At 48.1% G+C, this 60,948-nt stretch overlaps 2 protein-coding genes across 3 annotated transcripts; one reads left to right on the top strand and one right to left on the bottom strand.

Annotated features, from left to right (window-relative positions):
* Nucleotides 1–728: 728 nt before the first annotated feature.
* On the top strand, nt 729–25,105 carry LOC143817426 (sialidase-3-like). 2 transcript variants are annotated; one of them, XM_077298819.1, is made up of 3 exons: nt 729–865; nt 8,051–8,264; nt 24,004–25,105. In XM_077298819.1, the coding sequence occupies exons 2-3, from the start codon at nt 8,067–8,069 to the stop codon at nt 24,961–24,963; spliced, it is 1,158 nt and encodes a 385-aa protein (XP_077154934.1). In that variant the 5' UTR covers nt 729–865; nt 8,051–8,066; the 3' UTR covers nt 24,964–25,105. The 2 variants fall into 2 exon arrangements, with proteins under 2 accessions (XP_077154934.1, XP_077154933.1); XM_077298818.1 differs by lacking the exon at nt 729–865 and adding an exon at nt 4,868–5,216.
* An 8,421-nt stretch (nt 25,106–33,526) lies between these two features.
* Nucleotides 33,527–43,626, bottom strand: WDR73 (WD repeat domain 73). The gene is made up of 8 exons (XM_077298820.1): nt 43,466–43,626; nt 42,154–42,221; nt 41,794–41,882; nt 39,504–39,592; nt 34,933–35,000; nt 34,604–34,765; nt 33,951–34,316; nt 33,527–33,865 (listed from the first exon to the last, which is right to left on the bottom strand). The coding sequence occupies exons 1-8, from the start codon at nt 43,558–43,560 to the stop codon at nt 33,624–33,626; spliced, it is 1,179 nt and encodes a 392-aa protein (XP_077154935.1). The 5' UTR covers nt 43,561–43,626; the 3' UTR covers nt 33,527–33,623.
* Nucleotides 43,627–60,948: the final 17,322 nt, after the last annotated feature.

The raw sequence follows: 60,948 nt of genomic DNA, 5'->3' as shown, positions 1-60,948 counted from the left end.
ATCACACAGGATAGGATTAGATACACAGCTCAGCAGTCAGTATCACACAGGAGAGGATTAGATACAGCTCAGCAGTCAGTATCACACAGGATAGGATTAGATACATGGCTCAGCAGACTATCACACAGGAGAGGATTAGATACACAGCTCAGACAGTATCACACAGGAGAGGATTAGATACACGGCTCAGCAGACAGTATCACACAGGATAGGATTAGATACACAGCTCAGCAGTCAGTATCACACAGGAGAGGATTAGATACACAGCTCAGCAGTCAGTATCACACAGGATAGGATTAGATACATGGCTCAGCAGTCAGTATCACACAGGAGAGGATTAGATACACGGCTCAGCAGACAGTATCACACAGGATAGGATTAGATACACAGCTCAGCAGTCAGTATCACACAGGATAGGATTATTGTGGGGGGAGCACAGTATAGTGGGGGGGTGCACAGTACAGTGGGGGGTGCACAGTATAGTGGGGGGGTGCACAGTACAGTGGGGGGTGCACAGTACAGTGGGGGGTGCACAGTACAGTGGGGGGTGCACAGTACAGTGGGGGGTGCACAGTATAGTGGGGGGGTGCACAGTACAGTGGGGGTGCACAGTACTAGGCAGTGGGAAGCTGCGCCCCTCCTCGCACGCTGCAGCCAGTAAGAGCAGGGGGCAGTTTGGGAGGGTCCCTGTAAGTTTAGTTTGGGAGGGTCCCTGTAAGTTTAGTTTGGGAGGGTCCCTGTAAGTTTAGTTTGGGAGGGTCCCCGTCCCGCTGCCCCTCAGCCTCATCTGCTGCCGTTACCTCAGGACCGGACGCCGCTGACAGTTGTTCCCCCGCTGCGGTCCCGTCCAGCCCCGCGGACCCCGGTAGGTTCATCGTTCTCTTCTCTCTGACGGGGTCTCTGCAGTCACAGACACGGGGGAACTAATCCTGGATTGTGTCTGTGGCAGGGACGCGTTTCCTGTGAGATGAGCCCATTACTGAGGGCCCGGGAGGGATTCCCCTTATAGCTGAGGGGCCCCAGCACCGCTGCCGCTAATCCCCGGAGATAAGCGGTGACCGCCCCGTACAATCCCGTGACATCTACGGGCGAGACCCCAAACACCACAATGGGGAGAGGCAGAAGGGAGAGGACAGGCAGCGAGGGAACCACAAGTCACAGCAGGCACATGGACCCAGGAGCTTGTAGTCCTCCTGTCACGTCAGCTCCAAAGAGGAAAAGTGTTGGTTTTATGCCTCGTCCATTTATACAAGATAAAGCATCCGACCTACCACACATACAAATGTCCATGGGACCACAAAGTCAATACAGACCCCAGACCAGACCCCCCAAAACAAATATAGATCTGCTAAATCAAAATAGACCCCAGACCCTAAACTAATAAGAACCCCAAACTAGACTTCAAAATCAATTCAGACCAGCCCCCTAAAGAACTAGAGATCCCAGACCAGCCCCCTAAACAACTGGAGATCCCAGATCAGCCCCCCTAAACAACTGGAGATCCCAGCCCAGCCCCTAAACAACTGGAGATCCCAGACCAGCCCACCTAAACAACTGGAGATCCCAGACCAGCCCCTAAACAACTGGAGATCCCAGACCAGCCCCTAAACCACTGGAGATCCCAGACCAGCCCCTAAACAACTGGAGATCCCAGACCAGCCCCCCTAAACAACTGGAGATCCCAGACCAGCCCCTAAACAACTGGAGATCCCAGACCAGCCCCTAAACAGCTAGAGATCCCAGACCAGCCCCTAAACTACTGGAGATCCCAGACCAGCCCCTAAACCACTGGAGATCCCAGACCAGCCCCTAAACAACTGGAGATCCCAGACCAGCCCCTAAACAACTGGAGATCCCAGACCAGCCCCTAAACTACTGGAGATCCCAGACCAGCCCCTAAACTACTGGAGATCCCAGACCAGCCCCCCTAAGCAAACACAAACTTTACCAGGACGTCCGTGTTACTGTTCAGGTTCGGCTGCCCGATCCCCGGGTGTTTGTCGCTCTGTCATGGCAGCACGGCAAACTCCGCTTCTGATCTGCGGTGAAATCATCCTGCCGGTCAGAGCCGCGGTTCCCACCTTGTCAGAAGAGCGCTCAGCTGTGATTGGAGGTATAAAGCTCACCTCCAGTCCTGGTGTCAGCGACTACTGCTCCCATCATCCGAGACCTGCTGCCGCTAATAATAGGAGAGGCGGATGGGAGCATTCATTAGCCGCTTCTGTGCTGTCAGTAAATAATAAAAAAAAACCTGCTTAGGTTCCCCTGTATTTTTGATAACCAGTCAGGCAAAACCCACAGCTGCGGACTGCAACCCTCAGCTGTCAGCTTCAGTAAGCCTGGCTATCAATAAATAATTAAAAAATAAACTGCGTGGGATCCCCCCTCATTTTTGACAACCTCTCAGACTGGTAAGGGGCCATCGCTTCCCCCCCCCCCAGCCTAAATATAGCCGCCCACAACTGACCAGAAAAGGCACATCTATTATATGCGCCAATTCTGGCCCTTTGCCCGGCTCTTCCCACTTGCCCTGCAGTGGTGGCAAGTGGGGTTCATATTTGTGGGGTTGATGTCACCTTTGTATTGTCATCAAGCCCCCGGTTTAGTAACAGAGGAGCGTCTATAAGACACCTCTCCATTACTAATCCTATAGTTACATCGTAAATAAACACACGGGAAGAATAAAGTCCTCTATTAGAAAGAATGGTGAATGAGCTGCTGCGAGCGCAGCGTCAGTGACCGGCGGTGACCTCATCGAGGTTATCTCCAGTCACTGAGGCTGCGTCCCTGCTGGGCTGAACTACGGTGACCTCAGTGAGATCCCCGCTAGCACCATGAGAAAACTCAGGCTGGAGGGGGGGGGGGCAATATCCATGGGCCCTTACCAGCCTGAGAATACCAGCCCCCAGCTGTCTGCTTTATCAAGGCTGGTTGTCAAAAATGGGGGGGACCCCACGCCATTTTTTTTTAATTACTGATAACCAGACATGTTGAAGCTGACAGCTGAGGGTTGTAGCCCCCCAGCTGTGAGTTTTGCCTGGCTGGTTATCAAAAATACAGGGGAACCCACACCGTTTTTTTTTTAAATTATTTATTTACAGCGCAGGAGCGGGTGATGAATACACCCATCAGCCGCTCCTGCTCTCACTGTTATTAGCGGCAGCAGGTGTCGGATGATGGGAGCAGTAGTCTCCTCAGCTGACACCAGTGACCGGAGGTGAACTTTATACCTCCGATCACAGCGTGGGAACCGCGGCTCTCTGACCGGCAGGGATGATTTCACCGCCAATCAGAAGTGGTGTTTGCCACACTGTCATGCACATGACTGCGCGGCAAATACTCGATGTTTGGGACCCCCATTCAAGTGAATAGGGTTCAGGTGCGAGTCCGGGTACTGTTCCTGAACCTTAACTTTTTGTAGCTGTTCGGCCGAACCCTCCTTACCCGAACATCTACTAGAGATCCCAGGACCAGCCCCCCTAAACAACTAGAGATCCCAGACCAGCCCCCCTAAACAACTAGAGATCCCAGATCAGCCCCCTAAATAATACAGATGCCGGACAAGTTCCCATAAACAAATACAGCTCCCTGACTCCATAAGCAAATATAGACCCCAGACAAGACCCCCTAATTTAATACAGCCCCCATATCAGACCTTTTAAACAAATACAGACCCTACATCAGTCTTCTAAGTCAATGGGGACCTCAGATCACAGACCTTAAGCTAACACTGATTCTACATCAGACCCTTTAAAATAATGCAGACCCCAATCCAAACCCCCTAAATAATACAGATGCCAGGCAAGACCCCTTAAACTAATTAAGCCCCCAGACCAGGCTCCTAAACAAATACAAACACCAGACCACAGCCACTAAACTACAGATTGCAAATAAGACCACCACAACTAATACAGATCCTCGTCCAGACCCCCCAACAGTATAGACGCCAGACTTGACCCATAAACAGATTCCAAACCTGACCCGTAAATACAGACCACCTGAGCAGCCAGCCCCTAAATGTGACCCCAGACAAGACCCCTGACCAGCGAAACTAATGACTGCTGAGACCAGACTCCCCGTAGATCTGGACCCCGGACCCCCGCGCCGTCATCTCCCCCTGTATCCTAGGAACGATATGCGACGATTTCCATCACTGAATATTTTCGGACCTTTCCTCTGATCTTCAGATTTGTGCCCCTTTTCCTTGTGTTCAGTTTCTAATTTAACCCTTTCAGGTTTTCGCTCCTGTGCGGACCCCCTCCCTACCCTGGTTTCCCCCGTTTCTAGTGACTATATTGATAATTTGGAGCCTGGGAGCCATAAATGGGCACATGGCGCTGGCAATATTCACCGCCGGCCCTAGACTCTATGATCCTGGCACGCAGCGCCCCGGCACAGAACCGACACATTTATCTTCCCGCTACATTAAACACAGGGAAGGAAATGTCTATCTACAACAGAACATGCAGTGATCACATTGTATCACTTCCTCCATGTGTAATGGGCCAGATACCGAGCCTTAGCGGGGTCTTCCCATCTCCAAGATCCTATCCCAATATATGGTGGGTGTAATAATGATAATATTAGCAAATGCCTCCAATCAGCAATGTAGTATAGTTCTTCTGATTCGCCGTGTCGCTTACCCCATGTGCAGGGCATTGCCGTAGCTTAGCATAGAATGAATAGTGTAGACTTTCAGATCCTCCTGGAGACATGGACCACAGCTGAAGCCGCCCATTATCAGGACCTGGGCGAAGTTCTCATCTTTGGAGACCTCAATGCAAGAAGTGGGAGAGAAAAAGACTTTCTGACCACGGATGGAAACGTCTACAGATTTGGAGCAGAGACTGACGGCCATGACTCAGTGCACACAGAGAGAAACGGCTACGACAGTACGGTCTATAAAAGAGCCAAATAGATCCTGAGCTTAAAAAGTTTAGGACTTCATATACTCAATGGCCGCACCAAGGAGACTCTCCTGGAAGATGGAATTTAATCTCCCATATGGAAGGAGACTACGCCATCACAGATATGGACCTGGCAAATACTGGCGCCTTCATAGTCACCCCACAAACTGGATACACCACTTACGTTACCGGAAGAATCTCGCCCATAAGGTGTAAAAAAGCCAAAGTCAGACAAAGCTATGTGCACACGTTGCGGACTTCCCTCTGGAATTTCTGCGCAGATTCTTCCTCTCTTGGCAGAAAACGCAGGTAAAAATCCGCGCGGATTTGATGCGTTTTTGATGCGGATTTGTATGCTTTTTTGTAAGCTAAATAAAGATCTATATTTAACAAAAAAAAGTTAGTTTCTCGCAAGTGTGAACCCGGCATTAAATGCAATATCTGTTTAATTTGAAAAAAAAAATGGGAATAAAAATTGCGTGGGCTCCCGTGCAATTTTCCAAACCAGAGAGAGAAAGCCAGCGACTGGGGGCCGATGTTTATAGCCTGGGAAAGGGGTAATACCCATGGATCTTTCCAGGCTATTAATATCAGCTCACAGCTGTATACTTAGCCTTTACTGGCTATTAAAATAAGGGGGCCCCCCCCCAAAAAAAATGGCGTGGGGTCCCCCTATAATTTATAGCCAGAAAACGCTATGCAGAGCGCTGCGGTCTGATATTAATAGCCTAGGAAGGGGCCATGGATATTGCTCCCCCAGCTACAAACACGAGCACACAGCCACCCCAGAAATGGCGCATCTCTATGATACGCCAATTCTGGCACTTAGCCGCTCTCTTCCCACTGCCCTGTAGCGGTGGCATATGGGGTAATAGTTGTGGGGTTGATGTCACCTTTGTATTGTAAGGTGACATCAAGCCCGGCTTAGTAATGGAGAGGCGTCTATAAGATACCTATCCATTACTAATCCTATAGTTGTTAAGGAGTTAAATAGACAGCCAGAATAAAGACTTTTAATTAAATAAAACACACAGTTTCCATCTTTATTGTACTCCTAATTCCTGCGACACCCTCGTTCTCCTGCAAAAAAAAAATAAAAATAAACCAACACAAATACTCCCTGTTCCGATGTAGTCCATTTAATAACAAGTGTCCCACGATCATCTCCCATATAGAGCAGTCACATCAGGCTCTACAGGGCCTCCAGTGTCACACTGACAGGAGACAATGGCTCCTGCAGTGTTATCACTGAGGGTTCACTGGAGTTCATGCTCTCACTTTACGGAGCGGTGCTGCGAGTGACAGGACAAACTCCAGTGATGTCTAGGTGGTGGAGGGATGAAGTGCGGGAGGATTATCTCCTGTCATTGTATCTCTGGGGCCCCTATGGAGTGGTCACATCTCTTGATGCGACAGCTCTACATGGAAGATTTTCATCGGACACTCTTTATTAAATGGATTACATTGGAACAAGGAGTATACTGTTGGTTTATTATTTTATTTTTTTGGCAGGCGATCGAGGGCGTTGGGGATTAGCTGTATGGTGAGTATGTACTGTATATATGTGTATGTGTTTTTTTTTTTACTATTCCACACAGTAGCCAGATGATGGGACTATACTGTCCCATCATCGGCTAGCTGTCACTGTAGCAGACGGAGGAGAGAACAGTTCATTATGTGAGTATGGGGGAGAGAACAGTGCAGTATGTGAGTGCTGGGGAGAGAGCGGCGCAGTATGTGAGTGCTGAGGAGAGAGCGGCGCAGTATGTGAGTGCTGAGGAGAGAGCAGAGCAGTATGTGAGTGGGGGAGAGAGCAGGGCAGTATGTGAGTGGGGGAGAGAGCAGAGCAGTATGTGAGTGCAGGGGAGAGAGCGGCGCAGTATGTGAGTGCTGAGGAGAGAGCAGAGCAGTATGTGAGTGCTGAGGAGAGAGCAGAGCAGTATGTGAGTGCTGGGGAGAGCGCAGAGCAGTATGTGAGTGCGGGGGAGAGAGCAGAGCAGTATGTGAGTGCTGGGGAGAGAACAGAGCAGTATGTGAGTGCAGGGGAGAGAGCAGAGCAATATTTGAGTTCTGGGGAGAGAACAGAGCAGTATGTGAGTGCTGGGGAGAGAGCAGAGCAGTATGTGAGTGCTGGGGAGAGCGCAGAGCAGTATGTGAGTGCGGGGGAGAGAGCAGAGCAGTATGTGAGTGCAGGGGAGAGAGCAGAGCAATATTTGAGTTCTGGGGAGAGAACAGAGCAGTATGTGAGTGCTGGGGAGAGAGCAGCGCAGTATGTGAGTGGGGGAGAGAGCAGGGCAGTATGTGAGTGGGGGAGAGAGCAGAGCAGTATGTGAGTGCAGGGGAGAGAACAGAGCAGTATGAGTGTGGGGGAGAGAACAGAGCAGTATGTGAGTGCTGGGGAGAGAGCAGCGCAGTATGTGAGTGGGGGAGAGAGCAGAGCAGTATGTGAGTGCAGGGGAGAGAACAGAGCAGTATGAGTGTGGGGGAGAGAGCAGCACAGTATGTGAGTGTGGGGGAGAGAGCAGCACAGTATGTGAGTGTGGGGGAGAACAGAGCAGCACAGTATGTGAGTGTGGGGGAGAGAGCAGCGCAGTATGTGAGTGCTGGGGAGAGAGCAGCGCAGTATGTGAGTGGGGGAGAGAGCAGGGCAGTATGTGAGTGGGGGAGAGAGCAGAGCAGTATGTGAGTGCAGGGGAGAGAACAGAGCAGTATGTGAGTGTGGGGGAGAGAGCAGCGCAGTATGTGAGTGCTGGGGAGAGAGCAGCGCAGTATGTGAGTGGGGGAGAGAGCAGGGCAGTATGTGAGTGGGGGAGAGAGCAGAGCAGTATGTGAGTGCAGGGGAGAGAACAGAGCAGTATGAGTGTGGGGGAGAACAGAGCAGCACAGTATGTGAGTGTGGGGGAGAGAGCAGCGCAGTATGTGAGTGTGGGGGAGAGAGCAGCACAGTATGTGAGTGTGGGGGAGAGAGCAGCGCAGTATGTGAGACAGATAACAGATAGATGATAGATAGATGATAGATATTAAATAGATAACAGATAGATAGATGTATGTACATAATGTACATACATACATAGATACATAGATTGATTGATGGGTTTATCTATGAGATAGTCTTATGACCGTGTCCCGGTTTTGTCTTCCAGAATCGTCATCGCCGCCATGAAGGCCTCACAACCGGAGAGGACGCCGCTGTTCAAGAAAGAGTCCAATGGCTGTGTGTACCGGATCCCCTCACTCCTCTACATCCCCGTGGAGAACCTGTTCCTGGCGTTCGCGGAGAAGCGTAAGAGTGAGAGTGACGCTGAGGCGGACAGCCTGGTCATGAGGAGGGGGATCTACAAGACCGGATACGTGTCTGTAAGTTTACTGCGGATGTCTCATAGGCAGCACCATAATTTGCAAAATAAATCTTGCCAAATCAGACAAGGTGATTTTCTGGATTTGTTTTCTCATTGTGACTCTTATAGTTGTGGTCGACCTATGATGTCAATTACAGGCCTCTCTCATGTCTGTAAGTGGGAGAACTTGCACAATTGGTGTCTGACTAAATACTTTTTTTCACCACTGTATACATCGAGCACACACACATCTATACACAGAGCACATGCACACATGTGTACACAGAGCACACACACGTACAGTGGTGTCATGAACGAGGGGTGTTTGGTTGCCCCAGTTCTTTCTTCGGGGATTTATTTATATCCCACTTCCCAGTTCTGGTTTGGAACTTGCAGCTCTCTGGCGCCCCCCCCCCCCCCCCCCCCTTACCCTCAGGTCAGTCAGGGAACTGCACCTAGGATAATTTGTCGCCAGAAAGGCTGTCTTGCTATGTACTGGCTATTGGGCACCCTGCAGTGAGGGTGATATACCTATTCCCCGCCGCAGCCGGGCAATACTCTTATAAACCCCTTTCCGTCACTGCATCTATACCCAACAAGCTCAGTACGCTCTGCTGCCACCAGCTCCTATTCCTATGATTAATAGCGGGTCAGGAGCCAACCCAATCAGTAGTGTAATTTACTTCAGAGGACGTTGGAGGTACGTTTTAGAGCAAGGAAAACGAAGCTAGTAAATATTATAACTTTTACTCCAAAAAAAAATAGGCTGTGTTTACAAAAGGTATAAAAAAAACGATATTACAAGATGAGACAATTATAGTATGCACAGAACGATTACAAAATAAAAGGGATTAAGGAGGAAAAGCACTTACAGGTCTCTCATATCATGGCAGGCCATGCGGCTGGGGGAAGGGCCACACATCCCAATGCATCAGAGCAGATTGCAGAGTTTCTGTTAGCTGACTTCCTGGGCAAAAGACTACTCTTCCTAACTCAGCTCCTAAATGTAAATGCTCTGCTTGATGACCTCACTGAGTGGGCTGCGCCCTGGAATGACTTTCCCTTCTAGAAGTTATGTCAAATCTTCTATTACTCATAGCTCTTGGGGGGGAAATTCGTGGAAGGATGACGAATGTATTGTATGACTTATCACAAAATTAGCTTACATTTAAGTCTAAACATGGCTTGGCTATGTGACTTGGGTAAGCAGTAATGCGTTTCTCAAATTCTGCCAGGCGCTGAGCTTAGAAAAAGTACTGTGTGATGGCCCGGCCGATGCAGAGGCCAAAAGTGTATTTGTCCTGCTTCCAGACCTAATCTGCGCGATTAGATGCCAGTTTAAGAGAACAAAGGGAATGCCCCCCAGCACACTGGTTTCACATTACAGCTGTATGCAGTGGGGAGGGAGGAGCTAGGCAGTGAAAAGAAGAGCTACTTCGTGCTCTTTACACAGACCTAATGGGGGGAAGGGAAGCATATATATGCTGGTAAAGCAATAAAAAATTCTAGGATGGTACGTTGGATATGAACATATTCGTGATATCATTACACCTCCCCCTTCTGGATTGCGCTACGTAGGCAGGACCTCTCGTTACTCCTCCATGCGCACCTCGGCAGGTTCGCCCTGGCAGGACAACCCATCTGCATTGCCATGCTCGCTACCCTTTTTGTGTTTCACGGTAAAGTCGTATTGTTAAAAGGCAAGGCTCCAGCGTAGCAACCTTCCTTTGGTACCAGACATGGTGTGCAGCCAGCTCAGCAGGTTGTGGTCGGTCACCATGGTGAAGGCGTTTCCTTACAGGTAGGTCTGCAAACGTTGCAGGGCGCAAACCATGGCCAGGCACTCCTTCTTGATGGTGAAATAGGCCACTTCCCTCGGCAGAAGCTTCAGTCTCAGGTACAACACGGGGTGCTCTTGGTTCCCTGAGTCCACCTGGCTGAGCGCAGCACCGAGGCCAAACACGCTGGCATCGGTCTGTACCAGGAACGGCCGACTGCTGTCGACGGCTTTTAGCACCGGAGAACTGCTCAGGACTGTTTTGAAAGCACGGAAATCCACCTCACAGCTGTCCGTCCAGTCGACTGGGGTACCTTCTTCCTGGTGAGGTCCGTCAAGGGTTTTGCAAGGCTGTTAAGAGTTCTGTACGAAGCGCCTATAGTACCCTGCAGTGCCCAGGAAGGACATCGCCTGCTTCTTGGTCCTGGGGGTGGGCCAGGACACGATAGCGTCCACTTTCCCAGGCTCTGGCCTCATGAAGCCCCCGCCTACCCATTGCCCTAAGTAGTGGACCTTGCTCTTGCCCATCTGGCACTTCCCCGGCTTGATGGTCAGGACTGCTTGGTGAATTCGTTTGAGCGCCTCCTGTAGATGCTGCAGGTGTTCATCCCAGGAGGAACTGAAGATAGCAATGTCATCCAAGTACGCCACCGCGTACTCCTCCAGTCCCTGAAGCAGGTGGTTGACCATCCGCTGGAAAGTGGCAGGGGCATTCTTCATGCCGAAAGGCATGACTGTGGACTCGTACAGTCTGAAGGGTGTGATAAAGGCGGACTTCTCCTGCGCCTCGGGGCTCAGGGGAATCTACCAGTATCCCCGACTCATATCCATTATGGTCAGGTATTTGGCGCCGGCTAACCTCTCAAGCAGCTCCTCGATGCGCGGCATTGGGTGCGTGTCAGAGGTTGTGATGGCGTTGAGTCCCCTGTAGTCCACGCAGAACTGAGTGGTCCAATCCTTCTTTAGGATACAACAAAAGTGCACCAGACGCACAACTAATGATATATTATAAATCGTTAAGCAACAACGGGGTGCAAAATCAGTGGAAACAAAATGTGCAAGCAGAGAAAAGAAAAAGACCACTGTATAATATGCACAAGGAAAAACTTTATTGACAAAATAGAGTTAAAACATAATTAAAAACACACATGTATCCCTTCCCCTACTGCTAGAAAAGGAGCCGTGCCGATAAATATTAGGTCTAAATAGACCAGCCCATGATATATCAAATGTGACAGTAATTCTACAATAATTTACATAGATTACAATAGACCATCAAACATGGTAACAATTAAGAATACAATTATACTGGCTAAAGTAGCCAAGGCACAAATATAAGAAGCAAAAATATATATACTTATCTCTTATGTGTAAACAGACCCCTGTGAACCAGGCAGCACACTCAAATGTAACAGACCTCTGTATTCAGGATAGTAGATGCTGAATAAGTAGAAAGGCTGGCTCAAATAGCATAACCTGCTGCACCTCGTCGGAAAACCGATAGGGTGTTAGCCGTAGTGGGGCATGACTCCCGGTGTCCACCTAGTGGACCGCTAAATCAGTCCTTCCGGGTCTATCGATGAATACGGCCCGGAAGGGTTCCAGCGTGTTCCGCAATTGCGACCGCTGGGGTTCGGATAGCAAGGCACTTACCTCCACGTCCTCAATGGACCCACCGGCCTTGGTTTGGGCCAGTATGTCCAGGAGGGGGTCTTCCTCTCCGTCTTCGGGCAGGCTGCAGATCGGTAGGACATAGGCTTCACGTTCGTGATGAGCCTTCATCATATTGATGTGAAAGGCCTTTCGTCTACCCCGAGTGTGGTCAAGTGTGACAACGTAGGTGACTGGGTTGAGCTGTTGTTGGACGACGTAGGGGCCTTCCCAGGCTGCCTGAAGCTTATCCTTTGGTACAGGGACCAGCATCCACACCTTCTGACCCACCTGGTAGGTCCACTCCCGGACGTTCTGGTCGTACCAGTGCTTCTGATCAGCCTGAGCCTGCGCCATGTTGTCATGCACCAACTGCATCAAGGTCTGTATTTTGTCACGGAAGCGCATGACATACTGCACGATGGACACTACTGAAGGGTTCGGCTCTTCTTCCCAGGATTACCTTACCAACCCAAGGGGTCTCCGGACTCGTCTGCCATACAGGAGCTCGAAGGGGGAAAAGCCCGGCAAGGCCTGCGGAACCTCTCGGTAAGCAAATAGCAGGTGGGGGAGGTACCGCTCCCAGTCGTGTCCTTTGGTCTCAACCAGCATGCGTAGCATCTGTTTGAGGGTGCCATTGAAGTGCTCACACAAACCATTGGTCTGGGGGTGATACGGGCTTTATACCAGATGCTTCACCTGCATTTTCTCACAGAGAGCCTCCATTAGGCGAGACATGAATTAGGTCCCTTGGACGGTAAGCATCTCCTTGGGAAATCCTATACGTGAAAAGATGGCCCAACAGTGCATCTGCCACCTTATCTGCCCTAGTTGAGGACACAGCCACTGCCTCTGGGTACCGGGTAGCGTATTCTACCACAGTGAGGACATATTGCTTTCCAGAGCTGCTGGGGACGGCCAGCGGTCCCACAATGTCCACCGCGATCCTCTGGAAAAGCTCCTCTATCACTGGCAAAGGGATCAGGGGAGCCTTAAGAGCAGGCCCCGCCTTCCCCACTCTTTGGCAGGTGATACAGGAGCAGCAGTAGTTTGTCACATCTGTCCCCATCTTGGGCCAATAGAAGCGTTGAAACAGCCAGGCATTAGTTTTGCTGATCCCCAAGTGTCCAGCGAGTGGGATCTCGTGGGCAATCCGCAACAACTCACCCCTGAATTGGTACGGGATGACCAGCGGTCTTTCCCTCGACCAGTCCTTTTGGGATTACCCGGGAACTGTCTCTCGGTAATACCTCCCTCTTTCCCAGAACACCCTCTCCTTATCAGTCAAGGAGGTGGGCGTCTCGGCGAGGTGTCTCAAGTTCTCCAGGCTCGCATCTGAGTACACAGCAGCCTGGAACTCCCGGCTGGAGGCAGCCAGAAGTGATGTCAGGGTCCCTTCCCCACGGGAACCCTCTGGGACCTGTTCTGGGTCCATCTCTGTGACTGAGGAGGGTCCGGAATGCAGAACGTTATCTGCGTTTCGGGCACTCTGACTACGGGTGACAGCAGATACGTAGGCTGTCTCCCCGGGATTTCCACAGACTCATCAGCCGACGCTGCTATGGGCTCTACCTCCCCATCCAATCCCATCACCACAGGAGCAGTGCTACCTATGGGGCTGTTACCTTCCTCTGTGGCACTGATCAGTTGCACGGCATCACCTTCCTCACCGTTCCCATTCATCTCCCCATTTCCCCTAGCACCATCGCTTGCTCCTGTTAGGGGTTCCTCAGCCATTTCACCCCGCAGAGTGACGTGGCTGAGCACTCCTGCACCTGTAGACACATCATCATTAGGAGATAAGTGGTTGGGAGGTAAAACATGCACATTTTCATCATGATCATCATCATCAGTTTGAGATAAATCACTCTCAGGTAAGGCAAGCAATTTCCCATCATCGTAATATACAAACATTCTCCCCAAATCAGTCCCCAATAAAATATCTGTGGCAAGTTATCGGACAACTCCACTTCCTTCACCCCGCTCCTGGCACCGCAATCTATATGCACCCGGGCCATTGGCAGGGGACAGCAGATGCCCCCAATCCCGGTGACAGTCAAGGTTTTCCCCAGAATAATCTCTTCAGGGGCCGCCAGTTCGGGTCGGATAAGGGTTCATTCAGCCCCGGTGTTTTTGAGCCCGTAGCGACACGGCTCCCCGCGGTGACGTGCTGCACATTATCACTGACCCTCCCAACCGCCCCACCCACAAAAAGAACTGCTGCATTAGGCCCTGAGGCCTTGGCTGGGGGTTCTTCTGCTTCTCCGGACAGGTGGTGCTGATATGACCAGTCCTATGGCAGAAAAAATACTTGCGAGGGTCTGATGTAGGCGATGTAGGCCTGGTATTGTTGGCCACGGGGCAGGGCCTCCGGTGAGTCGGCTGGCAGGGGCACTGGGGTTGGTTGCAGGCTTACCCCCTCTACTGTTGGTGTTGACTGGCTTCCGCACTTCCGATTTACGGTTGGCCTCATAGGCGTCGGCAATCTGCGCTGCTCTTCCATGTCTTTGGGCTCTCGGTCCATCACGAACTGTAGCACCTCAGCTGGGCGAAAGATGTAGAAACTGGCCTTTGGTCATCAGGTCTCGCAGCTGCTAACAGGTGGTCGCTGACAGTCCTTGAATCCACTGGTCAAAGTGGGTCCTGGGTCAATGCACCAGATCGCTATAACTGTCTTGTGGGCCACGTTGGAGGTTCCATAACTTTTTACGGTAAACCTCAGGGGGTCAGTTGGTACTTCTTTATCAGGGCTTGCTTGATGGCCTCATAATCTCCATCTTGGTCTGGCGAGAGAGAAGCAAATGCCTGCAGAGCTTTGCCTTTCAGCCTTGGGGGTTAGGTAGGTTGCAAGTAGGGCCGGCATTCCGTGGTTGGACCTCTGCTGCAGCACCATTTGCGCTTGGGCTGGCTTCTGCGTCCGCTGGGCTCTGAGCGATTTCCAGTTGCACCAGAGTCGCGACCAGTTGGCTTTTGTTTTTGCCCGTGGCGCCAATCTGTCTCAACCTACAAATGGCAACAAGAGTGTTCTTGTTATGCTGCTTATACCAGCCTTCTGCAAGCGTAGCCATCATTGCCAAATATAAGATAGGATAGAAAAACAAAGAGGAAAGGAGGGGGTAATCGGCAAGTACACGCGGTATCGTCTCAGGACTAGTAAACACTGAGCTCGTTCTCCAAAACTTTTTTTTGCGCCAAGTCCTTGCAAGAACAATGCAAGTTTTTAGTGAGAGGAATGATTGCTCAAACCAGATCACTAATGCTCTATTCTCCCACTACTCTGCCACCAATATGTCATGAACCGGAGTTGTTTTGTTTGCCCAGTTCTTTCTTCAGGGATTTATTTATATCCCACTTCCCAGTTCCGGTTTGGAACTTTCAGCACTCTGGCGCCCCCCTTACCGTCAGGTCCCTCAGGGAGCTGCACCTAGGATAATTAGTCGCCAGAAAGGCTGTCTTGCTATGTACTGGCTATTGGGCACGCTGCAGTGAGGGTGATATACCTATTCCCCACTGCAGCCGGGCAATACTCTTATAAACTCCTTTCCGTCACTGCCAGCTATATCCAACAAGCTCAGTATGCTCTGCTGCCACCAGCTCCTATTCCTATGATTAATATCGGGTCAGGAGCCAACCCAATCAGTAGCGAAATTTACTTCAGAGGACGTTGAAGGTACGTTTTAGAGCAAGGAAAATGAAGCTAGTAAATATAAATATAAATATAGACAGTGTTTACAAAAGGTATAAAAAACGATATTACAAGATGAGACAATTATAGTATGTACAGATCGATTACAAAATAAAAGGGTTTAAAGAGGAAAAGCACTTACAGGTCTGTCATGAACTGGGGTTGTTGGTTGTCCCCGATTAGTTTCTGAAGGGGATTTATTTACATCCCACTTCCCAGTTCCAATTTGGACTCACAGCTCTCTGGCACCCCCCTTACCCTCAGGTCAGGGAACTGCACCTAAGATAATTATTTGCCAGATAGGCTGCCTGCTGTGTACTGGCTGTGGGGCACACACTGCAGTGATGGTGATATAATTATTTCCAGCCGCAGCCAAGCAATACACTATAAAAACCCTGTTCCGTCACTGCCAGCGTTACCCACCAGCGCAGGACTCTTCCGCTGTCACCAGCTCCTGTTCCTTAATAATGGGTCAGGAGCCAACCCAATCAGTAGTGTAATTTACTTCAGAGGACGTGTAAGTACGTTATAGAGCAAGCAGGAACAAAGCTAGTAATTTTATATATTTTACTCCAAAAGGTAGGCAGTTTTTACAAAAGTATCAAAAGATATTATAAAAATGAGACAATTATGTATATACAGACGATTACAAAATAAAAAGGGATTAACGGAAGAAAATAAACTTACAGTTCTTTCATATCATGGCAGAACCTGTGGCTGGGGGGAGGGGAGCATATGTCCCAATGTATCAGGCAGATTTGCAGAGCCTCTCTCTCAGCTGACTCCCTGGACCAAAGCTAGTGAAAAATGAGCTTCCACTCACTTATACTTGTGCCCAAAACCAAGGCACTCCCCCTGTGGTGACCTCACTGGGTCGCTGAATACTCCCCTTTCTTAAGGATATGAATAACCATCTCTACACATATCTCGGCGTATAAACCTCATAGAAGAAAGACAAAATTATCATTATGCTCACCACTTACGGAGAAATCCATTCCTTGCATTTCGTTTGGTTTTGATCCTAGCGATTTCAGTGAGTTATAGATCTCTCGGTGGACATTCGGAATATGTAACTTTTATATCTCTATCCCTGATCGGTGCCATTATACACATGCATGTGCCTGCCATAGGGCTTTGTTTTTGTATCAGCAAATGCAGTGGAAAGTCCCGGAAGTGCAATTGGGACAACAAGACATTCTTCCTATTTCCTGACAGGGTCTCTCATATCATGGCAGGCCATGCGGCTGGGGGAAGGGCGACACATCCCAATGCATCAAAGCAGATTGCAGAGTTTCTGTTAGCTGACTTTCTGGGCAAAAGACTACTCCTCCTAACTCAGCTCCTAAATGTATATGCTCTGCTTGATGACCTCACTGAGTGGGCTGTGCCCTGGAATGCCCTCCCCTTCTGGAAGTTATGTCAAATCTTCTATTATCATATCTCTTGGGGAGAAGCTCATGGAAGGACAACGAACGTATTATATCACTTCTTACAAAATTAGCTTACATATAAGTCTAAATATGGCTTGGCTATGCGACTCGGGTAAGCAGTAATGCGTTTCTCAGATTCTGCCAGGTGCTGAGCTTAGAAAAAGCCCTCTGTGATGGTCCAGCCAATGCAGAGGCCAAAAATGTATTTGTCCTGCTTCCAGACCTAATCTGCGCGATTATATACCAGTTTAAGAGAAAAAAGGGAATGCCACCCGACCTTGCTTTTTGCACAAGGCTGAGTAGGCCTGCTCACAGCACACTGGTTTCACATTACAGCTATATGCAGGGGAGGGAGGAGTTGGCAGTGAAAAGAAGAGCTACTTTGTGCTCTTTACACAGACCTAATGTGGGGAAGGGAAGCATGTATATGCAATGGAAAATTCTAGGATGATACGTTGGATATGAACATATTCGTAATATCATTACAAGTGGCATGTAAAAGTTTGGGCACCCCTGGTCAAAATTACTATAATTGTGAACAGTTAAGCAAGTTAAAGATGATTTCTAAAAGGCCTAAAATTAGAGATGACACATTTCCTTTGTATTTTAGGCACACAAAAAAAATTAAATATATTTAATATATTTTTATCTTTTCCATTTTAAAAATTGCAAAAAGGAAAATGGGCTGTTGCAAAAATTTGAGCACCCGACACGGTTAGTACCTAGTAGCTCGCGCTTTTGTAAGTATCACAGCTTGTAAACGCATTTTGTAGCCACACAAGAATCTTTCAGTTCTTGTTTGAGGTATTTTGCTTCATTCGTCCTTGGAGAATTAATTCTTCCAGTTCTTTGAGATTCCTGGGTTATCTTGCTTCCTCTGCTATTTTGAGATCTCGCCGCAGATTTTCATTGATGTTCAGATCAGGGGACTGTGAGGGCCATTGTAAAACCTCTATCTGCGTCTTTTGAGGTCGTCTATTGTGGATTGTGATGTGTGTTTAAGGTCATTATCCATTTGTAGAAGCCATCCTCTTCCTCTTCTCACCTTCAGCTTTTTTACAGATGGTGTTATGTTTGCATCAAGAATTTGTTGTAATTTCATTGAATCCTTTCTTCACTCTACCGGTGAAATGTTCCCCATGCCATTGGCTGCAACACAACCCCAAAGCATGATTGAGCCACCCCCATGCTTAATGGTTGTCGAGATGTTCTTTTGCTGAAATCATGTGCCCTTTTTTCTCCACACATACGTTTGATCAAAGATTCCACATCCATGGTGGCCAGGATGGTTCCTTCAGGGAGAGGACCTATTGCTGGTAGTTTATTCAATAGGTCAGTTGTGTCCTGAATGAAGCTGGGGTTTAAGAACACCCTCTACCCATCCAGACACCTGCTCAGTAAGGGTGCCCACACATGAAATAATTGGCCTCCCTGGATTTCCAGATTTGTGGATTTTGGGAAGCCTGTAGAATGTCCCTATTCTTGGACATAAACCATTAAGACTTCCTTATCTATGAACTGTTCCAATATCTATGTCTATCCCTCTCACATGATAATCCTGCTTCACGTCACTTGTCTTATCTATTGCCTTCTTTCTCTCTGTGCTGTGTTGTGTATAAATATGTGATTCTTCAGATCTTGTATTAGTCTGTGCCTGATGAAGAGACCTGCATAGTCTCGAAAGCTTGCGATTTGTTACCATCTTTTCAGTTAGCCATTAAAAAGGTATCAACCGCTGAGGACTCTCACGTCTAAATATTTTTCTATTTTCCTTTTTGTAATTTTTAAAATGTAAAAAATGACAATATATTTTATTTTGCCTAAAAGACAAAGAAAATATGTTGTCTTAAACTTTAGGCCTTTTAGAGATCATTTCATCTTCAACTTGCTTCACTGATCACGATAGCAGTAATTTTGTCCAGGGGTGCCCAAACTTTTACATGCGACTGTGTACGCAGAGCACACACACACACACACACACACACACACACACACACACACACACACACACACACATGTATAGACACGCACATGAGTTCATACACTATAGAGGACGGCCTGTCTACTCTTCTTCAGTTCTTCTAGGCTCCTGCAGGGTACAGGACCTTTGGTAAGATGATGGTCACATGACTGTGATGTCAACAATCATCCTACTGCTCTTCTAACATCAGAAACTGCCCTGATCATGCAGTATTAGTATTATCTACGCGGTTTCTGTTAGTAATTGCTGGGGGCCCTTATGGTGATGGGGGCCCTGGGCCATTGCCTAGTTTATTAAGCAGCTACGCCCGAGGGTAACAGACTAAGACAACCCCATCTCAGTCCACACACACCTCCAATGACGGAAATTTTTTAAAAAGTTCCTGGTGTTAGAACATGGCAACACAAACACATTTTCCTTTACTCTCCCCCCCCCCCCCCCCCCCCTTTCCCCAATAAAAATGCTTTTTTTGCGAATGACACACATCACCACTTTCCAAAGTGGAGAGCGTGTTGTGAAATAGTAAAAAGTTTGCACATTTTTGCCCTAATATGTGTGAATTTTTCACAATAAAAAAAAACCGGAACAAATATATTTTCAATTTTTAATTCCATATTTCTTTTCTCAAGACCTCCGCTTGCTGTTAGTGAATTGAACTATTCTTGTTTATGGGCTGAAATGCTTTTCTTAAGGGGTCGAATGATAGCAAGGTGTGAAGTCAAGTTTGTAAAGTAAAATTCCAATCATCGAGCAATGACAATCTGGACCCTCCGGCGGTCAAAATAAGAGCCCAGTAGAAAAAGGACTGAGGAGGTTGATCCAGGTTAGTGGAAATGGGGAAATTATTAGATTACTCTCAAGGGTCCTCTTAGCTATCAAAGATTGCAGAATGGAAACCTTAATAAATGCAGACCCCAGACCAACATCCTAAAGCATATAGACACCCCAGACCAGCCCCGAAAACACATACAGACCACCGATACCTACAGACCGATAAAACATACAGTACATACAGTATCCCAGACCTGTCACCTTACAGACCGGACTCCTAAGTGTAGACACCAGACCAACATTTATGGAGACCTCAGACCAGATACCCTAATTAAATATAACACCCCCCCGCCCGACTACAGATCGGATGACTAATTATGTGCCAACCCCAGACTGGGACAATAGGCCAAACTACTTAGTAAATCTGGAAAACAGAATTTCTAAGACCCCACACCAGTAAAAATCAATCCCTGACGAGATCCTGACATTTTTTGAGACCTTAGACCCATAATTATTTGCTGACCCTTGTCTAGCTCATTCAATAAATACAGACCACAAACTGGACCCCCAAAAACATACAAATGATCTGAATATTATATAACCGAGACTTCTCAATAACTACAAACGCCAGGCCTGACCCCTTAATATACACAGACCCCAGACCAAACCCTGTATATCACAACAGACCAGGCTCTCTAAATAAATACAGAACAAAGACCAGACCATTAAATTACTACTCGCCTTAGATCCCTAGTTTAACCCCTTTCTGACATTAGACGTACTATCCCGTCGAGGTGGTATGGGCCCGTATGACCACCGACGGGATAGTACGTCTAACGCGATCAGCCGATTGCGGCCGGGTGTCAGCTGACTATCACAGCTGACATCCGGCACTATGTGCCAGGAGCGGTCACGGACTGCTCCTGGCACATTAGCCCCCGGAACACTGCGATCAAACATGATCGCAGCGTTCTGGCGGCACAGGGAAGCATCGCGTAGGGAGGGGGCTCCCTGCATGCTTCCCTGAGACCCTCGGAGCAACGAGATGTGATCGCGTTGTTCCGAGCATCTCCTCCGTCCTCCTCCCTGCAGGCCCCGGATCCAAGATGGCCACAGGGGGCCTTACGGGTCCTGCAGGGAGGTGGCTTGCAAACGTCTGCTAACAGCAGGCGCCGGCAAGACTCCTGCACTGACACTTTACCATGATGTCCCACACTGGGACAAAGTAAAAAAAGTACAAAAAAAATAAAATATTTACATGTGTAAAAAATAAAAATCCTAAATAAATAAATGAAAAAAAAATATTGTTCCAAAAAATGAATTTCTTTATATAAATAAAAAAAAACAATAAAAGTACACATATTTAATATCGCCGCATCCGTAACGACCCGACCTATAAAACTGTCCCACTAGTTAACCCCTTCAATGAACACCGTAAAAAAAACTAGGCAAAAAACAACGCTTTATCATCATACCACTGAACAAAAAGTGGAATAACACGCAATCAAAAAGATGCATATACATAAACATGGTACCGCTGAAAACGTCACCTTGTCCCGCAAAAAAACAAGCTGCCATACAGCCTCATCTGCGAAGAAATAAAAAAGTTATAGTCCTCAGAATAAAGCGATGCAAAAATAATTATTTTTTCTATAAAATAGTTTTTATCGTATAAAAGCGCCAAAACATAAAAAAAGATATAAATGAGGTATCGCTGTAATCGTACTGACCCAAAGAATAAAACTGCTTTATCAATTTTACCAAACGTGGAACGGTATAAACGCCTCCCCCCAAAAGAAATTCATGAATAGCTGGTTTTTGTTCATTCTGCCTAACAAAAATTGGAATAAAAGGCGATCAAAAAATGTCATGTGCCCGAAAATGGTACCAATAAAAACGTCAACTAACGTCCCGCAAAAAACAGGAACTCGCGTGACTCTGTGGACCAAAATATGGAAAAATTATAGCTCTCAGAATGTGGTAACGCAAAAAATTTTTTTTGCAATAAAAAGCGTCTTTTAGTGTGTGACAGCTGCCAAACATAAAAAGCCGCTATGAATAGTAAATCAAACCCCCCTTCATCACCCCCTTAGTTAGGGAAAAATAATAAAATAAAAAAATGTATTTATTTCCATTTTCCCATTAGGGTTAGGGTTGGGGCTAAAGTTAGGGTTGGGGCTAAAGTTAGGGTTGGGGGCTAGAGTTGGAGTTAGGGTTTTTTCATTATGTTTACGGTTGGGTTAAGGCTTCATGCACACTTTGCGGTTTTTGCTGCGGATCCGCAGCGGATTTGACGCTGCGGATCCGCAGCAGTTTTCCATGCAGGGTACAGTACAATGTTACCCTATGGAAAACAAAAAACGCTGTGCCCACGATGCGGAAAATTCATTGCGGAACCGCTGCGGAAAAAAAGAAGGAGCATGTCACTTCTTTCTGCGGATTCCGCAGCGGTTTTCAACATGCACCAATAGGAAAGTGCAGTTGAAAACCCGCAGAAGAATCCGCAGAAGAAACCGCATGAAAATCCGCAGTGAAAACCGCAGCGGTTTTTCACTGCAGATTTTCAAAAACCGCTGCGGAAAAATCCGCAGAAGAATCCGCAACGTGTGCACATACCCTAAGGGTATGGTTAGGGATGGGATTAGGGTTACGGGTGTGTTGGGGTTAGGGGTGTGTTGGGGTTAGGGGTGTGGATAGGGCTGGGATTAGGCTTAGGGGTGTGTTGGGGTTAGGCTTGGAGTTAGAATTGGGAGGTTTCCACTGTTTAGGCACACCAGGGGCTCTGCAAACGTAACATGACGTCCGATCTCAATCCATACAATTCTGCATTGAAAAAGTAAAACGTGCTCCTTCCCTTCCGAGCTCTGCCGTGCGCCCAAACAGTGGTTTACCTCCACATATTGGGTATCAGCATACTCAGGACAAATTGGACAACAACTTTTGATGTCCAATTTTTCCTGTTACCCATGGGAAAATACAAAACTGGGGGCTAAAATTAATTTTTGTGGAAAAAAAAAAGGATTTTTTTTATTTTCACCACTCTGCGTTATAAACTTTCGTGAAACACTTGGGGGTTGAAAGTGATCACCACAATCTAAATAAGTTTCTTGGGGGTCTAGTTTCCAATATGGGGTCACTTGTGGGGGGTTCTACTGTTTAGGTACATCAGGGGCTCTGCAAACGCAATGTGATGCAAACAGACCATTCCATCTAATTCTGCATTCCAAAATGCCACTTCTTCCCTTCCTAGCTCTGCCATGCGCCTAAACAGTAGTTTTCTCCCACATATTGGGTATCAGCGTACTCAGTACAAATTGGACAACAACTTTTGGGGTCCAATTTCTCCTGTTACCCTTGGGAAAATACAAAAAAATTTTGTGGAACAAAAAAAAAGATTTTTTATTTTTAATTTTCACTGCTGTACATTATAAACTTCTGTGAAGTACTTGGCAGTTCAAAGTGCTCACCACACATCTAGATAAGTTCCTTAGGGGGTCTACTTTCCAAAATGGGGTCACTTTTGGGGGTTTCCAGCCAATTTAGCATTGAAAAGTCAAATGGAGCTCCTTCTCTTCTGAGCTCTGCCATGCGCCCAAACAGTGGTCTACCCCCACATATGGGGTATCAGCGTACTCAGGACAAATTGTACAACAACTTTTGGGATCCAATTTCTCCTGTTACCCTTGGTAAAATGAAACAAATTGGATCAGAAGTAAATTTTGTGAAAAAAGTTAAATGTTCATTTTTTTTTTAAAGATTCCAAAAATTCCTGTGAAACACCTAAAGGGTTAATAAACTTTTTGAATGTGGTTTTGAGCACCTTGAGGCATGCAGTTTTTAGAATGGTGTCACACTTGGGTATTTTCTATCATATAGACCCCCATCAAAGTGACTTCAAATGTGATGTGGTCCCTAAAAAAAATGGTGTTGTAAAAATGAGAAATTGCTGGTCAACTTTTAACCTTTATAACTCCCTAACAAAAAAAATGTTGGTTCCAAAATTGTGCTGATGTAAAGTAGACATGTGGGAAATGTTACTTATTAAGTATTTTGTGTGACATATCTCTGTGATTCAAGGGCATGAAAATTCAAAGTTGGAAAATTGCGAAATTTTCAAACTTTTCGCCAAATTTAAGTTTTTTTCACAACTAAACTAAAGTAATATCAATGAAATTTTACCACTAACATGAAGTACAATATGTCTCGAGAAAGTGTCAGAATCAACGGGATCCGTTGAAGTGTTCCAGAGTTATAACCTCATAAAGGGACAGTGGTCAGAATTGTAAACATTGGCCCGGTCATTAACATGCAAACCACCCTTGGAGGTAAAGGGGATAATATTCCAGACCCCTATATATCTACAACTATAGGCCTGACATTTAAATAAACAGAGACCCCAGACCATACCCCTAAACAAATACAGTGGTATTCCATTACAATTCATTGTATTTTATATATTTTCAGTGGGAAGGTCTCCAGAGTTTACACGATATCTGCCCGAAAAATCATTGTATGATCAACCCCTGTCCGGTCTTCGAAGATGCCACCAAGACCCTGTTCCTCTTCTTCAACTGTGTCCCCAAAGGTGTAACGGAAGAGCGCATGAGAAAATGGGGGAACAGTTCCAAGCTCTGCTACTCCACCAGCCAGGACTGCGGGAAGACGTGGAGCGCTCCCATAGACATCACTGATGTGACAAGCGGCGTCAGGAACCTAGCCACGCTCTATGTGTCTCCTGGCCATGGCATCCAGACCCAATGTGGCAAACTCGTGGTCCCAGCCTATGTGTATATTGCCAAATTTTGGTGCATACGTTGGTGGTCCACCAAAGCTCATGCATTTTACATTTACAGCGAGGACCAAGGCAACCGGTGGCGCATATCAGAAAGAATCGAAAAGCACGAGTGCGGAGAATCACAACTGGCAGAAATCATGTCTGAAGACGGCCAGAAAATGTTGTACTGCAACGCGCGGAGCACATCCAAGAAGCGCGTAGAGGCACTAATGCTAAACGTCGGAGGTGAATTCAAGATTGCCGAAAAAAGTCGTAAGTTGAAAGAGTCAGAGAAGGGTGGATGCTCCGGCAGCGTCTTGGGTTTTCCAGGTCTTGAACAACCGGGTCAGGAGCGGCGTCACTGGCTTCTCTTCTCACACCCGGCAAAGAAAGATAGCCGAGATTTGGGCATCTACCTTAACAAGTCACCGCTGATGTCCGAGGCCTGGTCTAAGCCATGGGTCATTCATGACGGCCCCTCGGGATACTCAGATCTTGCTGATTGTAAGGATGCAAATACATTTGCAATCCTCTTTGAGAGTGGAGTTGAGGCGCCTTACGAGGAGATCAACTTCTGTCTGTTTACTGTGGAAGATGTCCTGGAAAACATCAACAAGAAGAAAAGTCTGTTCGCCATGTTCAGGAAGTGACCATATCAAAATCCAAAGGGCGTTATACCCTAAAATCAAAAAAACGTTAAAAATATAAGAACCAGAGACACCCATCTGTCAAATGAATGAAAAATCTGCTATTTTAGAAATGTTATCAGGTATAGCTGGGTGACAACCAATATGACTGTCATTTTTGGGGAATGCCCCAACCTAGTCTAAATCAGTACACGCCACAATGAAAACAGGTCCTCTAATGGACCCCATACTGGATGCACTACACTCAGGCCCAATAACTTCAAACTGCAATACATCTAATCCAATACTGACCCCAATCCAGAACCCCCAAACATAGACCCTTCACTAAAGACTCCCAACAATACCCCTAAATAAATTCAGCCATCAGACTTAAAAAAAATATAGAAGTAAATAAATACAGGCCCCCAAACCCTAAATACTGTATATACAGGTCTCAGACAAGACCCGAAAATAAATTCAGCCACCACACATGTAAATAAATATTGGTCCCAGACCCCTCAATACATACAGATCACAAACCAGACCCCCTAAATAAACTTGGACACTAGACCTCTAAATAAATAACTAGACCGGAGCCCTAAATAAAGACAGAACCCTGACCAGACGCATTAGTAAGTATAGTACTAAATGAGAGCCCTAAATAAATACAGACACCAGATCTAATAAGTAAATGCAGACCCAAGACCAGACCCCAAAATAATTAGACTCCAGACCAGACCCCTAAATACAGACCGAAGACCAGACCCCAAAATAATTAGACTCCAGACCAGACCCCTAAATACAGACCGAAGACCAGACCCCAAAATAATTAGACTCCAGACCAGAACCCTAAATACAGACCAAAGACCAGACCCCAAAATAATTATAGTCCAGACCAGACCCCTAAATACAGACCGAAGACCAGACCCCAAAATAATTAGACTCCAGACCAGACCCCTAAATACAGACCGAAGACCAGACCCCAAAATAATTATAGTCCAGACCAGACCCCTAAATACAGACCGAAGACCAGACCCCAAAATAATTATACTCCAGACCAGAACCCTAAATACAGACCGAAGACCAGACCCCAAAATAATTAGACTCCAGACCAGACCCCTAAATACAGACCGAAGACCAGACCCCAAAATAATTAGACTCAAGACCAGACCCCAAAATAATTAGACTCCAGACCAGACCCCAAAATAATTAGACTCCAGACCAGACCCCTAAATACAGACCGAAGACCAGACCCCAAAATAATTAGACTCCAGACCAGACCCCAAAATAATTAGACTCCAGACCAGACCCCTAAATACAGACCGAAGACCAGACCCCAAAATAATTAGACTCCAGACCAGACCCCAAAATAATTAGACTCCAGACCAGACCCCTAAATACAGACCGAAGACCAGACCCCAAAATAATTAGACTCCAGACCAGACCCCAAAATAATTAGACTCCAAACCAGACCCCTCCAAAAAATTTTTTATACAAAATCAGACCTCGTCAATAAATACAGACCCCAGATCTTACACCTAAACCAACCAGACCAGACCACTAAATACACACCTAAGACCAGGCCCCTCAATAAATTCAGATCCCTAAATAAATACAGGACCCCAGTATGTCTAATCTGCACCCTAGTATGGCTAGGTGTCGGCCATATTAGTTGTGTCCATCTTTGCCAGACTGCTGAGTTATATTGGTTATGTAACGATACAGCAGTGATTGGTTTTTCAGGAGTTTGGGTTGATATTCCTTGTGGAAGCCATCTTGGTTGTCTCCCAGCTTTCCCACAGACAGATATCATGAAGTTTCTGAGTAGAATTTTAAGAACAGGACAGAAGAAGACAAAGAGCCGAGAAATATAAATGTGTAATCTAATCATTTTACTGTGAATTGTGTGGAATCAAAAAAGGGAGAAAAATCTGTCTGACATTCAAGGCAAAATGAAAAGACGACTTCATTTCTAATCTGTGGTAAAATGAAAGCTGAAATCTGATTGGTTGCTCTGGGCAGTCAGACTCTCCTTTGAGTGATTGGTGGAGCAGCAGCATCTGATTGGTTGTTAAGGCCACCATTTTCTTGTACACTAGTGTATATATATATATTAGACATATATACATGGATCTGATATCATCCAATCAAACCTGTACGATCAAGATCAAATGGTCTCCTTGAAGCAATTTAATCTCTGTGTAGAAAAATGTTAATTAACCCCTCCCTTCCTGGTTTTCTCTGAATCTCACAGATGTATTCTGTATACAAGCTCAGCACTAACAGAAAACGTTTTCTATTTTTCTATGTTTTTACTCATATACATATATATAATATATATTATTGTATCTGTAAAGGACGAGATATTAATAATAACACACAGTACCGGAGCGTGTATATGAATATGACGTATTAAAGGGACGCACCTAATGTCATTAATGCTGTATAAGTGCTGGACTATCAGGCCATGTCCTGGGGCTCGGACAACGTTCACACGTTGCAGACTTTTCCTGAGGTGGATTTGTCACACATCGCCATATAAAGTTAAAATCTGCAGTATTTTTACACAATTATGAGATTTTTCTGGCAATCCTGCGCCTACGCAGTGACGCGGCTGCACAACAAGCTTTCCTGCACATGCTCAGTGCGCTCTGCATCACTGCGCATGCGCCATTGTGTTTTGGCTCTAGAACGGGTGTACAACAAACTTGGATCTTCCGTAGACACTCCTAAGTGCGCTCTGCGTCACTGTGCATGCATTACTACTTGCTTGAATTACAAATGTACAAGTTTTACCGCATGTGTAATGCATTAATGACACCATGACATGTGAATCCTGTTTCCTTGCACATGCGCTGTAACTACAGGACAATAGCACGTGCATGGGATTTCAAAGGCTCGCAGACACGTTCCCAGTTGGTGATATGTTCTCATGCATGCATAATTTGTTTTTGGCACTGAAGCAGGTGTAAAACTATTTTGCGCTCAGATATTATTCGGTATCCAGCACATGTCCAGGGCACAGATGTAGTGTAAGCAAGCGCATCCTGCTTCACTGCACAAATAGGAAAAAAATGGAGGAGACATTAGCTCATCACTGCAGGCAATTATCCTCGATGGGTGCGGTGCACAGAAAAATCCTATGTCCAGTTCCAAGTCAAATGGTCACTATGACCAAAACAGGTATCCAGCTACTGCCAGAAACTCATTGTCTTAAAACTATTGTCCAAATAGATAAAATAGGAACACTTGGTCGATGCGTTTCGAGCATTAAAAGCACTTAGTCATAGCACCATGCTATCACGAAGCGCGTTTTAATGCTCGAAACGCGTAGGACAGATGCTTCACTGCGCATGCGCCAGAAAGAGAACACAATGACAAATGTGTGAATTTTGAAAGCTGTGATCCAGTTCAGACAATCTTCCAGTTCCCAGCACATGGTCAGTGCACTGATGTAGCCTAGGCATGGGCATTCTATTCAATGCGCATGCGCCAGGACAAGGCAATGGCTCATATTGGGGATTTCAAAGGCTCGAAAGGTGTACATGTAATGCAATCTTCAGCATCCGCTATTGTCTTTTGGTTCTGGCACATGTTGTCACAAGCTGATATATAACAAGTTTATTATTTCCACGGTTGCAGCCTGGCACATGCATTCTGTTTTATTGTGCATGCGCCAGAGCTATACCACAAAGGCAAAATTGTGATTTTAGAAGCTTCAGATGATATATCATCTACTGTATTATATTGTTACATAATCCCACATATGCACCACAATTGCAATGCACGTAAGCATGGCCTACTTGCCTGTATTGCAAGCTGATGAAGTTTCGGCACATGCACAGTGTGCCTGGTGAAACCAGAGTGAGGACATGCTGCTACACTGTGCAGGAGGTACAGCCATGGCCGAAAGAGTTGGCACCCTTGAAATTGTTCCAGAAAATGAAGTATTTCTCACAGAAAATTATTACAATCACTCGTTTAGTTATACATATCCTTCTTTCATTTATGTGTATTGGAACAACACTTAAAAAAAACATAGAAAAAAAGGCAAATTGGACATAATTTCACAGAAACCCCCCAAAACGGCTCCAGGTCTTTCATATGTGAAGGCGTCTTCTCCCAACAACAATTGTAAGATCTCTCCACAGGTGATCAATGCGATATAGATTCGGACTCATTGCTGCCACTTCAGAACTCTCCAGTGCTTTGTTTCCATCCATTTCTGGGGCTTCTTGTTTGGGGTCATTGTCCTGCTGGAAGACCCATGACCTAGACCGCAAACCCAGCTTTCCGACACTGGGCACTACATTGCCACCCAAAATCCTTTGGTAATCTTCAGATTTCATGATGCCTTGCACACAGTCAAGGCACACAGTGCCAGAGACAGCAAAACAACCCCAAAACATCTGTCAACCTCCACCATATTTGACTGCAGGGTTCTTTTCTTTGTAGGCCTCATTCCATTTTCAGTAAACAGTAGAATGATGTGCTTTATCAAAAAGCTCTTCCTTGGTGTCATCTGTCCGTACATTTTCGCAAACTGCAGTCTAGCTTTTTTGTCTCATTGTCAGTGGGGTCCTCCTGGGCCTCCTGCCACAGTGTTTCATTAACATGTGGACAGATAGATCATGCTGACACTGATGCGCCCTGAGTCTGCAGGACAACTTTATTTTCTTTGGACCTTGATTGGGGCTTATCCACCATCTGGACTATCGTATGTTGCAACCTTTCATAATTTTTTCTCTGCCATCCACATCCAGGGAGATTAGCTACAGTGCCATGGGTTGTAAACTTCTTGATTCAGTTGCGCACCGTGGACAAAGGAACATCAAGATCTCTGGAGATGGACTTGTGACCTTGAGGATTGATGTTTGGCAACAATTTTAACTGGTTTCAGGTGTGATTTTCATATTGTCCACACGTGTTACTTGCCACAGGTGAGTTTGATGGAGCATCACATGCTTGAAAAAAAGTTGTTTACCCACAATTTTGGAAAGGTACCAACAATTTTGTCCTGCCCATTTTGGGGGTTTTGTGTGAAATTATGTCCAATTTGCTTTTTTTTCTCTGTTTTTTTTTTGTGGTGTTTCAATACACTCAAAGGAAATAAACAGATGCGTAATAAACAATGTGTAATTGGAATAATTTTCTGTGATAAATACTTCTTTTTCTGGTACAATTTCAAGGGTGTAAACACTTTTGGCCATGACTGTAGAACACAATGGCACTAGCTTATGATTTCAGAAGCTTGAGAAGACGCACCGTCTGGTGTATTAGTAAAGTCCCGCACATGCGCCATTGTGTCTTTCATATGCAGGAAAGCAAGGAGAACTCGGTACATAACCCCCAATGTGTACAATGGAGTGGAGGACCAGTTATGGGACTGCTACCTCTATAATATTTCAGTCTTGGGGTATTATTTTTTTCTTATTTCACAGTACAAATCTATAAGTGTCTCACAAAAAGGAAGGAAATATCTCACAGGAATACACTGTATACACCAAGGCTTCCGTCTCTATTTTTCTGCACTCTTGGCCAGCGGAGGTGACATTCTTATACTGGATGTGTCACGAGAAGGTCACATGAAGGTCGGATAGTGCAGAATGTGCCGAAACAGCAGAAAAGAGAAACAAAGATCACTGAATGTTAGACAACCGCTATTCTGCTGGACGACCCGATGTCCCGGAGACCCAGACAGCAGCCATGTGGATGCCATCACTGCAGAACTCCGCAAACTCGCCATTTTAGTCTGAGAAAGTCAAGATCAGTGAAGGCACCCATGTTACCGGTGTGGAAAAAATGCCACAGAGTAAGAATGGTATCAAAAGTAGAAGATCAATATTCGGTGACTGCCCATCGCCTCCACCGATTCTTCTAAGTACATGCACAAAGTCTGGGATGTTGTAGGATTTTATTTGTGTATCAGTAGCCAATTATACCAAACAGGTAACAATCATCATTTTCATATGTAGGATGAAAAACACTCATTAACTGAAACAGAAACGGCTGTGTAGGAGGCTTAACATTTGGTGAGGAACAGCCAAACTCTGCTACAAAAAGGCGAGGTTGTAGAAGATATGTCACAGGTCTTACACCATGGCAAGCCTGAGACCAGCAACAAGACAAGGTAATTACACTGCATCAGCAAGGTGTCTCCCAGGCAGACTAGGGATTCACGATGTGCTGGTCAAGATCTGTAGGAGCACCAAAAATGGACAACAGTGAGGACAATGGCCGCACTCAGAACTGTCAGCAACCAGTGGGACCAGCTACACCCACCTAGAGCAAGCCTGGTGTGAGGCAGTGACTCGTGTCAGATAGGGGTCGCTGTGTGTTCTCCCCAGGCTGTGCATGGAGACGGATGAAGTCCATAGGTGTCCATGGCAGTCACAGATTTCCGGTTCGGGTTTTCCATGTGGCTGAAAGCCACAGGTTTGTTTGTTAAAAACCCTGCAGTAAGGGGTGTGGGTGTGTCAGGCGCAACGTCAGTGTCGTCTGGTGTGTGCTGGTGGGCAGAGCAGAGGCCTGCAGATCGCTGGCTGTGTGTGTGAAGCAGCACAGGTCAGCAGCTATGGCAGCTGAATAGCCTGGCACCCGCAGTGTACACAGCGATGCAAGTCGTCCATGGTAACTGGTCTCGGATGTGGACAGTCCTGTGCACGGAGGTGAATGTCCTGTGCCTGAAAGAGTCAGATGTGGACAGTCCTGTGCCCGGAAGGTGGATGTCCTGTGCCCGAAAGAGTCAGATGTGGCCAGTCCTGTGCCCGGAGGTGGATGTCCTGTGCCCGAAAGTCAGATGTGAACAGTCCTGTGCCCGGAGGTGGATGTCCTGTGCCCGAAAGAGTCAGACTTGGACAGTCCTGTACCCGGAGGTGGATGTCCTGTGTCCGAAAGAATCGGATGTGGACAGTCCTGTACCCGGAGGTGGATGTCCTGTGTCCGAATGAGTCAGATATGGACAGTCCTGTACCCGGAGGTGGATGTCCTGTGCCCGAAAAAGTCAGATGTGGACAGTCCTGTACCTGGAGGTGGATGTCCTGTGCCCGAAAGAGGACTGACATGTGTAACCATTGCAAACAAGTGGATATGGTGCCCAGCTGCTATCCGGAGTATATTCTGGGCTGTGTACGGCTGTTTGAGTAGTCTGTGATACAGCGGTGCAGGACACCCACAGGAACTAGTCAGAGGAGGACTGGCGTGTGTAGTGTCTGCAACATGTGAAGTTGTGTTTGGAGACTGTAATATGGCTTGCGGTCGCCCCACGGATACTGGACAAGGGAGGTCCAGCGTGTTTAGGGACTGCAATCTAAAAGCCATATGATATGTAGTGCTATGACATTGGCACTGAGACGAGATGCAACTGTGTGTATTGAACTTTCATGTCGTGTACTATAAAACGCTATGCTCCTTTATGTGTGAAGTAACACATTAAAGAGACCGTTGTGTTTGAACTTTGTGGGTCACTGCGTACGGTGCTACCGCGGCATTACACTGGACAGAAGTCTTCTTTATGGAAAAATTCCAACAAGTGATAATGGAGGCAAAGGGCCATCACTAGATACTGATGATGGAGGCGAAGGGCGGTCACTAGATACTGATGATGGAGGTGATGGGCAGCCACCAGATACTGATGATAGAGGAAATGGGCAGCCAACAGATACTGATCATAGCGGCGACAAGCAGGCACTAGGTACTGATGGAGATGAAAGGCGGTCACCAGATACTGATGATGAAGGTGACAGGCGGTCAACAGATACTAATGATGAAGGTGACGAGCGGTTGCCAGATACTGATGATGGAGGCGACAGGCGGTCACCAGATACTGATGATGGAGGCGACAGGCGGTCACCAGATACTGAAGATGGAGGCGACAAGCGGTTGCCAGATACTGAAGATGAAGGCGACGGGCGGTCCCAGATACTGATGATGGAGGCGACAGGTGGTCACCAGATACTGATGATGAGGGCGACAGGTGGTCACCAAATACTGATGATGAAGGCGACAGGCGGTTGCCAGATACTGATGATGAAGACGACGGGCGGTTGCCAGATACTGAAGATGGAGGCGACGGGCGGTTGCCAGATACTGAAGATGGAGGCGACGGGCGGTTGCCAGATACTGAAGATGGAGGCGACGGGCGGTTGCCAGATACTGAAGATGGAGGCGACGGGCGGTTGCCAGATACTGAAGATGGAGGCGACGGGCGGTTGCCAGATACTGAAGATGGAGGCGACGGGCGGTTGCCAGATACTGAAGATGGAGGCGACGGGCGGTTGCCAGATACTGAAGATGGAGGCGACGGGCGGTTGCCAGATACTGAAGATGGAGGCGACGGGCGGTTGCCAGATACTGAAGATGGAGGCGACGGGCGGTTGCCAGATACTGAAGATGGAGGCGACGGGCGGTTGCCAGATACTGAAGATGGAGGCGACGGGCGGTTGCCAGATACTGAAGATGGAGGCGACGGGCGGTTGCCAGATACTGAAGATGGAGGCGACGGGCGGTTGCCAGATACTGAAGATGGAGGCGACGGGCGGTTGCCAGATACTGAAGATGGAGGCGACGGGAGATCAAAATTTCAAATTCAAACCATTTTTATTTTTCTTGTAACAAAATGTCTCTTTATTAGCAAAGCTACAAATATTATATACACATACATACACATTATCCGTTCCTCCTCCTTAATGATCAGCTCTGCATGGGCCATCCAGCCAGTCCCAGATATGTAATGAGCCATCACTAGCCGCGGATACCAGCATCCTCTCTTTCCACGGGTGCCAGGAGTGGACGGTGACCCTGGGGACGCTCCCATCCTCACACTGTCCCATAGCGGAGTGACCCCTGTGGATGAACAGCGCATCGACCTCCTTCACGACGGCATCCCATGGTTCCGTATTGTAGATCTGGACAGTACCATCAAGGCCTAAAAAAAATAAAAACTCAATGTGAGAGCAGGGTATATAGGTGGGTGGTCTCCGCTCTTATACCACCCATACCGAACATTTTACCTGAGATGGAGACGCAATCTTTCAGTCGAGGGGCCCAGCAGATACACATTAGATCCTCGGGGGTGGGACCATTGGATGACTTGACTTTGGCACATTTCAGTGGAGCCCCCATATCACGAGTATCTGTGATGGTGATGTGGCCCTCAGAAGATAGACTGGCAATCTTTGTTCTGGTGTCTTGGCTGTCTGTCTGTAGAGTGGCGACCCATCGTCTGTCCCCAAGCATATTGGGGGCCACGTTTCCCTCACTGGCGATCCCAGGCTGCCGGATGTCAGCGATTATCTGCCGGCCGCTCAGACAGCACAGGTGGACAGTACTGGAATCCAGAAAGGAAAGTGATCCGATGGCCTCAGTATTAGATACCGCTGGGGAAAGGAAAGAAGCTCGTTTACAGCTCATAGAGTGGGAGAAATAAGTATTGAACACGTCACTGATTTTTCAAGTAAATCTATTTCTAAAGCTGCTATTGACATGAAATTCTCCCCAGATGCCTGTGACTAGTTTCTCCATACAGGAGGCTTCATCACCAACAAGCAGCATTATGAATGCAGCTCTGCGGTTTGTGGTGAGAGTAGAGCTCATGCCCATCACTACGTCACCCACAATGCAGCACAGCGCCCCTCCGTGTATAAGGCTGCGTCCCGCCACTCACCTAATGTGTAAAGGCGCCCGACTGTCTCAATCTCTGTGACGTTGACGCCATTGACCTGAGACCCGTGGACCACACAGGGCGATGCGGCGCCCGACACTGCAATCTTTGTCCATGTTTCTTTGCTGGGAGCGGACGGAATGGACGTCGTCGGCAGAATGACATCTGTAGAGCAAGTAACAGAAAGTAACAGCAGAAAGCAGCAGCTACCAGAGAGTAATAGCTGTACACAATGATATATTAAAGGGAACTCGGCTCATGAAAGGAAAACATCAGACATCACATAGGAGAAGATCAGGAGCTAAGACGTCACACGAGAAGACGACTACTACCTTTATCTTCAGCTCCGATCTGCCAGATCTGCACGTGGGACGGAGACGGAGAAGTGGTCGCCAGGAGGCTGAAAGGAGGAACACCGGAAGAGGTCACATGGACACATATATACAGTGCCTTCAAAAAGTCTTCATACCGCGTGATCTTTTCCACGTTACACCCAAAAACTTACATTTATTTTATTGGGATTTTCTGTGACACCAACACAAAGTAACAAGTGTCTGTGACATGGAAAGGAAAGGAGACAGGGATTTCTAAATATATAGAAAATATAAATCTGAGCATTGTGAGGTGCATTAGTATTCACCCCCTGTAGTCGGACGTCTCCAAATAAAGTCCTGAGTGACCGATCACCCCCAGAAGTCACATAATTCGTACACTGTGCCCACCTGGGGGTGATTCCTTCTCAGAATAACTACAGCTGTTCCGTAAAGACCTCAGAGGTTTGTGTGAGAACATTAGGGATCAAACAGCATCATGAAAACCAAAGAGCTCACCAGACAGGTCAGGGATAAAGCTGTGAAGAAGACAAAACCTGGGTTAGGTTATAAAAAAATAACCCCAGCTCTGAACATGTCACAGAGCGCTGTTCAATCCATTATCTAAAAATTGAAAGAGTATGGCACAACTGCAAACCTACCAAGACATGGCCGTCCACTACCTGACATCCCAAGCAAGGACAACACTGATTAGAAGAGTAGCCAAGAATCCCATGGTCACTGGAGGAACTGCAGAGATCCACAGCTCAAGAGCTGCCCACAGGAAAACTATTAGTTGTGTGCTCCACAAATCTGGCCTTTATGGAAGCGCGGCAAGACAAAGCCATTTTTTAAAGCCCAAAGAAGTCCTGTTTGCAGTAAGTCATGTAGATGACACAGTGAGCATGAGGAAGAAGGTCCTCTGGTCAGATGGGACCAAAGGAGAACTTTTTTGGGCTAAATGCAAAACGCTGAGTGTGGTGGAAAACTAACACTGCACATCAAAATGAAAACACCCTGATGGCAGCATCCTGCTGTGGGGAAGCTTTTCTTCAGCAGGGGCAGGGAAGCTGGTCAGAGGTGATGGGAAAAATGGATGGAGCTAAATACAGGGCAATCCTGGAGGAAAAACCTGTTAGAGGCTGCAGAAGACTTGAGACTGGGGCATAGGTTCCAACAGGACAACGACCCTTAATATCCTGCCGGAGCCACAATGGAGGGTTTAGATCAGAGCATATTCCTGTGTGTGAGCGGCAAAGTCACCGTCCAGAACCAAACCCCAGAGAATCTGTGACAAGACGTAAAAATTACTGATCACAGACGTCTCCATCCAATGTCACCGAGCGAGAGCGAGTGTACAAAGAAGAAGGGGCAAAATGTCACCTCTAGATGTACAAAGACTGCAGAGACAGGTGGAGAGACAGACCCCAAAAGACTGAAGAGAAAGTAGGAGAGACAGACCCCAAAAGACTGCAGAGAAAGGTGGAGAGACAGCCCCCAAAAGACTGCAGAGAAAGGTGGAGAGACAGCCCCCAAAAGACTGCAGAGAAAGGTGGGAGAGAGAGACCCCAAAGACTGCAGAGAAAGGTGGAGACAGACCCCAAAAGACTGCAGAGAAAGGGGGAGAGACAGACCCCAAAAGACTGCAGAGAAAGGAGGGAGAGACAGACCCCAAAAGACTGCAGAGAAAGGTGGAGAGACAGACCCCAAAAGACTGCAGAGAAAGAAGGAGAGACAGACCCCAAAAGACTGAAGAGAAAGTAGGAGAGACAGCCCCCAAAAGACTGCAGAGAAAGCAGGAGACAGACCCCAAAAGACTGCAGAGAAAGGTGGAGAGACAGACCCCAAAAGACTGCAGAGCAAGGTGGGAGAGAGAGACCCCAAAGACTGCAGAGAAAGGTGGAGACAGACCCCAAAAGACTGCAGAGAAAGGTGGAGAGACAGACCCCAAAGACTGCAGAGAAAGGAGGAGAGACAGACCTCAAAAGACTGCAGAGAAAGGTGGAGAGACAGACCCCAAAAGACTGCAGAGAAAGGTGGAGAGACAGACCCCAAAGACTGCAGAGAAAGGAGGAGAGACAGACCTCAAAAGACTGCAGAGACAGGTGGTCCTACATAGTACTGACTCGGGGGCTGAATACATATGCACTGAACAATGATCAGACTTATAGTGGTAGAATAGTTAGTACACCTTGTATCATTTCCTTTACATCACAGACACTTGTTACTTTGTGTTGTACTTTGAGGTTTGTGGATTTTTCAGGGCACATTAACTCCTACATTACTGCCCTATTAGGACACATTGGAGTCAATTAGTCGCTGATTCCTCTGCGCTCGCTGGTGTCAGAGACTACAGGACCTCAGTATACAGACAGCAGTGAGAGGAAACCAGGAGCGAGCACAACAGGAAGGGCCGAGCGGGAAATCACTGCTGGTTCCTGTGCAGATCAGATACTGGGAGAGGCCAGAGCCGAGGACACGAGCAGCAGTATCACACCCCGAGCAGCCACAGCGGCGCTCCCAGCGCAGAGCACAGCACTGCAGCCCCGTATACAAAGAGAGGAGACGTACTACAACTCCCAGCATCCATACAGAGACAGTGAGAAAGATACACAAGCCGAGCAACCACTGATAATGACTGTACATAGTGACTGCACCAGCAGAACAGTGAATGCAGCTCTGGGGTATAATACAGGATGTAACTCAGGATCAGTAATGTAATGTATGTACACAGTGACTGCACCAGCAGAATAGTGAGTGCAGCTCTGGAGTATAATACAGGATGTAACTCAGGATCAGTAATGTAATGTATGTACACAGTGACTGCACCAGCAGAATAGTGAGTGCAGCTCTGGGGTATAATACAGGATGTAACTCAGGATCAGTAATGTAATGTATGTACACAGTGACTGCACCAGCAGAATAGTGAGTGCAGCTCTGGGGTATAATACAGGGTGTAACTCAGGATCAGTAATGTAATGTATGTACACAGTGACTGCACCAGCAGAATAGTGAGTGCAGCTCTGGAGTATAATACAGGATATAACTCAGGATCAGTAATGTAATGTATGTACACAGTGACTGCACCAGCAGAATAGTGAGTGCAGCTCTGGGGTATAATACAGGATGTAACTCAGGATCAGTAATATAATGTATGTACACAGTGACTGCGCCAGAAGAATAGTGAGTGCAGCTCTGGAGTATAATACAGGATGTAACTCAGGATCAGTAATGTATGTACACAGTGACTGCACCAGCAGAATAGTGAGTGCAGCTCTGGAGGATAATACAGGATGTAACTCAGGATCAGTAATGTAATGTATGTACACAGTGACTGCACCAGCAGAATAGTGAGTGCAGCTCTGGGGTTTAATACAGGAGGTAACTCAGGATCAGTAATGTAATGTATGTACACAGTGACTGCACCAGCAGAATAGTGAGTGCAGCTCTGGGGTATAATACAGGATGTAACTCAGGATCAGTAATGTAATATATGTACACAGTGACTGCACCAGCAGAATAGTGAGTGCAGCTCTGGGGTATAATACAGGAGGTAACTCAGGATCAGTAATGTATGTACACAGTGACTGCACCAGCAGAATAGTGAGCGCAGCTCTGGGGTATAATACAGGATGTAACTCAGGATCAGTAATGTAATGTATGTACACAGTGACTGCACCAGCAGAATAGTGAGTGCAGCTCTGGGGTATAATACAGGATATAACACAGGATCAGTAATGTAATGTATGTACACAGTGACTGCACCAGCAGAATAGTGAGTGCAGCTCTGGGGTATAATACAGGAGGTAACTCAGGATTAGTAATGACTGTACACAGTGACTGCACCAGCAGAATAGTGAGTGCAGCTCTGGAGTATAATACAGGATGTAACTCAGGATCAGTAATGTAATGTATGTACACAGTGACTGTATCAGCAGAATAGTGAGTGCAGCTCTGGGGTATAGTACAGGATGTGTCGCTGTGATTCTGTGGATGTAAATAACGCGGCTTCTTCTCGCTGACAGGAAGCAGAGTTCCTATATGTGGTGATAGAAGGGTTGGAACGTTTCCTGATACAATAACCTCCGCCATTTCCTCCATCACAGCGCTGTCCCTTTACTGCGGGCGAGTAAACAAGCTCACCAAATCAATCAGCACAACTACTGTGAATCAATTGGTAAAGATAAATATCCGCTGAAATAAATATAGAAGCCACAAAAGAGCACAGTAAAACCAAAAACACTCTGTTGCAAAAAAAAAAAATCACAGTATCAACCAAATACCCTGTTTTTTACATCTTTTTACTACCACTTGCTGATTACTGTGATTATTTTACAACGTTGTGTTTTTGGTTTTACTGCGCTCTTTTGTGTCTTCAAGTTTGTTGGTGGTGTGTGAACATGTTCCTACAGACTTGTTCACTGTGCAAGAAGCCCATGTGTTTCTGTTGATTTAAGTATAGAATAAAGCGTAAGGACGAGTCGCTAATTAACAAGGGAAAAGAGGGGGGTGGGAGAACCCACGAAGTCCACACATATACTTTACTGCGGGCGGCGGCTGCACTCGGCGGTGCCATTATTAGCGTCTCGTACCTTCTTCCTGGGACGTGTCTCAGGCTGTAGACGGGATGTTGGGAGAATCCTCCATATTGCACCTTCAGATCCCTCTCTGGACAGAGACCCTGGTGGGAGGGAGACAAAAGTGCAGGTGAATTCCCAAGGTGGAAGACAGCAGAGAACAATAGCGGAGGGGACGGTCAGAGCCGTGAGCTCTGTGTGTGACACATAATGGCATAATTTATTTTGAAAATGAGATGTGGCAGAGATGGATTACAGCGTTGGACAATATGGATTATCTTCAAGTCAGAGTGAAGGGATAGGGTTGTTTATTATTTTCTTTTTTTTTTTTTTTTTTTTTTTTTTTTTTACAGGGGACAAGGGCTTCACTGGATTAGGTGTAAAGGAGAGTATACGTTTAGTTTTATTTTTAGATAAATGTCTAAAACATTTATGTTATTGTTGCTCTGTTTGTTTCAATACTTACTGTGGGGTTAGTAATGGGGGAGTATTATCGAGCTGATATCAACCCCACAAATATTACCTCACTTGCCACCGCCACAGGGCAAGTGGGAAGAGCTCGGCTATGTGCCAGTTTATGGATGCACCATTTCTGGGGTGGCTGAGTGCGGATATTGGTAGACTAGGAGGGAGCCAATATTCATAGCCCCTTCCCAGGCTATTAATTTCAGCCCACAGCTGTCTGTTTAGCCTTTGCTGGTTTGAATTTATAGGGGGATCCTACATCTTTTTTTTTCTGGGTTCCCCGTAAATTCACCAGTAAAGGCTAAGCAGACAGCTGTGAGTTGTTATTAATAGTCTGGGAATCTTTTGGGATATTGTCCCTTTTCCCACATTAGTAACATCAGCCCCGAGCTGTGGGCTTTCCCTCTGCTGGTTATGAAAATTACACGGTACCCCACGCCATTTTTGTATTTCATTCTTAATTTTACGCAAGATGTACACAGCAGGTCTCCTGGTCACGCTGATCTCAGAGAGACGAGGCAACAATGATGAGAGCTGCCGTCAGCAGCCGGCGCCTGGGATAAGCAAGAACTGTACTGCATTTCCCATGTGACGGTACGTGTCACATAGACGACACACGGATGTGAATCACGGACAAACGGATGACCCACGTACATGGACCACGGATCTCACAGTACTGGTTTTTCCTATACAGTAATCACCAGGATGTGAGGAGCCCATGCAGGATACTGGGAGAGCTGGGTACGACACCATCTACTGCTGTAACTTGGGCTGGTCAGTGCTAGTAGTATTAAAATGAATGAAAACACGTAAGAGAGTAACACCGCCACCTGGTGGTGATAATTGAGAATGCAGACTCAGTCTTAGGAACAGATGGAACCCATTTTCCGTCACAGCCAATTTTTAGTTTTTTCTTCACCTTTTTTCCCACGAGCCCTGACACTTCTATTGTTCTGTCCCCATCGCTGTATAGCAGTTTATTTTTGGGGAGGAGCGGTACTTTTGTGACTGCTCCCATTCACGTTACAGTAGAATATCCTGAAAAACGAAAAAAAAATGTCACATTTGGGCAAATAACAATGTGATTCCGCCATTGACGTTTGCGTTCTGTTTTTACAGCCATCAATGTGCGGAGAAATGACCGGATTGTCCAGCTCAGTGCAGATACCATCATCTACAGTCAGGAAAAAGAAACGATTTTTAGTTATTTATTTATTATTTTTCACTTTTCTTCCCGAGACCGAAAAACGACAATTTTTACGACGGTCACCTCGAGATTAGATCATTACACACGGATGGATCCAGATTTTGATACCGTTTTTTTATTTCCTTATTTTTGCTTTAGGTTCTTCGGTTTTGTTTTTTGGTTAATATTTTTCCGATCTTTTTCTCTATAACTTTTTCCTGTGTTTTCGTCCCCTCTGATCACTTCTCCTATAGGGGGGATCACTAGTATGGCGGCATGTATTCGGCTCCGTCCATGATGGCAAACCATCAGACCCCGCGATCACGTGGTGGGTGGGCAGGTGGTGTCCTAACAGGCTAGTTACACAGCGCAGGCGTCACTGATCGGACCCCCACCTATTGTTCCCTGGCCCAAAATCGGGGTCCGGAGGAGCGGCTGAAGTCAAAGTCTACTGCGCTCACTTGTGGTCTCAGCTGTGTCCTTGGCGCCAAAATAAAAAACTGGGGTCACCGATTCCGGCATGGACCAACCAGTGATCGGGGGTCCGGAAGACCCCAGTAAGTTTCCTTTTATAAAGAGTAGAAAGATAAAAAAGAAAGAGCCAAGACCGAAACCCCTGAAGCCCCCGGAGCCGCTGCTGCCGCCGCCCGTTACCTGGTTCTGCTGCTCCAGGAGCTTCTGCGGGAAGAGCAGCTGCAGGATCTCGTGTCTCCGGCCCCCCGAGGACCCCGCGATACAGAGACCTGCAGGACAGAGCATCAGTAAGGCAGAGACCGGCGGACCCCCGCACTGTGCGGCATAAAGGGGGCTCCGAACTGCAACCAAGCCGGGCCGGAAATCTACAGAACAGGACGGAGCTACTGACTGCGGCAGACAAGACACTACAAGTCTCAGCAGGCCCAGGGGCAGTGTTGTGCTAGCAGGATGGGAGTTGTGGTTTACCAGTCACGTATATACACAGCCCACCGGTAACAGGCGAGACCCCCGGTACAGGAGGTGACAGGATGTACCCACCGGTGTCACCCGACCAATCCACGACTCTCGTCACCTCCTGCAGCTCAAAGGCGTGAAGATCCCGATATCTGAGGACAACAGAGAACGATCACTGCGGCCTGATAATGTGCGGACCCCCATAATAGCGTCACCCACAAAGCCCCCTATAACAGTGCGTCCTCCGCAGACCCCCATAATAGCGTCACCCACAAACGCCCCCATAACAGCGTCACCCACAGACCCCCCTATAAGAGCGTCACCCACAGACCCCCATAACAGTGTTACCCACAGACCCCCATAACAGTGCATCACCCACAGACCCCCATAACAGTGTGCTCCACAGACCCCCATAACAGTGTCCTCCACAGACCCCCATAAGAGTGTCCTCCACAGACCCCCATAACCGTGTCCTCCGCAGACCCCCATAAAAGTGTCCTCCGCAGACCCCCATAACAGTGTCACCCACAGACCCTCATAAGTGTCCTCCGCAGACCCCCATAACAGCATCCTCCGCAGACCCCCATAACAGTGTCCTTTGCGGACCCCCATAACAATGTCCTCCGCAGATCCCCCATAACAGCGTCCTCCGCAGATCCCCATAACAGCGTCCTCCGCAGATCCCCCATAACAGCGTCCTCCGCAGATCCCCCATAACAGCGTCCTCCGCAGATCCCCCATAACAGCGTCCTCCGCAGATCCCCCATAACAGCGTCCTCCGCAGATCCCCCATAACAGCGTCCTCCACAGATCCCCCATAACAGCGTCCTCCGCAGATCCCCCATAACAGCGTCCTCCGCAGATCCCCCATAACAGCGTCCTCCACAGATCCCCCATAACAGCGTCCTCCACAGATCCCCCATAACAGTGTCCTCCGCAGACCCCCATAACAGTGTCCTCCACAGATCCCCCATAACAGTGTCCTCCGCAGACCCCCCCATAACAGTGTCATCCACAGATCCCCATAACAGCGTCCTCCGCAGACCCCCATAACAGTGCGTCCTCCGCAGACCCCCATAACAGTGTCCTCCACAGATCCCCCATAACAGTGTCCTCCGCAGACCCTCCCATAACAGTGTCATCCACAGATCCCCATAACAGCGTCCTCCGCACACCCCCCAAAACAGTGTCCTCCGCAGACCCCCATAACAGCGTCCTCCACAGACCCCCATAACAGTGTCCTCCACAGATCCCCCATAACAGTGTCCTCCGCAGACCCCCCCCATAACAGTGTCATCCACAGATCCCCATAACAGCGTCCTCCGCAGACCCCCATAACAGTGCGTCCTCCGCAGACCCCCATAACAGCGTCCTCCGCACACCCCCGGGCACTCACAGGCTTATAGACTCCAGCATCCAGTCCTCACTCTCCATTGATGAACGGTAGAAGCGAAATCCTGCAACTTCTTCTGGCAGAAGGTCATGTGACATACAGAGTCACGTGACCGCACGGCCGCTCCCCCCGCACGGTGGCGTCTAGATCGGAGTTCATTTCTTGAGGGGGAGGAGTGATTTCCATGAAATCATGATGTCACCGGCAGGGGCGGGGCCTCCTTTAGTCCAATGACGAGCCGCCAGCAGGAGGGTTGTGGCTATAGCGCAGTCGGCTGTGGGGCCCCGGTCCTCTCTGTGGGCCCCCCGGTCCTCTCTGTGGGCCCCCCGGTCCTCTCTGTGGGCCCCCCGGTCCTCTCTGTGGGCCCCCCGGTCCTCTCTGTGGCCCCCCCGGTCCTCTGTGGGCTATTTCCCAGTCGGCAGAGGGACCTGGTCCTTTAGTGACTGGGATTTCGCCTGCTCTATATAAGAATGCTAAATCCCAGTAGATAGAAGGCTCCTCATTGTATATAGATATATATGAATCCTGTCATGTGATTTTTTGCAGTAATATTGAGCCGCAGACTAGATCTGACATCTGATTACACATTTATTTACATGTGACAATTATACACACGAACTTTCCCCTTAATCCCAGTGTGTACAATATTCTGCGCCAATCTCATCCGCGTCCCGTTTTATTTACTGCTGATCATGTTTGTAGATCACAACCACAGATTCTTTCCATGCACCTAGGAGTGATTTAACTCTCCGGCGATTTTCATTTTTTTTACATTTTTTTCCTTCCCATAACTTATTTTTCCATCCACATCGCTGTTGGGATTTTTTTTATTTTGGCGGGACGTTCTTATTGATACCACTTTGGCGCGGATACCATGTTTTCATCACCTCTTATGTCATTTTATTGCAATGTTGCGGCGACCATAAAAAACGTAATTATGGCGTTTTGAGTTTTTTTCTGGTTATGCCGTTTACTGATCAGATTATTTTACATTTTGATTGGTCAGACCTTTCTGAACACGTCAAGTCCAAATGTATTTATTTTTTTAAATTGAGCAAAAGCGATATTTTTTTTTTCTGATATTTCTATCATATATGATGTAACTGCATCATGCGTTGTGAAGGGGTTAATAGGGTTGAGTGAAACGGATCGGTCATTTTCATAAGTCGCCGACTTTTGGCAAAGTCGGGTTTCATGAAACCCAACCCGATCCCAGCGTTGCATCGGCCATGCGGTACGCGATCTTCGCGCCAAAGTCGCGTTTCCTATGACGCTTAAAGCGCCATTTCTCAGCCAATGAAGGTGCACGCAGAGTGTGGGCAGCGTGATGACATAGGTCCTGGTCCCCACCATCTTAGAGAAGGGCATGGCAGTGATTGGCTTGTTTTCTGCGGCGTCACAGGGGCTATAAAGGGGCGTTCCCGCCAACCGCCATCTTACTGCTGCTGATCTGAGCATAGGGAGAGGTTGCTGCAGCTTCGTCAGAAGCAGGGATAGCGTTAGGCAGGGTCCATTAACCCCAAAACCGCTTGTGCTGTAGCGATTTCCACTGTCCAACACCACCTTTTCTTTGCAGGGACAGTGGAGGCAAGATTTCTGTGCAACAGCTCTGTAGCTTATAAGGCTCCCTGATTGCTGCGTTGCTGTGTGTACGCCGCTGTGCAAACCAACTGCTTTTTTCAAAGCACAAATCCTGTTGCTCCTTCCTTTCGGCACAGCTATCGTGTTTGTTTGTCCACACTTTTGACTTTTGTGTGCAGCAGTCCTTTTTATTGCTGCCTGCCATACTTTTCTGAGATAACTGCAGGGAGATAGTAATTGTAGTACAGTCCCTTTTTTTTTTTTTTTTTGTTATATCTCTTCAAGCCACTTTTTGCCACAGAAAATATACTCTAATACAGTGGCCCAGATTTATTCACTAGTCTCCCAGAAAAAAAAATAAAAGTGGGAGATTAAGATTGTCAAATCTGCATTAGTGCCAGTCCTGTGTGTGGCATCTGTCTTTGTTTTTCTGCCACAGAAAACCTACTGTATAACAGTGGGCCTGATTAAATCACTTGTCTCACATATCCCCCCAAAAAAATGAAAATAAAGGGAGAATAATCTTGCCAAACCTGTGCATCTGTGCGAGTGCTGTCTGTGGTTTCTGTCAGTCATTTTGTACCACATGAACTATACCGTGATGTAGTGGGCCTGATTCAATCCCTTGTCTCCCATATCAAAAAAAAGGGACATTTCTATTGCCAGTGTGTGCATCTGCGTCAGTCCTGTTAGTGCCATATCTGCCAGCCTCTTTCTGCCAATCAAACAGTGTAGTGTAATCCAGTGGGCCTGATTTTTCCCTGCATTCTCCCACACATAAAAAAAGGGAGATTTACATTCACAACAAGTTCACGCACACCTTGTACCTGGTTTTACAGGAACACATAATGGTTGTTAGTTTGGTAACATTTTTCCAAGAATGAGGAAGTCGGGTGGAAGAGGTCGTGGCCGTCGGCGTTCATTGTCAGCTGGTAATGATGGTAGTGGTGGTGGTCGTGGAGCATCAGGTGGTCGTGGGAAAAGCAATATAGCCCCTAAGTCTCGAGTTGTTGAGCCAGCGTCCTCGTCTGGCTACACAAGGCCTCAAAGGCTCCCTTTTCTGGGAGTAGGAAAACCCCTTTTGAAGCCGGAGCAGCAGGAACAAGTATTGGCTTTCATTGCTGACTCTGCCTCTAGCTCTTTCGCCTCCACCTCGGAAAGTTCCAAATGTCAGAGCAGTGCATCGTCAGTGGATGCTCCCGGTCAGGAACAAGTCGCTTCCTTGTGTCCTTCACCCAGAACAACAGAGAAGGATGCGTCAGGCGACACAACTGGTTACTCCATGGAGCTCTTTACACATACCGTGCCTGGGTTACAAAGGGAAATTGTTAACAGGCCATGCCCATTACAAGATGAATTGGACATGGAGTGCACAGATGCACAGCCACAGCCAGATTATTATGCTGTTCCTTTGACTCAGATCAGAACATTGCCCTCGCAGTGTACTAATCCAGAATCTGACCCCGATGAGACTATGGAGCCCCGTCACGAACGCTATAGCACCGGCTTACACGGTGACCCACAGGAAGATGCACGGAACATAGAAGAGGAGGTCATAGATGACCCAGTTGTTGACCCCAATTGGCAGCTATTGGGGGAACAGGGTGCAGACGGCAGTAGCTCTGAAGCGGAGGAGGAGGAACCGCAGCAGGCATCAATATCGCAACAGGTACCATCTGCCGGGCCCGTATCTGGCCAAAAACGTGTGGCAAAACCAAAACCAGTTGTAGGACAGCGTGGCCATCCGGTTAAAGAAGCTCAGTGTGCAATGCCTGAAAAGGTATCCGATAGTAGGAAGAGTGCAGTCTGGAATTTTTGTAACCAAGATCCCAATGATCAGTGCAAAGTTATCTGTAAGAAATGCTCAAGGACCTTCAGCAGAGGTCAGAATGTTAAAAATGTAAATACAAGTTGCATGCATAGACATTTATCCACCATGCACTTGCAAGCCTGGACTAACTACCAAACGTCCCTTAACGTTGTAGCACCCTCTCACAATGAAGCTAGTCAGCAACGCTACATCCCTTCCCTCACTGTAAGCCCACCGTTTACCACACCACCTGCAGGTAATGTGGCGGTTTCGTCGCAAGGCCAAAGCAGTCATGGAATCACCAGGTTCGTGGTAGCAACAACTGTATGTAGGGCAACAGGAAGAATACCATCACCAACCTTCTCTCAGTCACCCATGTCCACCGGCACCCCCGCTAGTTCCACCCTATGCAGCTCTCCAGTCCAGCTCACCCTACATGAGACTCTCATTAGGAAAAGGAAGTACTCATCCTCGCATCCGCGTACACAGGGTTTGAACGCCCACATTGCTAGACTAATCTCATTAGAGATGATGCCCTACCGGTTAGTTGAAAGCGAAGCTTCAAAGCCCTGATGGACTACGCTGTACCACGTTACGAGCTACCCAGTCGACACTTTTTTTCCAGAAAAGCCATCCCAGCCCTCCACCAGCATGTAAAAGACCGCATTGTCCATGCGCTCAGGCAATCTGTCAGTAGAAAGGTGCACCTGACAACAGATGCATGGACCAGTAGGCATGGCCAGGGGCGTTACGTCTCCATCACGGCACACTGGGTTAATGTGGTGGATGCAGGGTCCACAGGGGACAGTAATATTGGGACAGTTCTGCCTAGACCTCGGTCTAGGAAACAGTTGGCTGTAGGCGTTCGTCACCCCTCCTCCTCCTCGTCCTCCAGCAGAAGCGAGAGCTCGTCCACAGACCGCAGTCGCACATCCACTCCATCAGCAGCTGCCACTGTTGCACACCAGGTGTGCCATTATGGAACAGCTAGTGGCAAGCGTCAGCAGGCTGTATTGGCAATGAAGTGTTTGGGCAACAACAGACACACCGCGGAAGTTCTGTCCGAGTTCTTGCAGCAAGAAACTCGGTCATGGCTGGGCAGTGTACATCTTGAGGCAGGCAAGGTAGTGAGTGATAACGGAAGGAATTTTATGGCTGCCATAGCCCTTTCACAACTGAAACACATTCCTTGCCTGGCTCACACCTTAAACCTGGTGGTGCAGTGCTTCCTGAAAAGTTATCCGAGGTTACCCGACCTGCTGCTGAAAGTGCGCAGACTTTGCTCTCACATCCGCCGTTCGCCCGTACACTCCAGCCGTATGCAGAACTATCAGCGGTCTTTGAAACTTCCCCAGCATCGCCTAATCATCGACGTTGCAACAAGGTGGAACTCCACACTGCACATGCTTCATAGACTGTGCGAACAGAGGCGTGCTGTTATGTATTTGTGGGAGGATACACATACACGGGCAGGCAGTTGGATGGCAGACATGGAGTTGTCAGCTGTGCAGTGGTCGAAGCTCCAAGACCTGTGTCAAGTCCTTCAGTGTTTTGAGGAATGCACATGGCTGGGAAGTGCAGACAACGCCATAATAAGCATGAGCATCCCACTAATGCGTCTGCTGATGCAAAGTTTGACGCACATAAAGGAACAGGCGTCTGCAGCCGAGGAGGAGGGAAGCCTTGATGACAGTCAGCCATTGTCTGCTCAGGGAAGTCTACAGGACGAGGTGGCGGGCGAGGAGGAGGAGGATGATGGGGATGAGTATTTTTGGGATGAGGAAGCTTCTCAGGGGACAATAGAAACTGCTGGCGGTGCAAGGCTGGGTTCAGGGTTTTTGAGGGAGACAAGTGACGTTGATTTGCCAGAAAGTGCTCCTCAACCCAGCATATGCACTGAGTTGACAACTGGAACATTGGCCCACATGGCGGATTATGCCTTGCGTAGCCTCAAAGGACCCACGCATTATAAAAATGATGACCGATGACGATTACTGGTTGGCCTGCCTCCTTGATCCTCGCTATAAAGGCAAATTGCAAAATATCATGCCACATGAGAACCTCAAACAGATATTGGCAACCAAACAAGCTACTCTTGTAGACCGTTTGATTCAGGCATTCCCAGCACACAGCGCCGGTGATGGTTCTCACACAAGCTGCAGGGGGCTACAGGGCAGAGGTGTTAGAGGTGCACAGATCAGAAGTGGCGTAGGACAGAGGGGTTTTCTGACCAGGTTGTGGAGTGATTTCGCAATGACCGCAGACACGACAGGTACTGCAGCATCTATTCAAAGTGACAGGAGACAACATTTGTCCAGTATGGTTACTAACTATTTTTCCTCCATTACCGATGTTCTTCCTCAACCGTCATTCCCCTTTGATTACTGGGCATCCAAAATAGACACCGGGCCTGAATTGGCAGAATATGCATTGCAGGAGCTTGCTTGCCCAGCAGCTAGTGTGCTATCAGAAAGATTATTCAGTGCTGCTGGTTCAATACTGACCGAAAAAAGGACTCGTCTGGCTACCCAAAATGTGGATGATCTAACCTTCATTAAAATGAACCACTCATGGATTTCAAATTATTTTGCCCCACCTTTCCCGGCTGACACCTACTGTAGCTTTCCTGCAAAAAGGTCTTGCTTTGGGACTGGTGTTACTGACTGTTCCAATCTCTTAATTTGCAGCTGCTGTTTGTCCAGCATACGACATGTTTACACCTCCCTAAATGGCCTAACTCCCCCCACGGGCTGTGGTCTCACCACATGTCGCAAGCACCCGTCAGAGTGCCGTTTGTCTGAAGAGGTGGGTGTGCCCACTTGTGGTCTCTGGCACTGGGTCCCTCATAGTACAATGACGTGTCTCTGGCGGTGGTGGCGCCCCCCCAACGTCAGACACATCGTTGTAACATGAGGGGCCCTGGGCTTGTACCGCCGACCACGAGAGAGTGTCCCCCCCCTAAGGTCAAACAGTGCTCTACCACTGGCAAAATTATCTGTCGCTGCTCCACCACTGTTTAGTCTATGTGCTGAAATCCTTCCATGCCTGGCACAGACAATAACAATTTGTTGACATGTATGATGCTAGTTAAAATAGTCAGGGGCCCTGTCCTACATTTACACCAGTAAATACTTTGAGCCCAATTACAATGTCTGAAAGTCAGCATAGAAGCACACCCCTGTACCTAAGTATGCCACCCTTTTTTTGTTTTGTTTTGGTTTTTTTCGGGATACATTAACATCAATTTAGGTTTTGGGACTCGGAGTACTTACTGTGTCAGACACTCCTTCCAATTGTCCTCCGCTGACCACACCAATGCTGCCTGTGTACCCCTGCCACCTAATGGAAGCTGCATAGAGCCTATTTTATTATTTTAGGCCTAGGAAGTCTGTCTGCGGTCCCTCCTTCGAATTGTCCTCCGCTGACCACACCAATGCTGCCTGAGTACCCCTGCCACCTAATGGAAGCTGCATATAGCCTATTTTATTATTTTAGGCCTAGGAAGTCTGTCTGCGGTCCCTCCTTCGAATTGTCCTCCGCTGACCACACCAATGCTGCCTGTGTACCCCTGCCACCTAATGGAAGTTGCATTGAGCCTATTTTATTATTTTAGGCCTAGGAAGTCTGTCTGCGGTCCCTCCTTCCAATTGTCCTCCGCTGACCACACCAATGCTGCTTGTGTACCACTGCCACCTAATGGAAGCTGCACAGAGCCTATTTTATTATTTTAGGCCTAGGAAGTCTTGTCTGCGGTCCCTCCTTCCAATTGTCCTCCGCTGACCACACCAGTGCTGGCTGAGTACCCCTGCCACCTAATGGAAGCTGCATCGAGCCTATTTTATTATTTTAGGCCTAGGAAGTCTGTCTGCGGTCTCTCCTTCGAATTGTCCTCCGCTGACCACACCAATGCTGCCTGTGTACCCCTGCCACCTAATGGAAGCTGCATAGAGCCTATTTTATTATTTTAGGCCTAGGAAGTCTGTCTGCGGTCCCTCCTTCCAATTGTCCTCCACTAACCACACCAATGCTGCCTGAGTACCCCTGCCACCTAATGGAAGCTGCATAGAGCCTATTTTATTATTTTAGGCCTAGGAAGTCTGTCTGCGGTCCCTCCTTCCAATTGTCCTCCGCTGACCACACCAATGCTGCCTGTGTACCCCTGCCACCTAATGGAAGCTGCATAGAGCCTATTTTATTATTTTAGGCCTAGGAAGTCTTGTCTGCGGTCCCTCCTTCCAATTGTCCTCCGCTGACCACACCAATGCTGCCTGAGTACCCCTGCCACCTAATGGAAGCTGCATAGAGCCTATTTTATTATTTTAGGCCTAGGAAGTCTGTCTGCGGTCCCTCCTTCGAATTGTCCTCCGCTGACCACACCAATGCTGCCTGTGTACCCCTGCCACCTAATGGAAGTTGCATTGAGCCTATTTTATTATTTTAGGCCTAGGAAGTCTGTCTGCGGTCCCTCCTTCCAATTGTCCTCCGCTGACCACACCAATGCTGCTTGTGTACCCCTGCCACCTAATGGAAGCTGCATCGAGCCTATTTTATTATTTTAGGCCTAGGAAGTCTGTCTGCGGTCCCTCCTTCCAATTGTCCTCCGCTGACCACACCAATGCTGCCTGAGTACCCCTGCCACCTAATGGAAGCTGCATTGAGCCTATTTTATTATTTTAGGCCTAGGAAGTCTGTCTGCGGTCCCTCCTTCCAATTGTCCTCCGCTGACCACACCAATGCTGCTTGTGTACCACTGCCACCTAATGGAAGCTGCACAGAGCCTATTTTATTATTTTAGGCCTAGGAAGTCTTGTCTGCGGTCCCTCCTTCCAAATGTCCTCCGCTGACCACACCAGTGCTGCCTGAGTACCCCTGCCACCTAATGGAAGCTGCATCGAGCCTATTTTATTATTTTAGGCCTAGGAAGTCTGTCTGCGGTCTCTCCTTCGAATTGTCCTCCGCTGACCACACCAATGCTGCCTGTGTACCCCTGCCACCTAATGGAAGCTGCATAGAGCCTATTTTATTATTTTAGGCCTAGGAAGTCTGTCTGCGGTCCCTCCTTCCAATTGTCCTCCACTAACCACACCAATGCTGCCTGAGTACCCCTGCCACCTAATGGAAGCTGCATAGAGCCTATTTTATTATTTTAGGCCTAGGAAGTCTTGTCTGCGGTCCCTCCTTCCAATTGTCCTCCGCTGACCACACCAATGCTGCCTGAGTACCCCTGCCACCTAATGGAAGCTGCATAGAGCCTATTTTATTATTTTAGGCCTAGGAAGTCTGTCTGCGGTCCCTCCTTCGAATTGTCCTCCGCTGACCACACCAATGCTGCCTGTGTACCCCTGCCACCTAATGGAAGTTGCATTGAGCCTATTTTATTATTTTAGGCCTAGGAAGTCTGTCTGCGGTCCCTCCTTCCAATTGTCCTCCGCTGACCACACCAATGCTGCTTGTGTACCCCTGCCACCTAATGGAAGCTGCATCGAGCCTATTTTATTATTTTAGGCCTAGGAAGTCTGTCTGCGGTCCCTCCTTCCAATTGTCCTCCGCTGACCACACCAATGCTGCCTGAGTACCCCTGCCACCTAATGGAAGCTGCATAGAGCCTATTTTATTATTTTAGGCCTAGGAAGTCTTGTCTGCGGTCCCTCCTTCCAATTGTCCTCCGCTGACCACACCAATGCTGCCTGAGTACCCCTGCCACCTAATGGAAGCTGCATAGAGCCTATTTTATTATTTTAGGCCTAGGAAGTCTTGTCTGCGGTCCCTCCTTCCAATTGTCCTCCGCTGACCACACCAATGCTGCCTGAGTACCCCTGCCACCTAATGGAAGCTGCATAGAGCCTATTTTACTATTTTAGGCCTAGGAAGTCTGTCTGCGGTCCCTCCTTCGAATTGTCCTCCGCTGACCACACCAATGCTGCCTGTGTACCCCTGCCACCTAATGGAAGCTGCATAGAGCCTATTTTATTATTTTAAGCCTAGGAAGTCTGTCTGCGGTCCCTCCTTCCAATTGTCCTCCGCTGACCACACCAATGCTGCCTGAGTACCCCTGCCACCTAATGGAAGTGCAGAGCCCCAGAGTCCTGGTCGTTGCAGTACTGTGGCTCCGCCACTATGGGGAGCTATGGTGCGTCTGATGGCACTGAAAGAGTTCATCTGATCAGGTATCACAGACACCAATACATTTCACAGTCGGGCCTCCGGGGGGAGCTAAGGGTGCTATTCATTAGGCCACTCCCCACCATAGTGGGTAAACTGGGGGTCAGGCAGGAAGATAGATCAGAAAGCTGACTGGGTTGGAACCAGACAACACCTTGTGGCAGAGGGTGTTGTAGGGGAAGATACAGTAGGGTCTCTGTCAGGGGTGGGATCCTGACAGAGGCTTGGCAACAAGAACGAACTTAACGGGACCGTGCCTGCTCCGGGTCGCGGCGGTGCCCAAGAAAGGATTAGAAGAGAGATAGATTGTGCTGAGTGAGAAACGAGATCACGCAAAGGAGAAATACCAGTAGGAGTCGTGCTGTAAGACCGAAGCAACATCCTACTGAGGCGCACTACCGGTGGCCGGAACGCCGAGGGAGTAGAATAACATTCAGCTTCAAGCAATACTCTAAACAACGGCAGGACAGTCAGTCTAAGGCGGGCTGTCTAACACATATCACCTATGCAGTCTTGGGGGGCAACCTGTGGAGAGGGGCGACTCTAGGGTCCCGGAAGAGCTCCGAGCCTACCCGTCAAACGGGTGCCGTCCCAACCAGAACATCAGGGAGGGACGGAGGATTAGCAGAACATCATCTAATCGAGTTGTGAGGGAACTTAAGAAACAGACACAACAGTTGTGGGGACTTTCCGTAAGCACAGCAGGGAAGGACCACAACACATAGCGCTAGAAGGAAGGCACCGATTTCCACCTGTGAGGAGAACTCTGGAGGTGCCATTGGACCGGCCGGACTTGCGCAGCCTGGTGAACCGTGTTCCGGACTGAGGACCCAGAGATCTTCAGTAAAGAGGTAAAGAGACTGCAACCTGGTGTCCTCGTTATTTACCGCGACCTGCACCCCACAACTGCACCATAATCATCACACTCCATACCTATATAATACTGTGCGCCCCACGGCAGGGTCACGGATCGGGCCTAGCCACCGTGACAACCCCTGAGCAGAGACTCACAGGCCCGGTACCGGGTACCCCTCGGCCCTGCGGCGGTGGGGGCGCTACAACTTGGCGTCACGAACAGGATCTACTTAAGCCTGAAGAATCGGGTCATGTGTGCCTTGGAACTGAGATTTGTTGTGCTAGGACTGTATTATGTTGCAAAGACTGTGCTATGACATTCCCCGCCAAAACCGTCGCCATTACAATAATATGTGGCGCGCAGGGAACATGGGGCGTGTCATCGTGGGCGTAGCTTGGAAGAGCGGCGCGAAAATGGAGCCCACCCCTCACAGATACTACTATGTTCAGAAAATATGCCCATCAAGGAGAAGGGCCCGCCTCCTAGTGTGGGATGGTGGAGGGGAGAAAGGCCGTCCTTCGGACGGGGAGGAGCAAGAGCCTCTGGATGCCACGAGGCAGAATCCGATTGGCAGTATGGAGCGCGGAAGTCACCCCGGAGAGGGAGAGAAGGCCCGTACCAGGCTCCGCCAATGGGAGCCAACGGAGTTCGTACCAGGCTGCGCTAATCAGGAGATCCTCGGGGCAGAGGTGGAGGAGCTGTGCCGGCAGTTCCGGAGTCTCTGTCAGCGAGCAACTGTCCCTAGTGAGGAGCCACACCTGCACCAGGCATCGATTCCGCAGCCAACTACAGAGGAGACCGGCACCGGAGATGCGGCGGAAGCAGGTAACGGCGCCGACCTGGGCGTGGCGATTGAAGAGCCCCTGCTGGTGGATGTAGACTCGCCCCCACCACGACCACCCGGACGGGTGTGTAGCCGTATCGAGTGCGAGAGGCCCTGGGAAACCCTGCAGACAGCCGATAGCCCCCTGCGGCCCATCAAGCAGCCCCCGCAGCTCCACGGAGAATGGGTCACCTTCAAGTGGACCCGCGCGGCCACCACCAACCTGATGGGGTTTCCCGGGGATGCCCAGGAGGAAGGGGAGAGTATCGAGGTCATCCGCCAGAGGGAATACCGCCAGTAGCTGCGCCACCAAGAAGAGGAGTGGGCCCGCAAGAAGGAACTCCGGCGTCAGGCTGAGCGGGAGAAGGACCTCCAAATCAAAGCCCAGGTCAGGCAGGCCGCTGAGGAGAACTGGGGCCCGCAGCGCCATGGCGTGATCAGCACCTTCCGGTTGCAGGGAGGTTGGGGCTTCATTAAGGAGCCCGGTTTTGCGTTGGAAGTATTTGTCAACCGGCGGGATGTAGAGGCGCACCTCATTGAGGGACACCCAGGCCGGGATCTTTACCCGGGAGATCGAGTTCGGTACACTCGCCACTGGGGAGATAAGGGGTGGTATGCCCTGCATGTGCGCAGATACAAGCCAGAAGTGACAGTACTATCCTCCGATGATTCACTGAGGCCAACGGTCATTGCTCCAATCTCCTTGTGTGCTAAATGCTTACGGACCATCACCCCAAGGAGAACCGTGAGTACCCAGACCCCAATCCAGGGTGCAGACGCCCTCTATGTGGTGGCAGGAGGAGAGCGGTGCTCACGGAAGCCACCCCCAGACTTGGAAGAGTAAACCTCGATACCATGAGTATGTATATAGTTACTGTTCTCTTATGTTGCTGCTGAACCCGTTCAGGGTAAACTCTTAAAGGGATCCCTTTGTTGACCCGGGATCCCTATTGTTTGCTTTTGTTTGTTTTTCTGAAGTTTTTGCACAAGTTTCTAGTTGAAAAGAACTGCTGAAATCATGAACAGTGCATGATCCGAACTTCTTGTACATAGTTTGCACCTTATTAAAGGTGCTCCCTACTGGTTTTACTTAAAGAAGGACTCTTTGTGAAGATACCACACTGGAACCTTTGCTGAGTATGGACTGGTAGCTTGAGAAGGCGTGCTACCTCATAGAGACTTGGTCCCCTCTTAAAGGGGATGTTCATTTGTTGCACGTAAACGGTGATATTGCTTTAAGACAGATAGCAATAATGTTTGATGAAAGAAAGTGATGATAATGTTTATATGAGTAAGTTATATGTATTTAACTAGTTAATTGTGAAGAAATGTCGATGATGTCCTCCGAAAGAAAGTGAAAGATAAAAGAAGGATGCAGTGGGCCCGTAGGGGTAGACGTGATGTCCAGCATGCATGATAGAGAGAAAGATAATGAGAAGGCTTAATGTTCAATAGAAAATGTTTTGATAATGTTGATAGATAGTTAGGATAGAAGGTAAACCCTGAGTCCTCATAGGAGTCATGTAGAGATGGCTCAGTGCTCTTAAACTGAAAGTAATGTTATGTTCTATACTGTGTATAGTAGTTGAAAAGGCAGTAGGCCCTGGCTGAACGGGGCGGTCCTGCATAGAAAGGAGAGGCAGTAGGTCTGGTGCCGATAGGACAGGCGGTCCTGCAGATTTAAAGAAGGAGAATGAAAAAGTTAAATTACCTTATAATGTGATTATAGGAAGGTCTTTAGTGGATACAGAGTGTATGTCCTTAAAGGCAACGTTAAAGTATCGTTCAACAATTCTTGCACTTAGTAGAATACCCGGTTGGGTAAGAAGAGTTATTTATAGCATGTTGCTATGATATTTAACCATGTTTGTAACGTTCAAGTGTCCTTACCTCCCATAAAGGGAAGCCTGTTCAAGTATACTTATTGTTATTGCACTCAACAAAATTGTATGTCTTTTTGCTAACTTGTATTGTTGTTTTCTTTCCAGTCCCGGAGTACTGTGTTTAACCAGGGGGGAGTGCAGCGCCCCAGAGTCCTGGTCGTTGCAGTACTGTGGCTCCGCCACTATGGGGAGCTATGGTGCATCTGATGGCACTGAAGGAGTTCATCTGATCAGGTATCACAAACACCAATACATTTCACAGCTGGGCCTCCGGGGGGAGCTAAGGGCTCTATTCACTAGGCCACTCCCCACCATAGTGGGTAAACTGGGGGTCAGGCAGGAAGTTAGATCAGAAAGCTGACTGGGTTGGAACCAGACAACACCTTGTGGCAGAGGGTGTTGTAGGGGAAGATACAGTAGGGTCTCTGTCAGGGGTGGGATCCTGACAGAGGCTTGGCAACAAGAACGAACGTAACGGGACCGTGCCTGCTCCGGGTAGCGGCGGTGCCCAAGAAAGGATTAGAAGAGAGATAGATTGTGCTGAGTGAGAAACGAGATCACGCAAAGGAGAAATACCAGTAGGAGTCGTGCTGTAAGACCGAAGCAACATCCTACTGAGGCGCACTACCGGTGGCCGGAACGCCGAGGGAGTAGAATAACATTCAGCTTCAAGCAATACTCCAAACAGCGGCAGGACAGTCAGTCTAAGGCGGGCTGTCTAACACATATCACCTATGCAGTCTTGGGGGGCAACCTGTGGAGAGGGGCGACTCTAGGGTCCCGGAAGAGCTCCGAGCCTACCCGTCAAACGGGTGCCGTCCCAACCAGAACATCAGGGAGGGACGGAGGATTAGCAGAACATCATCTAATCGAGTTGTGAGGGAACTTAAGAAACAGACACAACAGTTGTGGGGACTTTCCGTAAGCACAGCAGGGAAGGACTACAACACATAGCGCTAGAAGGAAGGCACCGATTTCCACCTGTGAGGAGAACTCTGGAGGTGCCATTGGACCGGCCGGACTTGCGCAGCCTGGTGAACCGTGTTCCGGACTGAGGACCCAGAGATCTTCAGTAAAGAGGTAAAGAGACTGCAACCTGGTGTCCTCGTTATTTACCGCGACCTGCACCCCACAACTGCACCATAATCATCACACTCCATACCTATATAATACTGTGCGCCCCACGGCAGGGTCACGGACCGGGGCCTAGCCGCCGTGACAACCCCTGAGCAGAGACTCACAGGCCCGGTACCGGGTACCCCTCGGCCCTGCGGCGGTGGGGGCGCTACAGAAGCTGCATAGAGCCTATTTTATTATTTTAGGCCTAGGAAGTCTGTCTGCGGTCCCTCCTTCCAATTGTCCTCCGCTGACCACACCAATGCTGCCTGTATAACCCTGCCACCTAATGGAAGCTGCATAGAGCCTATTTTATTATTTTAGGCCTAGGAAGTCTGTCTGCGGTCCCTCCTTCCAATTGTCCTCCGCTGACCACACCAATGCTGCCTGTGTACCCCTGCCACCTAATGGAAGCTGCATAGAGCCTATTTTATTATTTTAGGCCTAGGAAGTCTGTCTGCGGTCCCTCCTTCCAATTGTCCTCCGCTGACCACACCAATGCTGCCTGTGTACCCCTGCCACCTAATGGAAGCTGCATATAGCCTATTTTATTATTTTAGGCCTAGGAAGTCTGTCTGCGGTCCCTCCTTCCAAGTGTCCTCCAGTGACCACACCAATGTTGCCTGTGTACCCCTGTAACTAATTTGAAAATGCATAGAGCCAACTTTTTTAGTTAACACATACTACCTTTGTCTGTCTGCAGCACCACTCAATCACGCTGTCCTCCACTGAAAAAGCTGAACTTCAACCTTCAGGCTCTCATTAAGTATTTTTTAATGTCACACTGCAGTTGCCCTACTACTTTGGTTGGGGCCTAGTAACGGTGTCTGCCGCTCCTTGGTGTTCTCCTCCACTGAACAAAGCAGTGCCGCCTGCTAGCTCCTGTTACCAATTTTGAACTTCATTTGGCCCACTTTATTACTTGGGCCTACTAACTGTGTCAGCCTCTCATTACAGTTGTCCTCCACTGAACAAAGCAATGCCGCCTGTTTAGTCCTGTTACCAATTTTGAACTGCATTTAGCCCACTTTATTATTTGGGCCTATATCTGTATTTCCTCCTCATCCTGCCCATTGCCCAGCCACTGCTAAATGAGTCTGCTGGTTCATTGACCCAGACCACTACATTCCCCTTGCACTCTACACAGCCACAATCTGACCCTGCTGAAAGTCAGGTTCCCCTTCCCGCATGTTATACCACCTTACACAGGGACAAAGAGGAAGGTGCAGATGAAAGTGCAGGTTCCTTCATCAGGTGGGGGGAGCCCACTCGTTGGCGACGTCACTGGCACAGGGCCCCTCAGAGTGCGCAAAAGTGTCACTGCCGGTGGGAGGCGCCCCCGCCGTGCAAACACACCGCTGTACTATGAGGGGCCCTGTGCCAGTGCCAATGCCAACGAGTGTGCCCCCCTGCTTGCTCAGGATCACAGCACTTGCAAACTTGACATACTTACCTCTCACTGCTCCACCGCCGTGACATAGTCCACGATTCCTGGGCCCACTAAAAACTTGAACCAGCTCTACCCCCCACAACTTTAGCCAAATGACCCCCAATTTCCAATGCCTATCTATTATTATAAAGTAAATTAAGATTGACAAGCTTCAGTAACAAGAATGGATGTTTTTGTCATTAAAATGGGCACTGTAGGTGTTTTCCTGGCCTCCACTCACTGCTGACTATGCTTCCCCATTGACTTGCATTAGGTTTCATGTTTCGGTCGATCCCCGACTTTTCGCAATAATCGGCCGACTTCACTCAACTCGACTTTTGACAAAGTCGGGTTTCGCAAAACCTGACTCGACCCCAAAAAAGTAAAAGTCGCTCAACCCTAGTTACAAGTGCTCAGTGTAGAGCGCCGGATAAATGTGATCCCAAACCTTATGTAAAATATTCCCAATAAAAGCTTCAACCTGATCCACAAAAAAAGCAAGTCCTCTCTCAGGTCGGTCATCTGTTAATGGAAATATAGGGGGCTTCCACGTTACTGGTAGCACAAAGGCTCTGGAAAAGCGAAATGGCTCCTCACCCAGCAAAAGAAATTCAGCAAATTCTCCACTGTCGAATCCAAATGCCCCCTACCTTCTGAGTGTACCTAAACCACATATTGTATCCACGTTCGGCATTTCTGAATTTGGTGTCACCTCTGTGGACTGTACTGGGTGTGATGTTGAGGTGGAGGAAGAGGAGGAGAGGCCACTTGAAGCTGCGCTTGCCATCCACTCGAGCACATGCTCTTTCTGGGCCTCATCAACAAGGCGTACCGCTGTGTGTCTGCCAAAGAAAGGTAGTGGAGTAGCCCGTCCTGTAACAGAAGTTATCAGATGTCTTTGCATAGGATGTGACGTTGGTTCACTAGAGCTTTCACAAACATTACCACCTACCCCACGTACACCTTGAACAACAAGGCTAATTCCTCTTCCACCACGGCCTCACTTTTTTCCAGGCATGTCTGTTGCTCAGATAGTGTGGTAGGAGCACAGTATTAGCAACAAAAAATAGATTTTAAACTCTGCACCACCTCTGCAAACAGCTGAACTTCAGCGACCGTAAATTCCAAGGTGAAATATGGCGTGCTGTATCGTGTTAGTCACAGAAGAAAGAATTGTTTGAGTGTGGATGAGGCCTGTATGACAAAGAAGTTATGCTACAAAGAATTTGATAGTCAGATGTCCTCTACTGTGTGACGTTAGGAACACAATAATTTTTTGGTGGCCTCTGGATCAGGCCTCTATAACACACTAGACGCTACAAACTATTTTAAAGTCAGGAAGGTAAAAATCAGGGTTGTCATATGTTGGAGAAGAACAGAACGGGACACTTTATACCAGGAAGAGGTCAATGATAGGACACATTACCCCAGGAAGGACCCGAAGATGGGAAACATTACTCCAGGAAGGGGACCATGATGGAGAACATTATCTCAGGAAAGCGCACATTATCCCTGGAAGAGACCAGGATGAATCACATTACCCGAGGATGTGGATGGAGCACATTACCCCAAGACCACATTATCCCTGGATTAGACCCATTACCCCAAAAAAGGGACCAGGAGAGGGCACATTTTCCCAGGAAAGGGCTCAGGATGAGACACATTACACCAGGAAGGGGACCAGGATGGGGTACATTATTCCAGGAAGGGGACCAGGATGAAGAATATTATGCCAGGAAGGAGGCCAAGATGGGGCACGTTATTACTGGAAGGGGCCCAGTATGGGAGATGGTATTACACAAAGAGGCCAGAATGGGGATATTATT

The sequence above is a fragment of the Ranitomeya variabilis genome, chromosome 3 (genome assembly GCF_051348905.1).
Source record: "Ranitomeya variabilis isolate aRanVar5 chromosome 3, aRanVar5.hap1, whole genome shotgun sequence".
NCBI classification, from domain to species: Eukaryota; Metazoa; Chordata; class Amphibia; order Anura; family Dendrobatidae; genus Ranitomeya; species Ranitomeya variabilis.
Note: the sequence above shows the minus strand (reverse complement) of the source record. Positions and strands in the feature narration are given on the sequence as shown.

What these genes read in the sequence shown, in the direction of transcription:
- LOC143817426 (XM_077298818.1), top strand. Translation starts at nt 5,005, where the DNA reads ATGGAAGGAGACTACGCCATCACAGATATGGACCTGGCAAATACTGGC. An exon ending in TCTCTTGGCAGAAAACGCAG is followed by an intron (nt 5,217 to 8,050) that starts GTAAAAATCCGC and finishes TTTGTCTTCCAG; the next exon opens with AATCGTCATCGCCGCCATGA. An exon ending in ACAAGACCGGATACGTGTCT is followed by an intron (nt 8,265 to 24,003) that starts GTAAGTTTACTG and finishes ATATATTTTCAG; the next exon opens with TGGGAAGGTCTCCAGAGTTT.
- WDR73 (XM_077298820.1), bottom strand. Translation starts at nt 43,560, where the DNA reads ATGTCACATGACCTTCTGCCAGAAGAAGTTGCAGGATTTCGCTTCTAC. An exon ending in GATCGGAGCTGAAGATAAAG is followed by an intron (nt 34,766 to 34,932) that starts GTAGTAGTCGTC and finishes CTTGCTCTACAG; the next exon opens with ATGTCATTCTGCCGACGACG. An exon ending in AGATTGCGTCTCCATCTCAG is followed by an intron (nt 33,866 to 33,950) that starts GTAAAATGTTCG and finishes TATTTTTTTTAG; the next exon opens with GCCTTGATGGTACTGTCCAG.